The following is a 70,195-nucleotide window of genomic DNA, read 5'->3' as shown; positions in this document are numbered from 1 at the left end:
GAGTATTTGCAGTGGACCCAAATGGGGTTGTAGGCTTTCCCGCCAGACGTATGACTATGCTGTGACAGAGTTGCCAGGTTTTCCAAATGAGAAAAGGCCAACGTCTGATCAACTGCAGCTTTAAAGGGCCAACCTGATAGTAGAAAAAGACCGAAAATATAAAATTTAAGGCTGACCAATTTTTAAAAAGGCCAAATTTAGGTATCTAGCACGAAAAGAGACCAAATTTGGAGGTTTTTTGGTAAAAAAAAGGCCAACCTTATAACCTACCGTGACTCTCTCTCTCTCTCTCTCTCCTCTCTCTCTCTCTCTCTCTCTCTCTCTCTCTCTCTCTCTCTCTCTCTCTCTCTCTTATGTATGTGTGTCTTAACGTTTAATGTTTTGATTAACTTGCAAGTTAACGGTTCTTGATGATCGCCGTTAAGCTGGACGGTATTGAAATGCAAACTTTGACTTGGTATGAAAATGGTTTTCTGGTGGTCTCGGCAATCTAATGCAATAGAATTATTTGTGTTGCGTTCTCGTGTGAAGGGTGAAGAGCTGCTGATGGTCCCCTTTTTTTAGCATTTAATATCAATTCAGTTGGAGAATATTACGCAATAGTCTTTTTTGAACTCTTGAGCAATCTCTACCTGAAGCTGGTTAGACCCTTAGAGCGAATTTCTGGCTTCGATCTTCCCAACTGGGATCATAGGAATTTCTTCACATTTCTGTATTCCCATATTCTTATTCCTAACTACTTTTTAGGATATGATGAATTCCCACTTCTTCATCCATTATGGTTTTTTTTTTTAGGTCAGTTACAATTTTACTTATAAGATGCGTTTATGTGAACCTCTCTCTCTCTCTCTCTCTCTCTCTCTCTCTCTCTCTCTCTCTCTCTCTCTCTCTCTCTCTCTCTCTCTCTCTCTCTCTCTCTCTCTCTCATATATATATATATATATATATATATATATATATGTATAATAATATATTTGCAGTATATATATATATATATATATATGTATATATATATATATATATATATATATATATATATATATATATATATATATATATATATATATATACATACACAAACCCTTTCACCACGTTAAGGTATTCTCACTCAATAATGGATATATGTATATATATATATATATATATATATATATATATATATATACATATATATATACATATATATATATATATATATATATATATATATATATATATATATATGTATATATATATGTATATATATATATATATATATATATATATATATATATATATATATATATATATATATATATATATATATATACTTAAACAAGGATAGAATCCACGCTGTTCCCTCTCATTTATACTTGATCTCTCTTTCTCTCTCTCATTTACGCTTATGTACTTACCGTTACCGATGAGAGAGAGAGAGAGAGAGAGAGAGAGAGAGAGAGAGAGAGAGAGAGAGAGAATGTTAATAAGATCGCTCTAGGAACAGGAAAATATATCAGACAGAAATTCCTGGTCCTTCCTTTTTATATGTGACGAGATTTTCTTAATGAACGCGGAGATTAGTCTCATACCTTTTTTTCTCGTAATGGCGACATTGTTTCAAGACATTACGAGATTGCTCTTCGAAAGGAACGAGATAAATTTCTCATAAACGACGAGACTGGTCTCGTACATGAATAATACGACGAGCATTATGACCACAGGATATGTCTTCCTATCCTTTCTCCGAGTCATAATATCATCTTTCTCGTTGGATAGTATTGTATTAATTTTCCTTTTAAGAGCAAAATCTCTCTCTCTCTCTCTCTCTCTCTCTCTCTCTCTCTCTCTCTCTCTAAGACCAGGTGCTAAAAGCCACACTTCAGAGACCTCTAACCTTTAGCCATCTTCATATGCTTATTGTCGAGTTAAAATCAACACCTCACTATGCGTACAGTTATTTTCTCATTATTATTATTATTATTATTATTATTATTATTATTATTATTATTACTAGCTAAGCTACAACCCTAGTTGAAAAAACAAGATGCTATAAGCCCAAGAGCTCCAACAGGGAAAAATAGCCTAATGAGGAAAGGAAATGTGGCTTTAAATAAACGATATAAGAAGTAATGAACAATTAGAATAGAATATTTTAAAACATTAACAACATTAAAACAAATATTTTATATATAAACTATAAGAAGGTCTATATCAGTCTGTTCAACATAAAAAACATTTGCTGCAAGTCTGAACTTTTGAAGTTCTACTGATTCAACTACCCGATTAGGAAGATCATTCCAAAACTTAGTCACAGCTGGAATAAAACTTCTATAATACTGTGTAGCATTGAGCCTCATGATGGAGAAAGCCTGGCTATTAGAATTAACTGCCTGCCTAGTATTACGAACAGGATGGAACTGTCCGGGAAGATCTGAATGTAAAGAATGGTCAGAATTATAAAAGATTATATTCAACATGCATAATGAACTAATTGAACGACGGTGCCAAAAATTAATATCTAGATCAGGAATAAGAAATTTAATAGACCATAAGCTCCTTTCCAACAAATTAAGACGAGAATCAGCAGCTGAAGACCAGACAGGAGAACAATACTCGAAAGAAGGTAGAATGAAAGAATTAGAATAATTCTTCAGAATAGATTGATCACCGAGAATCTTAAAAGACTTTCTCAATAAGCCTTTTTTTGTGCAATTGAAGAAGACACAGACCTAATGTGTTTCTCAAAAGTAAATTTGCTGTCGAGAATCACACCTAAAATTTTAAGACATACAAAGTTAAAGAAGCATTATCAATGGTGAGATCCGATTGTTGAGGAGCCAATGTCCTTGACCCACTTACAATCATACTTTGAGTTTTGTTTGGATTCAACTTCATATCCCATAATTTGCACCATGAATTGATTTTTAGCTAATCTCTATTAAGGGATCCAGCAACCACAGATCTATATTGAGGAGATGGAATTGATGCAAATAGAGTAGCATCATCTGCCTATGTAACAAGCTAGTTTTTAGGCCAAACCTGTGTATATAGTATGAAAAGTAATGGGCCAAGAACACTACCCTGAGGAACACCAGATATCACATTCCTTTACTCACTATGGTATCCATCAATAGCAATATTAGAAACCAAAGTTTCTGAGCACAAAAATATACATATACATACACGTAGACCCATACATAAAGTCTCTCTCTCTCTCTCTCTCTCTCTCTCTCTCTCTCTCTCTCTCTCTCTCCATGGAATCTTTTGATGAAAATTTATCGGGAATCATAATAAGAATTTAATAAGCTACAATTTTCAATATTTTGAATTATCTTAAGGTAGATCTTACAAAGCTTAGAATAAGACTTTATCTCAAATTTTAATGAGGATTATACAAGATGACTAGCCCCGAATTTCTTCGAAAATATATATAAAAAAATAGATTTTATACAGATTTAACAAAGATTTTTTGGAGAATTGTAAAGTCAACTAATATATAACGAGGCTTTTCAAAGTTTTGAAATTATTTCAATTATATTTATATGTGGTTTTTAAATTATAAAGAAATCGTTTGTATGGATTTTAGGATTTTTTAAATTACTAATATATATGTAAATATTTAAACAATAATCAATCGAAGATTTTAAACACTTTCTTACAAAAATATTCAAACTATTTTGCCTAAATTAAATAGGAATATTTTAAAATCTTTAAAAATGAGTTAGCATCTAGAGAGAGAGAGAGAGAGAGAGAGAGAGAGAGAGAGAGAGAGAGAGAGAGAGAGAGAGAGAGAGAGAGGGTATAAACAGCACCGTCCATCCAGCTTTATACCCTAACTGAAATGATTTAACTTCTAGTGAAGGATTTCCCGATGGTTTCAACGAGGATTTAACAAGGACTAGAAACCTAGGGGGTCTCTTTGAAGGAATCCCCAAGGACTCCGGTGATTACACAACAGGTACTTTAATGAAGGACCCTGACAATGCTCGGGATGACAATAGACCGAGTTATTAATTTTCCCAGACTCCCACACTCACAGACTTCCTATTCTGCATATGGCTTCTATTTGACAGCCATTATCTATTTCAATATTCATTTAGTAATGATCTCTTATAAAATACACATTTGAATTATTCTTTTATAATATTTAGCATTTTAAAAGGGGAAAATAGCAGTTTAGGTGATAAAGACTTTTGGACCACGGTTGCCAGGTTGGTCTTTTTCGGGCCAAAAAATCAAACTTTGGCCTTTTTTTGTGCTAGATACCTAAATTTGGCCTTTTAAAAATTGGTTAGACTTAAATGCTATATTTTCGGCCTTTTTCTACTCTTAGGTTGGCCTTTTAAAGCTGCAGTTGATCAGACGTTGGCCTTTTCTCATTTGGAAAACCTGGCAACCCTGTTTTGGACTGCTCTCCACCTTAACCAATGTTTGTGGTGGTAGGCCTGTAGCGGCTATAGCCTTTAGCAGACCTATACCAATAAACCTGTTTTCATAAAGTTGATATAAACTGGTTTGCCCTTGATAGGCCAATCCCAGTAGGCCTGTAGATTGTCAGTGAGTTTAATCTCGTATTCAAAGTGTAATGCATTTTATGGACATCAAAATATGTTTGTAAAGATCGAAGCATTTTTCAATTTTTTTCGTTTTCTTTTAAGGGACCGTCGTTTTTTGGTAGGCCAAAACCAGGTAGACCTTTATAGTCTTATTTTGACATTGGCTACTTTAACCCTAAAATACCTCTTTAGAATTGTATATAATTGAGTTTAATTATGAAGGTGCCGGTGTGACAGTCTGAACAATCCCCCGGTCTCAGAATTCTCCTTGATAATCTGCGCATGCGCGAACATTACCGCTTGCCAGTGCATACGAGGTTGAAGTTTTATTTTCCTGTAATGTTAGCGTGCGCAGCTCAACATTACCGCTTGCCAGTACATACGAGCTTGATGTTTTATTTTCATGCGAGCGAAGCGAGCTCATGGCGGAAAAGAACCATTATACAATGTCAAGAAGAATTCTGAGACCGGGGGATCGTTCAGACTGTCACACCGGAACATTATTCTTGAGATACTACCGCTAGAGAGTTATGGGGTCCTTTGACCTGCCAGGCAGTACTTCATTCTGATTATTCTCTCTGGTTACGGTTCCCTTTGCCTACACACACCGAATAGTCTAGCATATTCTTTGCAGAGTCTCCTTTGTCCTCATACACCTGACAACACTGAGATTACCAAACAGTTCTTCCTCACCCAAGGGAATAACTACCACACTGTAATTGTTCAGTGGCTACTTTCTTCTTGGTAAGGGTAGAAGAGACTCTTTAGCTATGGTAAGCAGCTCTTCTAGGAGAAGGACACCCCCAAATCAATCATTGTTCTTTAGTCTTGGGTAGTGCCATAACCTCTGTACCATGGTCTTCCACTGTCTTGGGTTAGAGTTCTCTTGCTTGAGAATATACTCAGGCACATTATTATTTCTAATTCCTCTTCCTCTTGTTTTGTTAAAGTTTTTATAGTTTATATAGGAAATATTCATTTCAATGTTGTTACTGATCTTAAAATATTTTATTTTCTTTGTTTCCTTTCCTCTCTGGACTCTTTTCCCTGTTCGGGCCCCTGGGCTTATAGCATCCTGTATTTCGAACTAGGCTTGTAGCTTATCAAGTAATAATAATAATAATAATAATAACAAGTGAGCAAGTCCTGAACGCGGACATGGTCCTCGTAGAGGACATACCTCCGCCAAGGTGACCTAGAGCGCCATATGACCTTCACATGACCTTGACCTTCACGTGACCTTCAAGTGACCTTGACCTTCACGTGACCTTGACCTTCACATGACCTTGGCTTCAAGTGACCTTGATCTTCAAATGTACTTGACCTTCACGTGACCTTGACCTTCAGGTGACCTTGACCTTCACGTGACCTTGACCTTCACGTGACCTTGACCTTCAAGTGACCTGCTTGACTTTTGACCTTCAAGTGATCTTTGTTCATTTGCCACTGATACTTAATATGACATTGATATAATGCACCAATATGACCTTGACCTTTGACCTTTATAAATTTGAACATCACCCATGGGTTGCGCCTGGACTAGGACTTCCCTGTTGGCTTATGCAAAAGTCAGTGCTTTATTTCTGTCTCTTGATATGGCCACTTATGTCATAGTGACACCAGTGACCCCTGTGACCTTGACCTTGGGGTGACCTTGACCAAAATTTAATCAGTTCTTCCATACACATTGGGGAACTACTTGGCCAAGTTTGAAGTGATTCCGTGTAGAAATGTGGCCTCTACGTTGTCCACAGACAGACAGACAAACAGAGAAACAAACAAACAAACAAACAAACCGAACCGAAAACATAACCTCCGCCGCTTGGCGGAGGTAATAATAATAATAATAATAATATGGGCTGATTGAGGAATGTCAAGGAAACTCCACAAATAAAACAGAGTGAACATTATGAGTATTGACTTCGTACAAGTGTATATATATATATATATATATATATATATATATATATATATATATATATATATATATATATATATATATATATATGTGTGTGTGTGTGTGTGTTTGCTAGCCCGCCCTATTCACCAGTTTATAGGTATGAGACTAGAGCAGTGGTTCTTAAGCTTTTTTGCCTTGCGCCCCCCTTCTGCATTAAGCATAGGTCCCACGCCCCCCTCCCCCCTCCCCACCCTTGAAATTTTTGCCAAAGTAGAAAGTACCGTATGTATGTATGTATTGTTTTTATAAACAATATGTTGCGTTTTGTATGCTAATATACTTCATCAGTTATGTCAGTATATGGATGAATGATAGATTTTTATTTCATTGCTGTTGATTTTTTTATAGGAATGCACTGTACTATATTTCAATAAAAAAAAACATTGTTCATAGAAAATGGGTAAAATAAATATATTATGATGAAACAAAATGTTATCATAATCTTTTTTTTCAAACTGTTTTAGCATTAAAGAGATTACAGTTATTACATTGATAGAAAATACTGAAAAAATACTAATTACTGCAAAAATAAAAACAATTTTTATTCTTAATACAATCATTCATGGATCATGACCACATAAAAAAAATATTACACATCCTCCTTAGTAATTGATTTATCCATATTTATGTAGTATTGTAAAACAAAAGACATCATAATTACTATATTTTTATTTTCATTGTTACTATTTTAACTACTTGCGCCCCCTTGAAAGCTCCTGGCGTCCCCCTAGGGGGGCGCGCCCCCCAGTTTAAGAACAAAGCCCTCAGTAGAATATTGGGGGTTGAATGGCAGGACAGGATTAGAAATGATACTATAAGATAGATTACTCAAGTGCCACATGTGGATGAGATCCACATATTGGCCAGCGTATTGATGAAAACTGGCCAAACCCCAGACATGAATAAAGACATGTTTGAGACCTTGGTCCTGCATTGAACTAGAAACGGCTGCATGTGCTGTTGAGTACCAAACCTAAAAAGAGAAAAAAAATAATGCTTTAGGGAAGAAACTGCTGTAGGCAGCAGATAAGTAGATTTGAACAGGAGCAAGCTTTTTTAAGAGGGATTTACTCGAGTTCGTCCTTCTAAACACTCAAATGGGAGGATTTTGTGCGTTTGCTTTCCTAGTGAATTTTTATAAATGAAGAATTCGAGTGTTTACTGGATTCATAAACGCCCATTGAACGTTTGAACAGATAAAATGATAAAATTCGTCTTTCTAAACCTCTATTAGCAATCGTAATGATCTTGATTTTTCTTTTTTTCTTTTTTTATTTAAAAGTGAGTTTAAGCAATTATTTTCTTTGGTGTCTTTTTAAAGATAAACTCATATTCTTATGCCTAAATATTTTGAACATTGATATTATAGGTAGTAGGTTGACCTGGGCACCAACCACCCGTTGAGATACTACCATTATAGAGTTCTGGGGTCCTTTGACTGGCCAGACATTACTACATTGGATTCTTCTCCCTGGTTACGGTTCATTTTCCCTTTGCCTACCCATACATCGAATAGTCTGGCTTATTCTTTACACATTCTCCTCTGACTTCATACACCTGACAACACTGAGATTACCAAACCGTTCTTCCTCACCCAAGTGGTTAACTACTGCACTGTAATTGTTCAGTGGCTACTTTCTTTTCGGTAAGGGTAAAAGAGACTCTTTAGCTATGGTAAGCAGCTCTTCTAAGAGGACACTCCAAAATCAAACCATTGTTCTAAGGTCTAAGGTAGTGCCATAGCCTCTGTACCGTGGGCTTCCACTGTCTTGGGTTAGAGTTCTCTTGCTTGAGGGAACACTCGGTCACACTATTCCGCCTTTTTCTCTTTTTGTTTTGTTAAAGTTTTTATAGTTTATATAGGAGATATTTATTTCAATGCTACTGTTTTCAAAATATTTAGTTTTTCCTTGTTTCCTTTCTTCACTTGACTATTTTCCCTGTTGGAGCCCCTGGGCTTATAGCATGCTGTTTTTCCAACTAGGGTTGTAGCTTAGCAAGTAATAATGATACTGGTAATTTGTTGTAAATGTTTTTGTAGACTAACCTGAACTATTATATATCCCCTTATTTGATACTTTGTGAATATATATTTTCTTAAGATTCACAATTAGTTCCCTCATTATGATTGTTTTAAAAGTTCTTAAATATTTATTTCCTCTGGCATGTTGAATAAAAAAGAGTCTCTGACCATGGTCTTCCACTGTCTTTGGTTAGAGTTCTCTTGCTTGACGGTACACTCGGGTACACTATTCTATCTTATTTCTCTTACTCTTGTTTAATTAAAGTCTTTTTTAGTATATATAGAAAATATTTATTTTAATGTTGTTACTCTTCCTAAGGTATTTTATTTTTCCTTGTTTCCTTTCCTAACTGGGGTATTTTCACTGTTGAAGCCCCTGGGCTTATAGCATCCTGCTTTTCCAACTAGGATTGTAGCTTAGCAAGTAATAACAACAACAACAACAATAATAATAATAATAATAATAATAATAATAATTGCTGCTATTAATTTTTAGGCCTAATTATCAAATCTCACTTCATTACTGGAGAGTTTACTGAAATTAAATATATAAAGATGAAAACAACAATAAGAATATGGGGATTTATAGAAAAATATTATATAACATCTAACAATAATAGCACGTGTGCTTGCTTATCAATTTTAAATTTCGAAATTCGGTAAAAAAAAAAAATCGTAGGGACACTTTGACTATTGTACTGAATCTATAAAGGTAAAATTTTAATGCTCTCTCTCTCTCTCTCTCTCTCTCTCTCTCTCTCTCTCTCTCTCTCTCTCTCTCTCTCTCCACTTGCTTACCACTGAAGTATATATAGATTTATTTATACATTCTCTCAATATCTCTCTCATCCTAGCTATCTAAACTTACCAGCTCAGTGCACATAGAACACGAGTAATTTTATATATATATATATATATATATATATATATATATATATATATATATATATATATATATATATATATATATATAGGAGAGAGAGAGAGAGAGAGAGAGAGAGAGAGAGAGAGAGAGAGAGAGAGAGAGAGAGAGAGAGAGAGAGATTTGAGTAATATATAGAGTTTTACATGCGAGTTCATGTAAGGGGATAATCGATTACAGGAATATCTTTAATAAAATGTCCAAAATTTAATGAAAAGGCTAAACCTATTCTAGTTGCAAAACTGAAAGATGAACAAATCCATGGATCTTCAAACGTTTACTTTGTTCTTGATTGAGTCGAGTAGCTACTAACTTTGTGAGTGATCCTTGATTTAGAACAGATTTATTTATTTCTCACCTTATTCCATCTGAAGCGTCTATGGTTATACTTATAGAAGTTATATGGTTTTATTATTTCTTCGTAGGACTGTAAATACTTGCCTCAAAATTTTCTTGATGTCGTTGCCTTTTTATTACATGTAGTAAGTACTATTTAAAGATTTTTTGTATTGATTATGAAAATGATTTGTAGACATATCTAGTAAGAGGATCGAGTTATTTGTTTGGGTAGGACCTAAAAGGAGACTGACTGGTCTGTTAACAATTGGTAGTGAGAAAAGTCCAGTCAATTTTAGGCAGTAATGGTCTCTGTAAGACCTAAATAGGGTAAATGTAACGATATTATTACACATTTAGCCAAACTCGCATATCCGATTATGAGTTGTTGGGTTAGGTAAGACCTCAAAGAACACTGACTGACAATGGTAAATTTGTATTGTATTACAGGGTGTGATTTCGAACAGAAATTGTTTTCCTATAGTAAATAACGTGATTTAACAGAATTTGACCTTCATTTCAACCGCAATCAAACAGATCAACCAATTCGGCTAACTTTAAGTTGACGAATTGGTTGTAAATGTGTAGGAGAGCTCCACGGAAGATCTTGAAGAATTTAAACACCTACAATTCACTATTATATCATATAGAACGCTTATATAATAGTCAATATATGAGCAGCTTCTATTTAACGAGGATATTTGTGTGTATAGTTATGTTTCACTTGGATTTTTTCTAAGTGTTTGTTTTTGTTTACTGTGTGATGTCTTGGCTAAAATGAGCTGTTTCACCACCTTACTGCGTATGGCAAACTAGTTCTCAATGCTATTCTAACCAATAACAGGTGTTTTCTTGACGTCACACTGTTTGAAAACCAATCATGGCGGTTTTTACAAATCTAGCCAATGCTGACACTTATTACTTCACTTATCCCTGCTATTTTTCCACCAGTTACCACAGTTTACGTGAAGTTCCGCGGAGGAATATTTTTGCACGTCTCGGATCCCCTTCAAACTGAAAAGCTCATTTTGCCGTGAAGTATGGAGCAATTAGCAGGACCTTCATCCCGTTCCGACTGTGTCACTTGTGACAATTGCTTTATTTCTTATGGGGATTTTTGTGTACATTATTCAGGGAAAGTTGATTTGCTAATTGCATTTGCTCAACGTCATGGTTTGATTTTGGCAGAGAAAAAGTGCCCTAATTGTGAAAATGTGTTCCGTATAGATTACAACAAATTAGCATTCCGGTGTGATCGTAGTGTGGTTACTCGTGGGAAAAGGAAGAGGAGGTGCAATTTTTTCGTGTCTTGTTTCAAAGGTAAGTTAGATATTGAGACTAATTTGAAGTTTGTGTTCCTTTTTTTGCAAAAGGCGTTTTCATTTGAATTTGTTTCGTTTGAACTGAAACTCAATGTGGCCTTAAGGGGGGGTCGCAAGGGGGGCGGAGCCCCCCCCGTTAGGCCTAGGTAGGGGTACAGGGCCCCATAGGCTAGGTTAGGTGGGTGTCTTAGGTTCGGTGGTGCCCTGAAAATTACTGTGGCCTTAAGGGGGGGTCGCAGGGGGGGCGGAGCCCCCCCCCCGGTAGGCCTAGGTAGGGGTACATGGCCCCCAGGGTAGGGTAGGTAGTTGTATTAGGTTCGGTAGTGCCCCGAAAAATCACTTTTCTCCTCCTCCCCCCACCCAAAAACCCCGCTTCCCACTGGGGTCCCCCATAATTGTAGTAGTAGGTTTATGCTTACATTTTCTGTGTAAGAGTTAGGTGGTTGTAGGAGGATTATCTCACAGTTTCAAGGTAACTGTAGCTCTAATTTACTGTTTTCTTTCGTTTTCTACTTTTAGAAACTTTTAAATCGAGCGCGGAGCTCTCCTACACATTTACCGAATTGGTTGCTGTTATTACGGATGATATGAAGGTGAAAACCAGTTAAATCATGTTATTTCCTACAGGAAAACATATATTTTTGTTAAAATGGTTAAATATTATCACTGTTGACATATATGTTGTTAAAATATTTAAATATAAGCACTTGTTCAACGGTGTCACTTCTCTTACGAATGTACTGCGAACGATAACATTAGCAACGTTACCAATGATACACAGTGCTACCAACGTTGACGTATGGTACACAGAGTTACCAACGACACGATGACATTACTAACGGTAGCAATGCTAGATATTTCCATACGTATTTTAAATAATTTTTCCATATAAGTTTACTCTATATATAAAAAGTACAAAAAGGGCACAGAACCTAACAAACCCACCTAACCTAACCTAGGAGTATGACAGGTCACAAACCTCAGGTATTTACTGAACGGTAAAATTCTCCATATTACAAATGATACACATAGTTACCAACAGTACGGTGACATTACTAACGATAGCAATGTTAGATATTTCCATACGTATTTTAAATAATTTTTCCATATAACTTTTACACAATATATAAAAAGTACAAAAAGGGCACAGAACCTAACAAACCCACCTAACCTAACCTAGAAGTTCCCCGGTCACAAAACACACATAATGACTATTGAGGAGTGACTTACCTTTATGAAGACGGCGACGAAACTTGTGGGTCACCGGAGGGTGAGACTGACGGCTTAACTCCTATGACTGAGATGTGGATGGATGAGGGTCATCGGGATCGTGTGGGTCTAGGGGGTCCATTGGCTGTTGTATAGGAGGGTAGAGGCGACTAGCAGTAATAAAGAAGTGGTGCAGTAACGTATGTTCTGGGTAGTAGTGGGTAAAAAGAACCTGGAAAAATATTGCTTGAAATATTCAGTCTTCATTCCAGGTCTCTGAACCCACTCCTTCACTTCTCTCCAGAGCCGTTCTATATTTTGAGTATGGATGGTTGGGTCTAGGGGGTCAACGAAATGTTCAGAATGATTAATAGACTTATGTTCGTAACCAATTTCCAAAAGAGAGTTGTATGCAGACCACTTATCACTGATAATAACACTACCAGGTTTGATATATTTCTGAATGAGGGGAATTAGAGTAGCAGCATCTCGTTTAGTAGAAAGGGGGGGAACTAAAGGGATAATGAAAAATTTCTTTGGTTCACGTTCAGTACCCCCAAAGACCCATATGGCACTTAACGGTCTACCACGGATGTATTTAGTTTTACAAAAATGAGATTCGTCTATTTCAACTGTTACTCCATCACCACCAATCGCCTCCTGATTATCGAAGAAGTATTCGGTAACCTCGGAACAGAAACTTCTCCAATCGACACTAGTTTTCGAGGATATGTCGATACCCTCCATGAGGGTCTCATGGTCCCAATGTTTATGCAAAAAGTGGTTTGCAAATAATATTATCTTCCATGGGGGTAGACGACTTTTTCCCCCCCATAAGCGCAGGACAGCGCGCCCAACGGAGGGAGGAAAATCTCCTGACAGGTCCAGGAACTTTTCTTCTACAGCTTCTTCCTTTCAGGCAGACTCAGTTGTACAGTAGTTTCCACTCCTAGAGATCTTATGATCCCCTTCCCTCCAGAGGGTGTCAGTCGGCTGCCCTGGTTTGGGCCCTTGATCAGAGCGGTTGCGTAGGCTTTTAAGCCCGCTTTCTCTGAACTAGGCTTCAAATCAGCGGCTATCTCGGCCCCCCTGAAGAGGAAGAGAGGAGTGGACGACGTGGTTTCTTCTCCAAGGGCGAAACTGGTTCCTTGGAAGCCGTCGAGGAAGGCTCCCTCCCCTCCCCAGACTTTCTCTCCATCCCCCGTGGACGAGGGTTTTCCGTCCTCGGGATTCTCGTGAGGTGAGGCGTTCTCCCATCGCACCAATGGGAGAAATCCCACCTCGCGCCGAGAAGTCTCCTCGGGTGGAGGCGGAGAAGAGCCCCCCACCAACTTTGTTGGAATCCTGTATCCCTCCCAGGAGGAAGTCGAAGGACTCCAAGACGGTTCCGAAATCATCTTCGAGGATCAGACCAGAACCAGCTAAGCCCGCGGAGAACGCCCACGAGTCCCCCCAAGAAGAGCCTTTGGGGACTGGAGACCCTGATGCTAGTCCATCAGGAGGAGAGCCGCAGGAGTCGGAACATGCCTTTTGGCAAGTTTTGACTCTGATGAGGAACCTTAACGGATTTTCGGATCCGGAGATTCCTCCTCGAGAGGGCAAGGACATGGTTCTGGACCGAGTCTTTGGTACTCAAGAGCCCCCTAAAACCAGCGCGGCTTTGCTCTGGTCCCAGGGGGTCAAGAGTGCCAGAGATAAGGTCGAGAGCCAGCTCTCCGAGCTAGCCTCCTCCAGCTGTTCCAGCGCCGGAAACAAACTCCTCCCACCTCCTCGTGTCCACCAGAGGAGGTACTTCGAAATCGTCGAGGAGTCCTGTTTAGCTCTTCCCCTCCACCACTCGGTGGAAGAGCTCTCCAGGGGAGTCCCTCTCGAGAGAGACTCCAACCGGCCAGTGTCGTTCTCGGCCTCGTAGATTCTCTGCCAGGAGAAGGTAGCGAAGTGTGCCATGCAGGCCACTTCGTGGCTGGATATCTGGCTAGGATCTCTTGGCATCCTGATATGATCCGAAGACTTGTCTAAGGAGAGTACCAGGAAGGCCTTGGAGACCTTCCTTCTTTCAGGCACTCGTACCATCGAGTTTCTGGCCCACCAAGTCTCGAACTTGTGGGCTAACACTATCCTGAAACGCCGTGATACGGTGTCTGAAAGATTCAACTCGAGGTCAGTGAGCTCAGACATTCCTCCCTTTTGGGGAGTAGTCTGTTTGAGCCGAAAGATGTAGAGCAGGCGGCTGAGAGGTGGAGGAAGTCCAACCAGGACTCCCTTCTCCAGAGAGCTTTACCATCAAAGCCATATAAGCCTCCAGCACCTCAACAACCTCGCCCTGCAAAGACGACTAAGCCGGCAGTAGCAGCAAAGGCAGCGGTGTCCAAACAGCCCCTTCCCGTCAAGGACAGGAGAGGCAAGAAGTCCTCCAGGGGAGGCAAAAATCCTAGGGGGAGTGGCCGAGGCAGCAAACGCTAGGATTGGCAGTCCCCCCGCATGTCCACCAGTGGGGGGATGCCTCCAAAGTTGCGAGAACAGGTGGCAGCAACTCTGGGCCGATTCCTGGACGATCTCCGTGATCAGCCAAGGATATCGCGTCCCGTTCATAACATCTCTTCCTCCCCTGACAGCGAATCCAGTGTCGTTGAGCTCTCTTGCCATGGGATTGGCAAGAGGGCAAGCCCTTTTGGGCAGAGGTCGAGACCGTGTTGAAGAAGGACGCTCTCTAAGAGGTCTTCGACGGGTCCCCAGGCTTCTACAGTCGACTCTTTCTTGTAAAAAAGGCGTCTGGAGGCTGGAGACCAGTCATCGACCTCTCAGCTCTGAACAGGTTTGTCTGCCGTTCAGCATGGAGACGGCAGACACGGTCAGACTCGCAGTGAGACCGCGAGACTTCATGTGCACACTGGATCTGAAGGACGTGTACTTCTAGATCCCAATCCATCCGTCTTCAAGGAAGTACCTAAGATTCAGCCTAGACAACAAGATCTACCAGTTCAAGGTGCTGTGCTTCGGTCTCTCCACACCACCTCAGGTTTTCACCAGTGTTCACCCTGATATCTTCGTGGGCACACAAGATCGGCATCCGTCTCCTCCGTTATTTGGACAACTGGCTGATCTTAGCAGACTCGGAGTCAACCCCTCTTCGACACCGAGAAAAACTTCTGGGGATTTGCCAAGATCTAGGGATCATGGTAAAACTCGAGAAGTCTTCTCTGCTTCCTTCCCAAAGACTGGTATATCTAGGCATGATATTGGACACCAATCTCCACAAAGCCTTCCCATCAGACGACAGGATAGCAGGGCTGTGGAAGGTCGCAAGTCCTTTCCTCAGACGAGACGAACTCCCAGCCCAATCGTGGTTACGTCTCCTCGGCCATCTCTCATCCTTGGTCCGTCTAGTTCCCAACAGTCGTCTCAGAATGAGATCCCTGCAATGACGATTCAAGTCCCGGTGGAGTCAAGGACACGATTCCCCGGACGTCTTGATCCCTATGGGTCTCGCGGAACGGACGGACCTTCAGTGGTGGGTGGCAGACGAGAACCTACGAAAGGGAGTGGATCTTCTCGTCTTCCCCCCGGATTTGATGCTGTTTTCGGACGCCTCAAAGAAAGGGTGGGGGGCCCACGTTCTGAACCACAGGACCTCAGGCCTGTGGTCAGAATCAGAAAAGTGCCTCCATATGAATGTGCTAGAAATGAAGGCCGTTTTTCTGGCCCTTCAACAGTTCCAACAGCACCTGGCAGGTCACTCTGTGGTGGTGATGAGCGACAACACCACAGTAGTGGCTTACATCAACAAGCAGGGAGGTACCTTTTCAGAACAGCTATCCCATCTTGCAGTAGAGATACTGAGATGGACCAAAGTCAACTCGATTCCACTTTTGGCTCGCTACATTCCGGGCAAAAGGAATGTGCTCGCCGACATTCTGAGCAGAGCGTCTCAGATAGTGAGTACCGATTGGTCTTTGGATCGTCAAGTAGCCAACAAAGTCCTGACTTTGTGGGGTTCCCCGATTGTGGATCTGTTCGCGACAGCGTTGAACTTCAAACTGCCGCTGTACTGTTCCCCAGTCCCGGACCCCAAGGCTCTCTGGCAAGATGCTTTCCAACAATGATGGGACAACATCGACGTATACGCCTTTCCCCCGTTCTGTCTGATGAGGAGGGTACTCAACAAGACCAGACTATCGGTCAACCTCTCAATGGCTCTCATAGCTCCGCTGTGGCATCATGCGGAATGGTTCCTGGACCTTCTGCAACTCCTTACAGAGCCTCCAAGAGAACTCCCTCCGCGACACGAGCTACTCAAACAACCACACGCCAACATCTTTCCCAAAGCCGTAGCTTTGCTTCGGCTTCACTCCTGGAGACTATCCACCATCTCCTCGCAGAGACGATTTTCGCAACAAGTTGCGGAAAGGATGTCTGGACACCTGCGAAAGTCATCCGCAGGGGTCTACCAGGCGAAGTGGAAAGTTTTCTGTGGTTGGTGTCGTGGAAGGGGTATCTCTCCACTCGATGCCACTATTCCAGCAATAGCAGTTCTTCGTGTATTTGCGAGAAGAAATGCGCCTTTCAGTTTCGGCAGTGAAAGGCTATCGCTCAGCCTTAAGTCTAGCCTTCAGGCTCAAAGGAGTGGACATTTCCTCTTCGCTAGAACTTTCCCTACTCATATGTAGTTATGAACTTACCTGCCCTCAGTCGGAAGTGAGACCTCCTCCATGGAACGTGGTTCGAGTTCTCAGGTCTCTTAAGAGACCTCCCTACGAACCATTACGCCAGGCTTTAGATCGCCACCTGACTTGGAAGACGGTGTTCCTACTAGCTTTGGCGTCAGCCAAGCGAGTTAGCGAACTTCATGGTCTCTCGTATGACATCGCCAATTCAAGGGGATGGGGGGAGGTAACGTTCAGCTTCGTCCCTGAGTTTATTGCTAAGACTCAGAATCCGGGAGTGCCGGACCCTCGCTTTGACTCCTTCCGGATTTAGAGTCTTCGTTCCGTAACAGATGACCCAGACCATCTCCTACTGTGCTCAGTAAGGAGTCTGAGGCTATACCTGAAGAGAACAGCTGCAGTTCTGCCCCAAGTGTGGGCTTTGTTTGTCAGCACTGGGAGATCGAAGAGGAGGGTTACCAAGAACACCATCTCAGCATGGATTCGAAAGGCAATCCATTCGAAAGGCAATCCATCTGTCCCTGAATCCTGACCCTCCTCCATCACGTCGTCTTAAGAGCTCATGATGTCAGGGGAGTAGCTACCTCCCTGGCCTTCAAGAACAACTTCTCAGTGACGAAAGTTCTACAAGCAGGGGTGTGGAAGCGTCAAACGACCTTCACAGCCCACTATCTGCAAGACGTGACCCACAGGAGGCTCGATACGTTCTCTATCGGCCCTGTGGTGGCTGCACAACAGCTGGTTTAAACATCAGGCTCCTTAATGGACAAGTAGCAGAGGGTTGAGGGCATTGTTACCCGGTTTTAGTCTGCATGAATGAAAAGGTATGCCTGGCCCTTATTCTTTTCTTCATCCTCCCCTCTCTTGGGGAAAGCAGCATTCTGGGTTCTCTGCACAGCTTACCTCAAACCACTGCAGGTAAACCGTGTTCCCTTGTGTTCCCATACCTGTACCCTGACGAGGTGGTATTGGGAGAGTCCTAGTCTAAAGTTTCCACCTAAAGAACTTCAGGTCAACTTCCTAGGACGAGTCACACTTTTTTCCTTCACACACAGCTTATGTAGGCCGTAGCCCTTGCATAGCGAGGTGCAGGGACTCTTTATTGTTGAGTGCTAACACACTCAGATAATGAGTCCCCGGGCAAAGCCAAAGCCAGTATGGCTGGGACTTGTTCCACCCTTCCTAAGGGTTAAGTCACCCACTTTAAATAGCTTGGTTTGTATTCCAGTTACGGAACAAATGATAAATTCGTAGATAATTTGTATTTTTCCTAACTATACAAACCTTAGCTATTTAATCAAACTTGCCTGCCAGCCCTGTCCCCCATGAAGTCCTACGTCTAAGCAAAGTGAGCTTACAACACAGGTGCGTGAGGGGGGAGGGTAGCTAACTACCCTCCCTACCCCCCCGCTAACTAGCGGTGGGGTAGTAATCCCTCGTTAAATTTTTGTGGCTCGTCCTTTCAGCTACGCCGAAAGTAATTACCCGCTTTAAATAGCTAAGGTTTGTATAGTTAGGAAAAATACAAATTATCTACGAATTTGTCATGTGGGATGGGATTTGGAGAGGGAGAAGCAGTCCGTGCCGAGAGTTGTCTCTTAACAGGAAGACACCTTAGTACACGTTTCTCCTGTGTTCAGTAGTGTATTAGAAGAGCACATGCCTGAAATTATCTTGTAGTAAAAGACATACCGGCATGCATAACTCTCGTTCTCGTACCCAATTCAGTGCCCACAACCAAACTGTGCTACTCTCCCGAAAAAGATATTGTCAAAGAAGGATCTATCTGCCAGAGTTCCCTCTGAGCATTCTCCTCTCCCTATTGTGAGGATGATGCTTACAGAGTGCAGTAAGTACCGGATGGAGCGGTAGGGGTCATTTGGGTGGAGCAATAGGAGCCAGGTGGGTGGAATAGTACAGACCAGGTGGGTGGAGCTGTATGGGCTTCGACCCTCAAGACTTGTCATCTCCGCAAGTCATTCTGAAGGATAGATGGTCTCCCTCACATTGGCTCAGAAGTCTTGGGGCAGGACCTTTCTAGAACTGAGCTATTCATTACTTAATCCTTCTTCATCTTTTCTATACAAGATGAGTCTAGAAGGATCCAGGATGAATTTCCTTCCTATCCTTTTTATAACAATCGAAGACAGTACAGGGAAGACAGGAATGTCTCTTGAATTTATGTGAGCATTTGAATGCTTTAGTAGGGCGTGTCCACAACAGATGGCGCTGTGCTTGTCGTCTGCTACTTGAAAAAGTATGAAAAAGAATATAGGTAGGGTAATGATCAATACGATTTAATATGAATATATGGAAAATCACTGGATGAATAATAGATCAATTATTGGATAACTTCTATACTGTAGTAACATATGAACCTTCCGAAATACTGAAACCCCATAGAGTGCTTTTTAGCTAATTGATATGGTGCATCGGCAATAGATAGGTAGACTCTCCTGTCGTCCCTTTACTGTCTTTTGATAGCAATGGAAGAAATGAGACGAGATCCAAAGAACAATGTTTATGGTTTCATTGAAGAATAGAATGTGGTTTGCCTGCAAGGAGATAACAGAAACCGGCCTAAAGAACGGATTTTGAGCGAAGCGAAAAATCTATTTTTGGGTGAGATAGCCATGGCGTCCTGATGGAAGGTTCCTTTTTGGTAGCTTCCTTGGGTAAATAACTACTAAGATATTCCCAGAGAATTTAACCACAGGTTATCACAGAATTCTAACTTCTGGAGCGAGTATCCTAAAGGTTTCCCTTTTAAGACATCGTACAGTGGAACCTCTACACACGAACGTATCTACATCCGAATTTTCCAACATCCGAAGTAAAATTCGAGCAAATTTTTGACTCTACACCCGAATTTTATTTCGACACACGAAGTAGCAATTTTCGTCGTACCGGTTGTATCCGAATTTTTCGACACGCGAAGTACAATTCGAACACGTTCCTACTCTACACCCGAATTTTTTTTTCGACACCCGAAGTAAACAATACTCGTATGCGTAGTCGGTGCTCATAGCGCCTGATGTGTTTTTTATTTCCGCCAATAGAAGGCAGCACTTCAACCTCCGAGGGACCCTCAATTAGCGTGCCTTGGGTTAGTCCTCTGTTCTCGTTGGCTTTATGTGGTTGTGCCCTGTGCGTTCTGCTATTAATTGTGTTTTAATCGTGATTTTTTACATTCATCCTTTTACGGTATTTTACAAAAATCATGGGTCCTAAAAGGCTTAGTTTCGCAAGTGGTAGTGGTGAGAAAAGGAATAAGGGAATGCTTTCTTTAGAAGTAAAGCAAGGAATTATTGAAAAGCATGAGCGTGGCGTCCGTATGAGTGAACTTGCAATAAGTTCCGCGCAAATAGAAGAGGTGTTAGGAAAATATCAAGACGTGGTCGACTTCATCGACAAATACCATCCAAAGAAATTGCAGGTTTGTCGTGTAGCTGCGCAGTTTGATGATGTTTCCCTAACTTATTTTCGAAACATTCTGAAAAGCTGTACCAAGCAACTTTCTATCGATAGCTTCTTTAAAAAAACTACGAAGCGAACTCGTGATGAAGAGGAAGGAAGTGGTTCAAAGAAAACAGCAAAGAGTGAAGAGAAAAAAATTCAATCAATTTTAAGTGTAGAGAGTGAAAGTGATTAAAATTAATCATCAAAAAGAAAAAAAGAAAATGTAAAAAAAAATATAAATTATAAAAAAAAAAAGTTAAGTTATGTTAAAGTTCACTTAGTGTAAGTTAGAATAAGTTACGGTAGTGTACGTTTATCGTAGTTAACCTCTCTACCTCCTCGCCGCCCGTCCGTCTCCTCTCTGCGTAGCAAGACTAACAACACCTGCGCTGGAGTTTCTAAGGTAAAGTGACGCTAAAAACCCGTTTCTTATTTATCATTTTTTGCTAATTCTTCTTATTTACATGTCTATTCTTCTTATTTACATGTCTATTCTTCTTATTTACATGTCTATTATCTAATTTAGTGTTCATTATTCTCATGGGAAAATTATGTGTAGTAGTTTATTAAGAAGTTATCATAGGTTTTTGGGCTCAACCACGGATTAATCCTATTTCAATGTATTCTTATGGGAAAATTCGTTTCGACAACCGAACATTTTCTACATCCGAAGTTGGTTCTGGAACGGATTAAATTCGTATGTAGAGGTTCCACTGTATATCAACAGGGGACGCATGTATTAACGCGCCACATAGCTATCTACACCCCGAACAGAGTTAATGCTTCGGTGTGTAAGGGCGGAGAATACCTGGGAGCCGTTCCACAGCTAATCTCGTCCGTGGCTACTTTTGGTACTCGAGACGTAAACAAACGGGCGCCATTGCTAAATGACGTCACGTCTGTCTTCATCCTGAAGCCAGTTGCTTGCCGATCACCATGATACAGCAGAGCAGGGTGGGACCTAAAAACTGGACGAAGTAGCAGGGAGGGTCCATCAGGACGCCATGGCTATCTCACCCAAAAATAGATTTTTCGCTTCGCTCAAAATCCGTTTTTTGGGCTCAAGCCATGGCGTCCTGATGGAAGAATACCAGAGAATCAATGTATCGTGGTAGATTTTCCCCTATTGGGTAAGCGCCAAGGGCTTTGAACAATGTAGCATAGTAATCTTAATAAAAGAAACGTAGGGAAGAATCTTCCTGCCCCCCTTGGCAGTGAAGTTCCCACGGGCCATGCCGAGATCAAAGTGGTTATCGAAGGGCTATTCACCTTGCTAGAAGAACCTGAAGAACTTGGAGACAAGACTGAATGGTTGGCATTCATATCGGAACATTCTGGAGGGCAGACAAGTGGTGGTTAGACACTGTGTGCTAAGAAGGTTAGTTTCGTCTCTAGGGTATGAAGAGTAAGTATTCGTATTGGAATATTACATTGTAAGAGTGAATATATACTAAGGGTTAGGATCTTAGTATCTCCATGAACCATAGGGAAGGGGATAATAAAACTATGACAGGCATATATTTCATAGTATAAGTAGGAGCGGATTGAGACGCACAAGTAATAAAATAGGAATTTTATTTCACAATTGCAGAAAAAATAAAATGAATTGCAGCAATAAGTAAAGTTAATTTACAGTAAATTATAATGTACATAGTAATAAAGACTTGCTCTTGAATCTGAAAGGGAATTTCAAATTTATTAGTAGGCACTCGTTCTCGAGGAACGTCAGTCTTTAATTAAAACACATCATGCTCTAGGCATGCGGCGCTTGTGTGACGACTATGACATTTCACCTGGGATAAGAACAGTATAAGAAAGCACTAAGTGTTTTCGACATCACTATGTATCGCTCGAGGGTCAACATAGGCACCCGAAGAGTTAGAGTCCCAAGTAACTCGCTGTTCTATGCAGAGTTAGGTGCAGGTTTCATAACACTACCTACGGCTACCACAAAATGTTTGACTTCGTGCACTTGTTTCGCATAATGTTTGAAGAAAACACGCGAGGACTTCCAGCCTGTAAAGCTTTTAAGGCTTTCGAAGTCCATACTCTGAAAGAAATTCAGAGACGATGCAACTTTTCTAGGATCGTGACTGGCGGGTGTACTGTCAGGATCCGCTCTGCGAATGAAGTAGGTGATTTTCGCTCTTAGTTGTTTCAGTGACAGGTCGCTGCCCGATGTTTCTCCTTTGAAGAGTTGGCCTCCACCAAAGTTCGAAGTTCTGCGAAGATAGACCTTGAGGCGCTCTACTGGGCATAGAGAGGAATCTTCCTTCAGGGGGCATATTCTCCAGGGGCCCCATCTTTTGGTGGGTAATTCGTTTTTGGCGAGAAACGTCGGATCCGGGGAGAGGGTAATGTCTCCTGAATCAGTAAACAGGATATGACCCTCTTCTCTTGACAATGCCACTATTTCGCTGACTCGGGCTCCTGAGGCAAGAGCAAAGAGAAATATAACTTTCTGAGTCAGATCCTTGAGAGGGCATGAATCATTATCCAAGTTGGAGGCGAAATGGAGCACCTTGTCCAATGACCAGGAGATCGGTTTCGGTGGGGGTGCTGGGCGTAGACGAGCGCATGCTTTCGGCAGTTTATTGAAGATGTCGCTGGACAGATCAATTTGGAAGGCATACAGTAGTGGTCTAGTCAAGGCCGATTTGCAAGTCGAAATCGTATTGGCTGCTAATCCCTGTCCATGAAGGTGAATGAAGAAGGACATGCAGAAATCAATGGTGATTTCCTTAGGATTTTTTGCCTTGACGAAAGAGACCCATTTTCTCCAAGATGATTCGTATTGCCGTCTTGTGGATTCGGTCTTGTATTCCTCGAGGAAGTCTAGACTTTTCTTCGAGATCCCAAACCTCTTCTTTGCGGCCAGGGAGAGAAAATTATGAGATGAAGGTCCTTGATTTTCAATGATGAAGCGAAGACAGTCGACTTCTGTACTTGTTGGGAGAGAACTGGGCCCGGGAGAGGGATCAGCTTGGGCTGCAGCTCCAGGACCAGGGGGTACCAGTTGCTCCGGGGCCACTTGGGAGCCACTAGGGCCGCTGTCCCTTTGAAGGTTCTCAGCTTGGAGAGGACTTTCAGCAGAAGGTTGGTGGGAGGGAACAGGTAGATCTTGGACCATCTGTTCCAGTCCAGTGACATGGCATCCACTGCTTCTGCCTTGGGGTCCTCGTACGGGGCCACATACCGAGGAAGTTGATTGTTGTCGCTCGTTGCGAAGAGATCGATCTGGAGTTCTGGGACTTGGTGAGAGATGAAGGAGAATGATCTTGCGTCTAGAGACCATTCCGACTCTATCGGGCTTGTCCGAGATAGAGCATCCGCTGTCACGTTGCGGAATCCTTGTAGGTGAACTGCAGACAGGTGCCATTTCTTCTTCTCTGCCAGACGGAAGATTGGAAGAAGCACCTGATTTATCTGGGGCGATCTTGAGCCTTGGCGATTGAGACATCGAACTACCACCGAGTTGTCTAGGGTTAGACGAATATGGATCGAGGGAGGCGGGGAGAGTTTCTTCAGAGTTAGAAGGACCGCCATGGCCTCCAAGATGTTGATGTGAAACGTCTTGAACAGGGGAGACCATGTGCCTTGAGCCTGTTTTTGGTGGGAGTGACCTCCCCAACCCTCCAGCGAAGCATCCGTGTGGATGTTGAGTGATGGAGGTGGGTGTTGAAGAGGAATGGACCTTTTCAGGGCCTTTGCTTCCGACCACGGCTTGAGGAGAAGTCGAAGTCTGTTTGGGAGCCGTCTCTTGAGGTCTCTTCGAGCGATGGATGCAGAACGTCTCCAGACTCCCGCGGCATCCTTTAGCTGTGCACGAAGCACTGGGTTTGTTACTGAGGCAAACTGTAGAGAGCCTAGAACTCGTTCCTGCTGGCGTCTTGAGATCCGCTTGGATTTCAGTAGTCGCTTGACAGACCCTGCTATTTCCTTCCTTTTCTTCTGGGGGATGGAAAGGCGGTGTGACTGAAGGTTCCATTGGATTCCTAACCATTGGAACTTCTGAGCTGGAGAGAGGCGAGATTTCTTCACGTTTATCTTGAATCCCAGGTGTTCTAGGTACTGGGTGACTTTGCTGCAGGATTTTAAACAATCCTCGGGCGATGGAGCCCAGACTAGCCAATCGTCGAGGTAGGCCATCACCTGGACGTCTCGGAGGCGGAGCTGTTGTACTATGGCGTCCGCCAGCTTTGTGAAGATCCGAGGGGCCACATTGAGGCCGAAGGGCATGGCCCTGAAGGCGTAGCTTTTCCTTTGGAGTCGAAATCCTAGGTAGGAGGAAGCGTGATGGTTCATTGGAACGTGCCAGTAGGCATCCGCCAGGTCTATGGAGACCGTGTAAGAACCTCGAGGCAGAAGGGTCCTTATCTGTTGAAGAGTCAGCATCTTGAACTTGTCGTTCGCTATGAACTTGTTGAGGGGGGATAAGTTCAGAATGACTCTGAGTTTGTCGGAGTCTTTCTTGGGGACACAGAACAGTCTCCCTTGGAACCTGGTGGACTTTACCTTCCTTATCACCTTCTTGTTCAAGAGATCTAGGACATATTCTTCCAGAAGGGGGGTTGATTGTTGGAAGAATTGCTGGAAGGTTGGGGGTGGTTGAGTCCAACTCCAGCCTAGACCCTTCTTGACGATGCTGTGTGCCCAGTGATCGAAGGTCCAACGATCCTGGAATTGGCGGAGTCTTCCTCCCACCGGAAGCACTTCATTGCTTCTGTTGTCCCGAGGGCTTACTGCCTCGGCCGCTAGCTCCCTTTCCTCCTCTGCCTCTGGAGGGACGGCGAGACGCGTCTCTGCCTGCACCTCTGCTTGAGCCTCTACCTTTGGGACGAAAGGTAGTCGTCTGTTGCTCGAAAGCAGGGGTGAAAACCGGTGACTGTGACAAGACCGGTTGGGTGACCAGCTGGAAGGTCTGCTGTGGCTGAGCTGCCACTTGGGGAGTAGCGGGTCCCGGAAACTGTCGTCTTTGTTGACGTTGCTGGGGTTTCTGTTTGGAGGATTTCCTCTTGGGTTGAGGTCCGTCGTCCTGGGAGGATTTCCTCTTCTTTGACATGCCCCACTTGTGGAGAAGGTTCCTGTTCTCCGTGGCGGCTTTGTCAGTAATCTCTTTCACGAGGTCAGAGGGAAAGAGGTGTTTACCCCAGATGTTGGAGGAAATCAGCCTCCGGGGTTCGTGTTTCACAGTGGCACCCAAGAACACGAATTCACGACAGGCTCTCCGAGCCTTCATGAAGTGGTACAAATCCTTCACCAGGGTTGCCATGTGGGATTTGGCGAGTACCATGTAGTGGTCTGGGACTCTGGTGTCACAAGCCATGACGTCAAGTTGGACCTGGTGGGACATGGATGCTGCGAGCCTCTCCTTCGTATCTTGTTCCCGACGAAGGAGGTGGTCGTTGAGTTTCGGGAGGTCTTCGTTGAACTGACGTCCGGCTACGTCAGGATCTAGCTTTCCCACCACGAAAGTATGCTGGATATCCTTCCAGTGTCGAACGTCGGGGGGAGTCACTATGGAGGAGGGTCTGCACTCCTCCAGTGCAGGGCAGGGTTTTCCTTCTTCCACAGCCTTGAGGCACGCAGTGAAGGCCTTTTCCATGAAAGGAAGGACTGCATCGTCGGGAGCGACGTAGGTAGGGTGCTTCTTGCTCAGGGCCGGAAGCTTAGAGCAGGTAAAACCCCTACTTTTAAATGTGTTGGCTAGCATAGCCTGGGCCTTCGCGAGATCGAACACTATCTCCTCCTTGGGTTCGGTCTCTTCTTTAGAGGCAGGTTCAGAACGGAGCCGGACGTAACAGTCTGGGTAGGCCTCGAAATTTGGGAAGAACTCCACATCTTCCAGGGGGACCGTGCCGATCTTATCGCTGACAAAGATCCTGCCGGTCGCGATAACCATATGCTCAGCATACCTCCAAGGGTTGGCGTGTGAGCATGCAGGGAGATCCTTAACCGAGATCTTCTTCGGTTCTTTGGATCCCATCATGGACCTGATGAACTCTTGATTTTCTTTCAGCCTGTCGTCCATAATGGCCTTGATCATCCGGAACATCTCTTGGGCTGATGGAATGGGTTCCGGGGTAGCGGAGGTAGACGGGAGAGACACTTCCGTCGGTGTAGGAGTAGGGGCGGTGATGGAAGGAGGAGCGACCTCTTGCTCCGACTCGGTGTATTCCACCTGGTCCTCTTCCTCTTCCGCACCTTGGGCCATAAGGGTCTTCTCCGTGCCCTCCGAAATATCCGACATGTGTTCGTCGTTCTCGGAATCCAGGTGGCACTCGTGCATGGACTGGGCCATGACTACGTCTGGTTCCACCGTAATTTGGACAGTGGGGATCAATTCTTTGGGCACCACAGAATCGGGGGAGGCCTTGGGGAACAGAAGGGACCTCATTTCTTCGGTGGCCAGGTACGGTCCAGTGGCATTCTTTTGGAAGCCACGCACCCACTTGCGTAGCTTATCCCGAGAAGTGTCCCTGACCTCCGCTGAGGGAGGATTATGGAAGGCATCGACTAGGCGAGCCTGGCAGACCGTACAGTTCTGCGGGTCCCAGAACTTCAGATCCCCTTTCTTGTTGGCACAAGGGGCGTGAGTCCTACACGCTGTATGCCCGTAGAAGTGCGGGCGTTTCACAGCGCAGAAGTCGTAGTCTCACTTCATCTGCTCCTCCTGTGGAAGAAAGAAAATGAGTATGGGGGAGTCATAAGAATGGCTCTAAAACTAAGTTAATATTAATCATTAATCTTAACTTGATAAGGGGTGTGATGCACAGAGGAAGGGATGAGATAGAATAGGAACATACTCCGTGCATCCCGCCCGGCTGGTTACCGTAACCTTCATCCTTGGACAATCCGATGTGACCGAAGGCACAGGATAGAATTCCAGTAGAAGTCCATAGGGCAGATAGAATTCTATGGGAATTGTCAAGGATATAAGGTTGGGACTGAGGTCATTCAGTTCCAGATTAGGGGACTAAAAGATCCCATAGGGTAACGGCTTCCGGCAACCAGCCGCGCTAGGATACACGCAGCATGCTGGAAATCTGTAAATGCAAGAAGACAGCATGATTACCAATAGAGCAGTAATAAGATACTGATCCATTTACGTAAACAAGCCATCTGGTTGCAGTGTAGGGCTATCAATATCAGATGATAGCTAGTAGAAGGGGGTGCAAGTCGACTTGACGTCTCCGGAGGGTTCCGGCAGACCGCCGGCACGCCGGAGGCCGCTCCAGCAGAGTTTCTGGCATTAGGACAGACAATATAAAAGTCAAGAGTAATACCAGGGTGGCGGCCGCCGGCACAGCGGCGGTACGCCGGCAGATGGAGCGGCGGCTCCGGCAGTCGGAGGTTGCCGGTTTGGTGACAGGAACAAGGATGGTTATGGCAGAACCGGACTTCCGGCAGTGGATGCCGGCACTCCGGGGGCCGGCCGGCACTCCGGGGGCCGGCCGGCGGGCGGACGACCAATCTATGAGGAAGGAGGGAGAGCCATCGGCTGGAAGCCGGCGGCAGGCGGCAGTCCCCCGGCACACGGAGTACTGGCGGCCGAGGGGGTATGGAATGAGTCACCAAGGTAGGAGGTGGGAGGCGGCAAGGGACCGGCACCCGGATAGTGAAAGAGACAGAAGGGGGGATGTAGGGGTCCAGTCATGGACTCCCAGACATCCCCCCTGAGTGGGTGTACCCATGATAGAGGCTGACTCTATCACCCAGAAGCAGGGGCCGCAGAGGACCGGGAGCTAGGGTAGCCCAAGGGAGGGCTAGGGGACACCCAGGGGGGGGGGAGACCCCTACATACAGAACAAATCCAGTGGCTAACCCCATAGGACACTATGAAGGGTATATGTACCAGAGCGGACTGCACACAAAAGCTCAAGGTAGCCCTATCACTCCACCCTAAGGAGGAGTTGTAGGACAGGGGACAGATGGGTATAGACTAACCTAAGTATAGGCTAGGCCATACAAGAGATAGGTGGGGAGGGGAGAAGAGAAGGGTCTTCCATGGAGGGGGTTCTGTACCAGAGCGGCCACTAAGGAAGGGAGGACACTCCCTAGCCTAAGGTAAGGCAGCTTGACTGAAAACGGTGCATGGGTATAGTTTCAGCAAGGAACAGAATTAACCCCTCCAAAACCTAACCTAGAGCAGGGATGTACATCCTGAACTAGGAAGGATTGAAGACATATCGCTATTGCAGGAAAGTCGTAGACCTAGCCTAGCAATAGAGGAAGGACTAGCCGTTCCTCACTCTCAGGCGCAACCCTAAGGGGGGATCATTCCCTTAGGGAGGACAGAGAGGCGATAAAATACTCTGATAATAGTTTGATCCCCTTACGTGGTAGGGGGAGCAAGGCTACACAGAGGGAATGCCCTAGGGCAGGGGGATGAAGGAAGCGTATAGTGGTCCTACATGTAGGTTAGGTTAGAAAGGCACACTAACTAACCTATCCCCTATATGGTCCCTGAAGGCGAAAACACTTGCATCACAGTCAATAGTATTGTAAAATAATGCCACTATCTTCATAAATAAGCCTAGGATCACTGATAATTATCATGCATGAACACTGATATAGGCGCTCTGGCCTGGGGGCTATAGTAGCCAACTGGTATGGGGTCAATCGATGACCGGTAAAAAAGCGTCAAAACACGATATAAAAGTTCCTAGCTATGAAGACTAAATAAACTAATAGTATCGATTAGTAAATAAGGCCGGAAGCGTTGTTGAGGCTAACTAAATAAGGCATGCAGAACAACAATGACGCCATAAAATGGCGGGTCCGGTTGAGGCACAGCTCTGCCACAAAACCTCAAATATCTCGAAAAGTAAAATTTACTTTACGGTCAGAGCTTAACTAAACAATACTGGAACCTTGTACTCAACTTTCCAGAAGAAGGCGAGGCCAAAGGTAGCGACATGATAAAGATGCAAGTCGATAAAGTAAGCACAGGGAAAATCCGTCTAAGTAAGGCGAGCTACTATGCAAAGGATGGAGACGGACGTGACGTCATTTAGCAATGGCGCCCGTTTGTTTACGTCTCGAGTACCAAAAGTAGCCACGGACGAGATTAGCTGTGGAACGGCTCCCAGCTATTCTCCGCCCTTACACACCGAAGCATTAACTCTGTTCGGGGTGTAGATAGCTATGTGGCGCGTTAATACATGCGTCCCCTGTTGATATACGATGTCTTAAAAGGGAAACCTTTAGGATACTCGCTCCAGAAGTTAGAATTCTGTGATAACCTGTGGTTAAATTCTCTGGGAATATCTTAGTAGTTATTTACCCAAGGAAGCTACCAAAAAGGAACCTTCCATCAGGACGCCATGGCTTGAGCCCAAAAAAGACCAAAGGCGCATCCCGAAAGAGACAAAAGGATTTTCCCAAATTTGAGCAAATTTAGTCTTGTCATATCAGATTTGGCCTTGCTGTCAGGAAAAACATGTCAGTAGTTCAGTTCTGGAAGGCAGGAGTCTGGTAACGATAGAAAATCTTAGGTGCCCAATGCCTAGGGAGTATACCTATAGGCCCCTGGATATCCCTCTCCATGGCCCAGCGGTAGTAACCCAGAGATAGTGTAGCGAACCTACCTCCTTCCGAGGGACGAAATATCTCATCCAAAATAACGGTCGTAAATAAGTCTGGAATGAGAATTATGATCATCTGGCCCTTTATACATCCTCTTTCTTGCCCTCGGAGTGCAGAAGTCACTCCGCTGTTTCCAAGGAAGGATGGACAAATTTATGCAAACCCATTTCTCATAAATACCCATACATTCTGAGCACACATCCTCCACATGCATATAGATTTTTACTTTGTCTTCCAGTCCCTGGTAGTGACCTAGCCTAAAACTTGAGGCATCTTCATGCCTAGATTGCTTTGACACTTCCTGGGAAAGGAAACCATCCACTTTGGTTATAGGGACTTCTATCAAAGAATAAGTCTCCTATCAAAGGACTATGGTTTTTATTTGTGTAGGAACAGATTACAAATTTTTGATATTTGTATTTTACCTAACTATAAAAACATTATCTCAAGTTTTACTTCCTGTCTCAATCAACCTGCGAGTCTTGGGTTTAAGGTCATAGTGGAAGCTTAAGTGGCTCTACCGTGGGGTCTGGGATTACCCACCACTTTTGAAAGCTGTATCAAGCTTAACTTGAAAGCATACTCTAACTAAAGGACTTTGGTTTGTATGGTTTGGAAAAATACAAATTTTTTTTTTATGTTGGGACGTCTTTCTTAGCAACAATAATTTGTCATATCTAAAACAGTTTTAAGAAAATGTTGCCAATTCATTTGCCTCATTTTATACAAAGTATTGTATGTAATTTTCAAGAAAATTAGTGACACGGGCAAAATAGAACTGAATTTATTGGATTTTGCATGCAATGCATGATCTTGTCTTCTATTCCTTAGTGTCCTTTGTTATTGTAAAAACATTGTCCTTTTTCCTTAAAGTATTTTTGTAAACTTACATAAGTGCTCTATTGTGTGTAAAGATATAAATGATATAATTTCTATAAAAAATTTGCAATAAACATAAAATAAAATATTAATTATAGTTTTATTTTTTTCTGTGCAAACTCTTGGGTATTATAACAGTAGTAATGTATTTGGTGTTTTAGCATAGGGACCTGGTTCCCCAGGTTAGTGCGGGTCACTCTTTAACCTAATCTTATTTTATTTTCAGTATATTGGAAATGGTCAGGTTGGAGCAGGGAGTCGAGGTAGCTTGGGAAGATCCTGGGATCCTAGGTTATGGTTAGTAATGTCATGTTAAACACATTCCTTTAATCAAATTTATTGTCCAAGGTTTTGCCTCCCTCCACCACCACCCTATTATTCGCTGGATCAGACATTGATTCACCATGCTGAGCAACTATATTTTTGTAAGGATAGAAGTGTCTTCTCAATTATCCTTATGAGAGGACGATGGGCACAATATACTGTATACAGTAAATTCCATTTCTTCAAATTTACCATACATTTCAAATATATCCTCCTTAAGGATATAGGTTCCTCTGTGACAAGTCTGTCTTTTGACAGAAACCTAGCCTACCATCTGAGAAACTTCTCAGGTTGTTAGGTGGATAGGAGTCAATGCTTATGCACCTCTGCAGGTCAGTGTGTTCTGATATCCAACAATTTTAAAGCAGTCAGCTTGGTCATAGGAACTCCCTCCCTCTTGTGAATGTTTCCTCTTAAAGGAACAGGGTTACAAAGCTGCATAACATGCACATCTCAGTTTGAGATGATTTGAACAGGTGATGCAAAAGTTTGAGATAAATTTGTGTCTATAAAGAGATTTGGATGTAGTAAGTGGAGGACCTAAGGAAAGCTCGTGGAATAATGGAAAAGGGAATAGATTATTAATAGATCAGGTAGGAATGGAGAACTTGTTTTCTGGGTCGAACCTGTGGCGCCCGGCGAAAAGTCCTTCTTGTATACCTTTTCTGATAAAAACCTTCCAATCATACCAGAGAAAGATAAAAGCATGGAATGCTGAGGTTACAACCCTCGCGCGAGCACCTTTTGGGTGTCGTGTATAAAGCAAAGGCGCGTGAAATCCACTATTCACAGGTTGTCTTCCATTTAGTTAATTCCTTCGCCAAAGGGATGGGCCGATACAGAGGCCCTAGACACATCCCCATCGCCGCACCACCCACGCCACGACGCGAGCGCCATCTGAACATCATCCTTCTTTTTGGAATTCAAAGTGTTGAATGGTTTTGTTGTGCTCTCGGTTTTTTTTATCTATCGTGGATTTATTTTGTCATGTCCGAAGCTCCATCTTCACACATTCCAATGTTAAGTACCATAGTTTGTTTTGACAGTATTTTATTGTACCGGGCTTGTGTTTTATATCCAGTATAGTCTGTTTTATTATTCCCGTCTGGCCTTTCATGGCGGCCATTGTTTGTTCACTTGTTTGGGAATTCATCTTTATCTGCCCGTTTAGTACTCTGTCACTTAGGTTCTTGGTTAAGTCCCTGGCCTTATGCCTTTAGAACCGTTATTATTTTTATTTTTATTTTTTTTTTGTGTATTTATGCTCATGGTACTTTTTGCTAGTAAGTCCAGCCTACGAACGAGATAGCGATTTAGCCTTGTTTTTGTTTAGTAACCGCCCGAGGCGTTCGTCTCGACTGTGCTATTTATTTTAAGTTTTTACGGATGCTATTCTTCGATCGTAGTGTTATATGGATGTACTTTTTTATTTTATACGTTTGTAATAGTGTTTTGTGATTTTTAGTCCTGTTTTTGTGTCCAAGAGAGCGAGAGATTGGGGTCCCCGTTTTCTGTTCGCAGTCACGAGTTACCCCTTTCTCTCGTTTTCTTTCTTAGCTCCGGTGGGGGAGCGGATTTCCCGTTTTCCGTTTTGTGCGTTCAGCGGGTTCTCCCTCCCTCACCTCTCCCCCTCTGGGTGGATGATAACTTACGAGTTATTTATTTTTCGTGACTTTTCAATTGTTAGCGTTATTTTGGTCCGTGTTTCGTCCTCTCCCCGTTACGGCTCGGGAGTAGTTATGAACGTTTTCCACTCCGCCTTGAGTTATACTCCGCCACGAGGGATTCTCAATAACTTTCGTTCTATTGTTATATTTATATTGTTTACTACGTGGGACGGGCTTCATATTGTTTAGATACGACCCTCCGGTGGCCCTTACTTCGGTCTCAGGCCACGGCCATATCCACAATAGCCTTTGTTATTACAACTGTGTTGTTATTCACAATAATTATTCAGGACCTTTCTTCTCCCTCCGGCCTCACCGGAGATCGTAAATACGCTTTACTATAATCTAAGCTTTAGTCTTTAGCTACGACTTAGCTTTTTATCTTTCACAATTGAATTATTAGCCACAATTGAATTATTCAGGGCATCTCATTATCCTCCGGCGTCACCGGAGGTCGCCCAAACACTTCACACTTAAAGTTGCCTTAGCTAATTAGCTAAGGCTCCTTTATTCAGGACATTTCATTACGATCCGGCCTCACCGGAGCTCCGGCTTCACCGGAGGTCGCCCATACACTTCACACTTATATTTGCCTTGCCTTTAGCTAAGGCTGGTGTTTGTATTTATTTTAAGGGCATGTCACTGCTTCCCCGACCCTTGGAGGTCGGCGGATTACTTTAAGCTTATTATCCTTATGTCATTAACAGACATTGGGTGCATTACAAATATACAGACAATTGAATTTTAAAGTGCCAACAATGGTATGGGGCAGTATCAACTTAAAGTTAATAGTTAGTTGTTTGGTCAATGCAATATGGGTGCTTAGGTAATTCAGTGAGTGCCAGAACTCTAAAATAATAGGTTTTTATCCCTTATCAGAGTTTCAAGCATCACCAGACTCATGTCTCCTTTCTTTTACAGAAGGCCCGTTGTACTGCTGAAGGATGCTCTGCCTCGTTCAGCGACCCCGTTGGGCATGACCTCTGCCGGTCTCATGCTCACTGCTCCATTCCCTTTATCCAGGAACCGGGACAGGCCCAATACCCAGTGTGGTTCCCGGATTTGTGCTCGTTCTGTTACGAGTTGTCGTCAGTTCTGCTGAATGATGATGTAAGTGGGTTTTCCCTTTGTTCCTTATTTCTCGTTGGCAGACACTAATATAGACATGAATATGATATACACAGTATATTTAGGTGGGCAAACCCCCTCCTCCATCACTAATCACTGCAAATCTTACAGGCTGATGATGTCTCTCTTCGGTCAGCAAGGGCTACTCTTCGGCCGTGGGTGTCGGGCTTTGGCAGGAATGCCCCGTCTGGCGCACCCTATCTCCTCGATGGGGATATGGCCTCCCGTCTCTTCCCAGGCTCGACTACTGCTGCAGTCTCTCCTGACCTTGCTGCCCCTTTAATTGAAGAAGTCAGGGCTACCATTTCCGTGGAGGACGAAACCCTCGTACCGATGGACATGGCTGGTCTGGATATAGACGTAGAACCCAGGGACGAGCAGGTAAGTGGTGCCGAGTTGGTGGAAACCCTTTTCTCTCCTACTCCCTCTTCTACCTCTTCCTTTCTAGGTTTTGATAACTCTAAGGCTTCTCCTCGGGATCCCTCTGCCTCCGTACGACCCAAGGTGAAGCCACTTCGAACTTATAAGACTTCAGCTTTGCCAGTATCAACGTCACCGGTCCCCGGACCCTCGACAGCTCCTGATATTCATATTGCTCCTCGTAAAACCACTACTCCTAAGAAGTCTAAGTCTACCAAATCCAAGAAAAAACCAACGGGTGACTTTCAGGTACCCTGGGCTGATCTCCTCCCCATCCAACTGATCAAAGGATTGGTCAGGGATCAAGTTCAACATCACTCTGGTGCAATAACAGAGATTAAGGATATGATGGCTACTCTGATCCGCGCCGGAACTCAGTTCCCTCCCCCTTCTGCCCCAGACGCATCGAAGCTGCCGCCCTTCGATAAAAACAATCCTTGGCGGTTTGCTTTGCATGCTCCATTCGTAGATGGCTCCCTAACTCTGGAGGGCATGGGCACCCGCCCTCTAGAGGACCTGGAGTTCTATCCCCCGGGCCTAGCATTCCCGTTCAATGGTTTTGTACGGTTAAAGGAACATGCATTGGTCCGTATGGACAAGGTACCGAAGGAAACGGTCATATTTCCAAAAGAGCAGGCCCAGGCTATCTGGGCCAGAACACTATCAGAGTGGGGGTGTATTAACTCCAAGCTCACCCCTCACAAGGGTTCCTACACTATTTTTACGACAGCGGCCTCCATCTCTTTGCCGCTCATAGACAAAGTCACAGAGCTGACTATACAGGCCATCAAAGAAGGCTCTTCCATGCCGGCTCTCAAGGAGACGGACCCCACCTCTTTGCTTATTCCGGGTTCCTCGGCAGCCTGGGATGCTGTGGCCTCTACCTTCACGGTGGGGAAACTAGACCCGGACTGTGCCTCTACTCTTTTCTCTGAGAAGCTTCCCAGATTAATAGAGAGTCTTCTCAAAACTGAGTTCGAGACCCGTACTAGACTTGCTAGGTCCCTCCAATCCATCACCTCCATGGAGTCCCTTGCATCTCTTTACCCAGAGGAAACGCTGTTCAGAGTCGCCACAAAGAATCAGCTGCTATCCTACCAAATAGATCTCCATGACTTCTGGTCAGCACGGGTTAGTTGCAGGAAGTTCGTTCTGTCGGAGGCCACCATCAGGCATGAGCCGAACAGACTGATAGCTTCCTCCTGCTGGGGTAAGACCCTCTTCCCTCAGACCGAGGTGGATAAGGTTCTTCAGGACGCAGCGAGGGCAAACCAGAATTTGCAGGTAAGGTGGGGTCTCTCAGCCAAAAAGAGGTTCGAACCCCAGAGACACTCATTCTTCAAGAAGAAGCTGAGGTTTAGTCCTTACAAAGCGGCCCGGGGTACCTCGTCCCCACAGCCTTCCGCGGCCTCGACTTCTCGACAACAGGCGCCTCCTCAGCAGGTAGTCTACCTCGCTGCTCCCCCTGGTACACAGCCCAACCCCTCTTGGATGCCCTCACCTGCATACAACCCTGCCTACGAACCCTCCGGTTCCTTTCGTGGATACCAAAGAGGGAGTTCCAGAGGTAGAGGACAGTTCCGCCAACGCGGCGGGCCCAGAGCAAGGGGTTCCCGTGGAGGGAGGGGCCCTAAGTTCACTCCCTCCCAATGATGTGATGCCGGTAGGAGGGAGACTTTATCACTTCCGGGATCATTGGACCTTCAGTCCATGGGCTCACAGCATAATATCAAGGGGCTTGGGTTGGAAATGGTCACAGGGATCCCCTCCTCCACCGGTGACCTTCTTCCAGAGACCCACTCCCATCCTGGAAGAGTACACTGCGGAGTTACTCAAGAAGAGAGCAATCAAGCGGGTTCGATCCCTGAAGTTCCAAGGCCGCCTGTTTACAGTCCCGAAGAAAGACTCGTCGGCGTTGAGGGTAGTTCTGGACTTGTCGAAGCTCAACTCTTACATCCTTTGCGACAAGTTCCGTATGCTGACTATCTCTCAGGTACGGACCTTACTTCCCCGTGGGGCCGTCACCACCTCTATCGATCTTACCGACGCCTATTATCATGTCCCAGTAGCTCGAAACTTCTCTCCTTATCTAGGCTTCCGTCTCGGCAAGAGAGCCTTCGCATTCAAAGTCATGCCCTTCGGTCTCAGCATTGCCCCCAGGGTATTCACGAAACTGGGGGAGACGGTGCTCGAGCAACTCAGACACCAAGGGATACAAATCGTCGCCTATCTGGACGATTGGCTCATTTGGGCCCAGTCGCACCAGGAATGCAAAAGAGCTACGTCGAAGGTACTCCATTTTCTCGCCAAACTGGGCTTCCAAGTCAACCTCCGGAAGTCCCGCCTACAACCATCAAGCCTCTTCGAATGGTTAGGCATCCGTTGGGACCTCTCAAAGCACAAGCTCTCCCTTCCTCCCAAGAAGGTGAGGGAGATAGCTTCCAAGGTCAGGAACTTTCTCAAACACAAACAGGTGTCCAGAAGAGCTTTAGAACGAGTCCTCGGCCTACTCCAGTTTGCCTCACTGACCGATCTCCTATTAAAAGCCAAACTCAAAGACATCAATCGAGTTTGGAGAAAGAGGGCGACAATACCTTTAAGAGACAAGACCTCGAAGATCCCCTCTGTCTTGAAAATGAGACTACAACCATGGTCCGATCGGAGGAACCTCTCCAAGTCGGTTCCTCTACAGTTCCCCTCTCCACAAGTGACAATTCATACCGACGCGTCTCTGAGTGGTTGGGGGGGTTACTCCCAACATCAGATGTGTCAGGGCTCTTGGTCACCCGCCATGAGACAGTTCCATATCAATGTTCTCGAAGCCATGGCGGTGTTCTTGACCCTGAAGAGAATCTCCCCTCCGAGGTCGACCCACATCAGAGTAGTCTCAGACAGCACGGCCGTAGTCCACTGCCTCAACAGAGGGGGGTCCAAATCACCCAACCTGAATCAGATCCTGGTCACTATCTTCACCTTGGCAGCCGACAAAGACTGGTTCCTGTCAGCAACTCACCTAGCAGGAGTCCAGAATGTGATAGCAGACGCATTATCCAGGACGAGCCCACTGGAATCGGAGTGGTCCCTGGACATGCACTCCTTCCGGTGGATACTCAGGCTGGTTCCAGGTCTCCAGGTAGATCTATTCGCGACCCGACTCAATCACAAACTCCCGTGTTATGTGACACCGAACCTGGACCCTCAGGCTTATGCCATGGACGCATTAACCCTGGATTGGAACCATTGGCAGAAGATCTTCTTATTCCCTCCAGTGAATCTTCTACTGAAAGTCTTGCACAAACTCCGCTCCTTCAACGGGGCAGTAGCTTTAGTGGCACCTCACTGGCCAAAGAGCAGTTGGTTTCCTCTCCTCCTCGAGTTGAAACTCCGTCCCTTCCGGATCCCATTCCCCAAACTGACCCAGGTGGTCCAAACACGGACTGTGTCAGATTCCTCAAGGATAGCCAAAACCCTAACTTTGTGGATTTCATGAAGTTTGCGGCACGTAGGGACGCAAACATCGACCCAGATAATGTCCTCTTTATAGAATCAGACAAAAGGGACTCAACGATTCGCCAATATGATTCGGCGGTTAAGAAACTAGCGGATTTCTTAAGGACTTCAGACCATTCGGTTATGACTCCTAATTTAGCCATCTCCTTCTTTAGGTCCATTTTTGACAAAGGCCTAGCAGCTAGCACTATAACCACCATTAAGTCAGCTCTGAGGAAAGTCTTCCTGGTTGGGTTTAACATTAACCTGGCGGAGTCTTATTTCTCATCTATTCCAAAAGCATGTGCTAGGCTTCGACCTTCGGTCCGTCCTCAAAAGGTCTCTTGGTCTCTAAATGATGTCCTCAAACTGGCCTCCGACACGGACAACGAATCCTGCTCTTATATCACTCTTCTTAGGAAGACTTTATTTCTAACAGCTTTGGCCTCGGGTTCCAGAATCTCAGAACTAGCAGCTCTCTCACGAAACTCAGAGAACATGGATTTCCTCCCTTCAGGTGAGGTACTTCTTTCACCAGACAGGGCGTTCCTAGCTAAGAACGAGGACCCCCAAAATAGGTGGTCCCCTTGGAAGATTATTCCTCTTCTCCAAGATACTTCTCTATGTCCGGTCACCACTCTCAGGGCCTTTTTAGCCAGGACTGCTACCCGATCGTCTGGCCCCTTGTTTATCAGAGAACAAGGAGGTACCATTTCCATACGTGGCATTAGGCAACAGATCCTATACTTCATTAAACAAGCCAATCCGGGATCATTTCCCCATGCTCATGATATCCGATCGATAGCTACCTCCATCAACTATTTCCAGAATATGGACTTTGATAACCTTAAGAAGTACACGGGTTGGAAATCTCCTATGGTCTTCAAACGCCACTATCTAAAGAACTTACAGGCTCTTAAATATCCAACGGTTGCAGCTGGGAGCCTTATCTCTCCCCATTGATCTTTTGTTCTTCCTTTCATCCATCTCTTCTCTTCTCCCTCCTACCCGCCACTCGCACCACGACGCCGCTTCCTTGGTGGTTCGTTAGCCCTAAGTGTATTACATATTAGGTTAATATGATTGTAACTATTATTGTTTTCCCTTGTTATTAAGTTGGGATATTCTTAGCCATGTCAGTTTTGTTGCATGTTTTCCTCTGATACTCAGAGGTTTCCTTGTTATCATGTTTGTTTATCCTTACTCTCACTATGCCCTGTGGCTAGTTTATATTTTATGCCTACTTACCTGAATTATATATGATTTTCTTTACATGGTGTTGTTTCTCTCCCCTTATTAAATTAGTAGTTATTGTTGGGCTTGGAAGGCATTCTCTGGTACATTTTCGCCGGGCGCCACAGGTTCGACCCAGAAAAGGGATTTTGACGAAGGAAAAATCTATTTCTGGGGAGAGACCTGTGGCGCCCGGCGAAACCCTTCCCCTTATTTTACACGATCCCACCCTTTCCTTTCCAAGCCATCATGGCCAATACAGAAGGATGTTGTTCAGATGGCGCTCGCGTCGTGGCGTGGGTGGTGCGGCGATGGGGATGTGTCTAGGGCCTCTGTATCGGCCCATCCCTTTGGCGAAGGAATTAACTAAATGGAAGACAACCTGTGAATAGTGGATTTCACGCGCCTTTGCTTTATACACGACACCCAAAAGGTGCTCGCGCGAGGGTTGTAACCTCAGCATTCCATGCTTTTATCTTTCTCTGGTATAATTGGAAGGTTTTTATCAGAAAAGGTATACAAGAAGGACTTTTCGCCGGGCGCCACAGGTCTCTCCCCAGAAATAGATTTTTCCTTCGTCAAAATCCCTTTATTATACTAGTTTAAGTGTTTGCATAATATGACTCCAGTATTGTCTATGTATCAAAAGCCTTCATATTGACTTTTCTTATTTATGAGCCGTCATATTTATCAATTAGGGACGTGCTTTCTGAGATGTGAACATGCTAATGCTGTTGTGATTTAGTTGGTTTAAAAGAATGAACAGCATGGATATTTTACCCAGTCTGGCAACTTGAAAGAATACTTAATTCCTCTTGTATGCCCTTACAACCCTACTCATCTGTCCAGAGAGAAAAATTTCTTCAATTTGAGTATATTCTAATAACAAATGCTTTGGAAACCTTGATGTCGGGAAGTTAGTTTTTATGTAAAATATATGAATAGCAATTATAAAGTCCTAGAGTAAAGAAACTGCTTAATTTGAAATTTGTCCATAGACAAGATGGTGCTACTTATGTATTTTTATATGCAGTAATTTTTATTCCTCTTGTATACCCATGTAACCCGGCTCGTCTGTCCAATGGAAAAATTCCTTCAATACCTGTATGAGTATTTTCTAATAACAAATGCTCCGGAAACCTTTGTCGGGAAGTTAGTTTTTATGTAAAATATATGAATAGCAGTTTTAGAGTCCCAGGGTATAGAAACTGCTTAATTTAAAATTTGTCCAAAGACAAGATGGTGCTACTTGTGTATTTTTATATGCAGTAATTTTTATTCCTCTTGTATACCCATGTAACCCTCTCATCTGTCCAATGGAAAAATTCCTTCAATATGAGTATATTCTAATAACAAATACTCCGGAAACCTTGATGTCGGGAAATTAGTTTTTATGTAAAATATATGAATAGCAATTTTAAAGTCCTAGAGTAAAGAAACTGCTTAATTTAAAATTTGTCCATAGACAAGATGGTGCTACTTATGTATTTTAGTATGCAGTAATTTTTATTTGTGCAGATGCAAATTTTCATAATGCATTAGTATGGAAAATAGCATCATTAATCCATAAGAATCTATTCATTCTAATTGGCTATCCATGCTAGTCCTAAAGAATCAATGTTTCAATTGGTTACGAATTCCAGTCCATAAAAATCCATCCATTCTAATTGGCTACCCCTTAACGTAACTATCCCAGCTTGCCTGCTCCCCTTCATTCTTCACTATCATCATACACCACTAACCTTAGTGCTGGTAGACCCAACTCCACCCATTTTCCTGCCCTTAAGAATCAATCCATTTCAATTGGCTGCCCATTATCCGAGCTCCACCCACTTTCCTGCCTACCTGTTAAACCGCACTCTCGCTCTTCCTACAGAACGGACCTAACCTACTGACCTAACCTAACCTTGATGGTCACCCAATTTATTCTCTCCCTACAGCACTAACTTCACTGCTGGTGGTGATTGTATAACCTACTTGCATGAGTTATATGGGCCTTGGGTTGTTCATTCTTCATGCGCTTAATGTAAAGGAGTGCTTAAGATCATGGATTTAATATATTCCTGCTATATGTTATGTTATCTTTCTGCCTGTCGAATGACTTTCAACATTTGGAGAGATGAACTTTTTTTACTGTTCGCCTATCTGATATCTTTCTCCCTGCGTGGAAAGCTACTCGATGCATATTAGGCTTCTACCGATCCATTACTTTCAATATGTGAAATTCAAACCTACCAATACTGTACACTATTTAGATTCTACTCAGGAATAGCTTCCATAGGCTGGTTCCTGGTAGTGGACTAAATTTCTAATCACCCTTGCTCAGGCTCATGGCCTTTCTCTTCGTTTGGTTCATGGGGAGCCTTTGAAATGATTGGTTGGACAGTGTTACCTGTCCTTTTGATTTGGTTACACCTGCAATCCCATCTCTTGAATGTGTGCTCGCCAGCAGAATTGACTTTACAACTCGGTGACTTTAAACCAAGGAGAAAGTCTTTTATTAGGCCTTTCATTATCAATACTAATCCAAGGTTAGGGATTCCTTTTAATTCAGAGCCTTGGCCAAGAATGAAAATGCCAACCGCCATTCCAGCTGTTTGATATTGTCCTGAACTGGTCCATAAACACAGATTACATATGGAATGTATTTCCTAATTAACTGCCTTTTGTCATTAAATGGTGTCAAGAGAGACTGCTTGAGGCAATTTTCGCTGTAGGTTGGAATTTTGTCTTTCTGGGGCGACCTGTGACGGCCGGTGAAAACGGTCCTTCTTTACACTTTTCTGATATAAATCTTCCAAATATACCAGAGAAAGATAAAAGCATGGAATACAGAGGTTACTACCCTCGCGCGAGCACCTTGTGGGTGTCGTGTATACAACAGGGGCGTGTGAAAACCACTATTCACAGGCTGTCTTCCATTTAGATAATTCCTTCATCAAAGGGAAGGGCCGTAACAGAGGCCCTAGAGAACACACTTGGACCACGCCACCGACACCTAACGCGCGCCCTCTAGGGCATCCTTCTGTTTTGGACTTGCTCGCTTAGTTGTTTTGTTTGTGCTCTTGGTGTTTTTTCCCGTGTTTGACGTTAATTCATCATGACTGACGCTGCTACTTCACCTTTACCAATGTTAAGTACCATAGTTTGTTTTGACAGCTTTTTACAGTACCGGGCATTTGTTCTCTTTCCAGTAATGTGGATTTTAATTTTGGGAGCAGCTTGGCCTTCCTCGGTGTCGGTAGCCATTTTGGCGTTGTTCGCTTCGCTGGTATTTCAAGTTAATATTGCCCATCTGGTACTCTGTCATCTAGGTTATATCACTTACGATTTATGACCATTATTATTATCATTATTTTATTATTGTTTTTACTATGGTATTTTTTGCTAGCAAGTCCAATTTGGACGAACGAAGAATAACGTTCTTGGCTTTGTTATAGTTTAAGTACCCGCCTCGGGAAGGTGGTCGTTTTTAGACTATATCTTTACATTTATTTGTTACGCTGTCGTTATTCTTCGTTCTTGGTTATTACAATTTTATTATTATTCTTATATCATATTATTGTGTGCTTTTGGTTCTTTATAATGTAACCATGAGAGCGTGAGCATGGAGTTCTCGTTTTCTGTTACTACAGTTACGAGTTACCCTTTCTCTCGTTTTCTTTCTTAATCTCGAGTAAGAAGAGGTGGATTTCCCGTTTTTCGTTTTATACGCTCACGAGTTATCCCTTCCCCCTCTCCTTCTACGGGTTTATGATACAGTATTACGTTTGATGATATTTACGTTTTATTGATGTGGTACAGTTAATATAGCTAGCATTATTAATAGGTTCCGTTCATGTATGAGTCATTACTTTGGGCTTGCTTTATGCCGCCACCCGTAGTTCCGTTCTCTTCGGAACGTTCACCCTCTCCGCCTTGAGTTCTACTCCGCTATAATGGATACTCATTGGGTTGAAACTAGTCAGATATTTGGAGTGCAACGGTGAAACCCGGCTTCGGCCTTATGCACACGAACCTTTTTCAAGATTAATCACAATTTCATTATTACGATCCTTTTTCACCGGATCTCCGGCTTCACCGGAGATCACACAGACGTTCAGCATTGAGGTTAACATTATCTTACCGCTGATGTTCACAATTTCATTATTACGTACCTTTGTCACCGGATCTCCGGCTTCACCGGAGATCACTCAGACGTTCAGAACCGAGGTTAACATTATTTTACCGATGAGGTTTATAGTTACATGTTACGTGGTTACTTGACTTTAATATATTAATTTGTAGCTCTAGCTAGCAATTATAGAACCATGTTAGGCACACATAATTAATGTTATCTATTTCTTTTGATTCATCTGTTCACTGACCAGAGTCTCAAGGAACATCCAGACTTATGTCTCCTTTCTTTTACAGAAGGTCCGCTGCGCTGCCAAGGGGTGCCCCGCTGCTTTTAATGATCCCCTGGGCCATGACCTATACCGATCTCATGCGCATTGCTCCATATCCTTCTCTCGGGAACCGGGACAAGCCCCCTACATGGTATGTTTCCCGGAGTCATGCACGCTCTGCTACGAGCTTTCATCCCTACTCCTGAACGATGATGTAAGTTGGTTCTAGCTTGTTCCTTTTGGTATCCTTTGCGATGAATTAATTGGTTCTTTATATATATATACATCGCTTATTGCTTCATCACTAATCCCCTCACCTCTTTCAGGCTGATGATGAATCTCTCCGGGCTGCAAGAGCTGCTCTCCGTCCGTGCGTGTCAGGCTTTGGAAGGAATGCTCAGTCTGGCGCACCCTATCTCCTCGATGGAGACATGGCCTCTCACCTATTCCCGGGCTCTACTACTGCTGCAGTTCCACCGGAGACAGCGGCCCCGTTAATTGAGGCGGTTAGAGCAACCATCCCAACGGAAGAAGAAGCTTTATTGACGGAGGACGCGTCCTCTCTAGATTTGGACGTCGAACCCGTGGATGAGCAGGTAGGTGGTGATGAGTTGGTGGACCCCCTTTCATCTCTCACTCCTTCCTCTACTTCTTCCTTTCACGGCTTTGATAAGCCTACGGCTTCTCCTCGGGATCCCTCCGTTCCTGTACGACCCAAGGTGAAGCCACTACGTATCTTTAAGCCTTCAGCTTTGCCATTATCTGCGTCACCGGTCCCTGGACCCTCAAAGGATCCTGATGTTCATATTACTTTACATAAAACCGTGACTGCTAAAAAGACGAAGTCCGCTAAGTCCAGGGCTTTGTCAGCGGATCGTGCTCAGGATCCCTCCTTCCCCGCCGACCTGATCAGGGATATTGTTAAAGAGCAGATACAACAACATTCTAGGGCAAGCCAGGGAGCTATGACGGAGCTCAAAGATATGGTGGCGAATCTGATCCGTTCAGGAACTCAGATGCCTCCTTCTTCAGCCCCAGACGCATCGAAGTTACCCCCCTTCGATAAAAACAACCCATGGAGGTTTGCCTTACATGCTCCATATATAGATGGTGCCATAACTCTGGAGGGCATAGGCACCCGCCCTCTAGAGGACCTAGAATTTTATCCTCCGGGACTAGAATTCCCATTCAACGGCTTCGTCCGTTTGAAAGAACATGCCTTGGTTAGGTTAGACAAGGTACCGAAGGAAACGGTAATATTTCCTAAAGAGAAGGCCCACGTCTGGGCCAGGACGTTGTCGGACTGGGGGTGCGCTAATTCCAAGCTCACCCCGCACAAAGGGGCCTACACCATATTTACAACTGCTCCCGTTATTACCTTACCTATTACGGATAAAGTGGCAGGTCTTACTTTTCAAGCTGTCAAAGAAGGTTCTGCCATGCCGGCTCTTAAAGAGACGGACCCCACCTCCATGCTCATCCCGAGTACCTCTACTATCTGGGACGATGCTTCCTCTACTTTCACAGTATGGAAGTTAGACCCAGACTGCGCCTCTAATCTGTTTTCCGAGAAGCTTCCCAAATTACCGGAGAATCTTCTCAAGACTGAGTTTGAGGCACGAAATAGGTTAGCTAGGTCTCTCCACTCCATTACCTTCGCGGAGTCTCTAGCCTCGCTTTATCCGACTGAGACCTTGTTTTGGATATTCACGAAGAACCTGTCTCTGTCCTTCCAAATCGACCTACACGAGTTCTGCTCTGCTCGGGTTAGTTGCAGGAAATATGTTCTATCTGAGGTCTCGATCAGACATGAACCGAACAGGCTGATAGCTTCCTCCTGCTGGGGTAAAACCCTCTTTCCTCAGGAGGAGGTGAACAAGGTTCTGCAAGACGCTGCGAGAGCAAACCAAAATTTGCAAGTGAGGTGGGGCCTCACTGCCAAAAGGAAGGTCGAATCCCAAAAGCAAGCTTTCTTCAAGAAGAAACGGAGATTTACCCCTTACAAGACGAACCAGGGTCACTACCATCAATCGTCAGTTACCCACTCGTCATCACAGTCTCCCTCTGCTTCGACGTCTCTGCAACCAAATCCCCCTCAACAGGTGGTCTACCTCACTGCTCCCCCAGGTACACAACCCAACCCCGTTTGGATGCCCTCGCCTGCATACAACCCTAGCTACGAACCCTCAGGTTCCTTTCGTGGACACCAGAGAGGTAGCTACAGGGGTAGAGGACAGTTCCGCCAACGAGGCGGACCTAGGACAAGGGATGCTCGGGGAGGGAAAGGACCTAGATTCACTCCCTCACAATGATGTAGTCCCGGTAGGGGGGAGACTTTACCACTTTCGAGACCATTGGACCTTCAGTCCGTGGGCTCACAGCATAATCTCCAAAGGTTTGGGGTGGAAATGGTCATAAGGTTCTCCTCCTCCACCAGTGACCTTCTTCCAGAAACCCACTACCATCCTGAAAGAGTACACCACAGAGTTACTCAAGAAAAAAGCAATCAAACGGGTTCGATTGCTGAAGTTCACAGTTCCGAAGAAAGGCTCGTCGGCATTGAGAGTGGTCCTGGACTTGTCAAAGCTAAATTCTTACATCCTCTGCGACAAGTTCCGGATGTTGACTATCTCTCAGGTACGGACCTTACTTCCCCGTGGGGCCGTCACCGCCTCTATCAATCTCACCGACGCCTATTATCATGTACCAATAGCTCGAAACTTCTCTCCTTACCTAGGTTTCCGTCTAGGCAGGAAAGCCTTTGCGTTCAAAGTCATGCCCTTCGGCCTCAACATTGCGCCCAGGATATTCACGAAACTGGGAGAGACAGTGTTAGAACAACTCAGGAACCAAGGGATACAGATCATTACTTATCTGGACGATTGGCTCACTTGGGCTCGGTTGGCCCTGGAATGCAACAGAGCTATGAAGAAAGTACTTCGATTTCTCGCCAACCTGGGATTTCGGGTCAATCTCCAAAAGTCCCGCCTACAACCATCAGGCCAATTCGAATGGTTAGGCATTCAGTGGGACCTTTCAAAGCACAAGCTGTCTCTCCTTCCAAAAAGGTAAGAGAAATAGCTTCCAAGATCAAGAATTTTCTCAAACACAAACAGGTGTCCAGAAGAGCCTTAGAAAGCATCCTCGGCCTTCTCCAATTCGCTTCAGTAACAGATCGCCTATTAAAAGCCAAACTCAAAGACATCAATTGAGTTTGGAGAAAGAGAGCTACTGTACCTTTAAGAGACAAGGTCTCGAAGATCCCCTCTGTCTTGAAAATGAGACTACACCCATGGTCCGAACCGAAGAACCTCTCCAAATCGGTTCCTCTACAATTCCCACCTCCACAAGTGACAATTCACACAGACGCGTCTCTGAGTGGATGGGGGGGTTACTCCGAACATCAGATGTTTCAGAGCTCTTGGTCACCCGCCATGAAACGCTTCCATATCAATGTTCTCGAAGCCATGGCAGTGTTCTTGACCCTGAAGAGACTCTCTCCTCCGAGGTCGACCCACATCAGAGTAGTGTCAGACAGCACAGCCGTAGTACACTGCATCAACAGAGGAGGATCCAAGTCACCCAACCTGATTCAGATCCTGGTCACTATCTTCGCCTTGGCAACAGAAAAGAACTGGTTCCTGTCAGCAACTCACCTAGTGGGAGTCCAGAATGTGATAGCGGACTCACTATCCAGGACGAAACCACTGGAATCAGAATGGTCTCTAGACATAATTTCATTCCGGTGGATACTCAGGCTGGTTCCGGGCCTCCAGGTAGATCTATTCGCAACTCAGATGAATCACAAACTTCCTTGTTATGTGACACCAAACCTGAACCCTTAGGCTTATGCCATAGACGCATTAACCCTGGATTGGAACCATTGGAGGAAGATTTACCTATTTCCCCCTGTGAATCTTCTAATGAAAGTTTTACACAAACTACGCTCCTTCCGGGGGGCAGTGGCTTTAGTAGCACCTCACTGGCCAAAGAGCAGTTGGTTTCCTCTCCTCCTCGAGTTGAAACTCCGTCCCTTCCGGATCCCATTCCCCAAACTGACCCAAGTAATCCAAACTCAGACTGTGTCAGATTCCTCAAGGATAGCCAAAACCCTAACTTTGTGGACTTCATGAAGTTTGCAGCTCGTAGAGACGCAAACATTGACCCGGAAAACGTTCTCTTCATCGAATCAGACAAAAGGGACTCGACAATTCGTCAATATGATTCAGCCGTTAAGAAACTAGCAGATTTCCTAGAGAATTCGGACCATACTCGTATGTCTCCGAATTTAGCCATCTCGTCCTTTAGGTTCCTATTTGACAAAGGCCTAGCAGCTAGCACTATAACCACCATCAAGTCAGCTTTGAAGAAGATCTTCCTTGTTGGGTGTAACATTAACCTGGCGGAGTCTTATTTCTCATCTATTCCAAAAGCGTGTGCTAGGCTTCAACCTTCGGTTCGGCCGCAAAAGGTCTCTTGGTCTCTGAACGATGTCCTCAAACTTGCGTCGGACACGGACAATGAATACTGCTCTTATATCACTCTTCTTAGGAAGACTTTATTTCTAACGGCTATGGCCTCAGGTGCTAGAATCTCAGAACTAGCAGCTCTCTCACGAAACCCGGAAAACATAGATTTCCTCCCTTCAGGCGAAGTACTCCTTTCTCCAGACAGAGCTTTCCTAGCTAAAAATGAGGATCCGCAAAATAGGTGGTCCCCTTGTAAGATTACAGTATCTCTCTTCCCCAGGATCCTTCTCTGTGTCCAGTCACTACTCTCAGGGCCTTTTTAGCTAGAACTGCCACCCGCTCGTCTGGCTCCTTGTTTATCAGGGAACAAGGAGGTATATTTCCATTCAAGGTATCAGACAACAAATCCTCTACTTCATTAAACATGCTAACCCGGAATCATTTCCCCATGCTCATGATATACGGTCAGTAGCTACCTCCATCAATTACTTCCAGAACATGGATTTTGGTGACCTTAATAAATATACGGGTTGGAAATCTCCTATGGTTTTCAAACGCCACTATCTAAAGAACTTACAGGCCCTTAAATACCCAACGGTTGCAGCGGGGAGTCTTATCTCTCCCCATTAATCTCTGCTTATTCCTTTCTTCCATCTCTTCTCTTCTCCCTCCTACCCGCCACTCACACCACGTCGCCACTCTCCTGGGTGGTTCGTTAGCCCTAAGATATTTACCATGTTTAATTCCTATGCTTTAACTGTTATTGTATTTACCGTTCCTTTAATGTTTAGGTATGCTTAGACATGTAAGATTTGATGCCTTTTGCGTTTGGACACTCAGATGCTTCCTTGTCTTCATATTTATTTAGCCTTACGTTCCCTATGTTTACATACAGTATTATATTATTTTATTGTCTTACATGGTGTTTGTTTTCTCCTCATTATGTTATTACTTTATTGGGCTTGGAAGGCATTCTCTGGTACATTTTCACCGGCCGTCACAGGTCGCCCCAGAAAAGGGATTTTGACGAAGGAAAAATCTATTTCTGGGAAGAGACCTGTGATGCCCGGTGAAACCCTTCCCGGTTATTTTGTACGGACCCACCCTTTCCTTGCCAAGCCATATGTTCTTGCAGAAGGATGTCCTAGAGGGCGTGCGTGTTAGGTGTCGGTGGCGTGGTCCAAGTGTGTTCTCTAGGGCCTCTGTTACGGCCCTTCCCTTTGATGAAGGAATTATCAAAATGGAAGACAGCCTGTGAATAGTGGTTTTCACACGCCCGTTGTATACACGACACCCACAAGGTGCTCGCGCGAGGGTAGTAACCTCTGCATTCCATGCTTTTATCTTTCTCTGGTATATTTGGAAGATTTATATCAGAAAAGTGTAAAGAAGGACCCTTTTCACCGGGCGTCACAAGTCTCTTCCCAGAAATAGATTTTTCCTTCGTCAAAATCCCTTTTTAATGTGACTTGCATGTTCCTTGAAACACTCGGTTGAATACAATAACAGTACAGTACTTATAATCAGCTATCATTTTATAAAAACTGGATTCTTACTGTATTCTAATAAGCTTCCATGTGAAGTACAATATAGTTCAGTACTGTACAGTACAGTACAGCACTTAATCCTTATTTTATGATTAGAAAAGACAACCTAATGTGGGTTTTACTTTTTTATTTGATACTTAAGGATAAGTGATGTAAAGGCTTATTAGAAATATGGTGAACTCGCATATAGAGAGGTATTGCTGTAATACATTAGCCTTTTAATTCTTCTCATTCATATTTGCATTCTTCTCATTTTGTAGGTTACAATTTGAACTATATGAAAATTTAATAATGTACTATAGTATGTAAATATCTCTTTAGTCCATTTGTAAGAGTTTCTTTTAACAAGTGTTATGCAGTGTATGATAAAGGAGGTACAGGGTAAATTGTTTTCAAGGACTTTTAATTTTTAAAATCCTGTAGACTGTGTATTATTTTGTTGAAATCCATTGATATTCTTTATTTGTCATTATCATAATGGAATACAGTAGTTTATTATTATTAATATTACTTGCTAAGCTGCAACCCTAGTTGGAAAAGCAGGATGCTATAAGCCCAGGGGCTCCAACAGGGAAAGTAGCCCAGTGAGGAAAAGAAAGAAGGAGAGATAAAATATTTTAAGAAGAGTAACAACATTAAAAAAAACTATTTTCAATATAAACTATAAATACGTTAATAAAACAAGAGGAAGAGAAATTAGATAGAACAGTGTGCCCGAGTGTACCCTCAAGCAAGAGAACTCTAAATCTACAGTTTTAATGTTAGTTTGCATCTTGTAATAATGTGTTTTTGGTTTATGTATTAAAGGAAGTATGGATATTGGCGGTGCAGACAAAGGAGGGGCTATGTCCAGATCGTAGTGTGATTCCTATTGGCTGCTTTATGACATCGCTTAAACATCCTAGATGACATAATTTGGAATGTGGCATTCTGTTTGAAAAGTACAGGTAATGTGTTGCAAGGTAACTTGTATCAAGTTTAGTTGCGAGTCCCATCAACTAAGAGTCAACTCGAGCAATTTGTTTTTGCAAGAAAAGCACGTCGACCCTCAAGTAAGTAAGTTTTATGGTAATATCACGTATCATTATTATTATGTAGTTTAACTAAACCACTGACTTGACAGTTTCAACTCTTAAATGTGGTTGCATTTTCCATGTAAAGTTTTGGGGCCAAATATATTTTGTGATCTTCATTTTGTATTAAGAACAAAACAAATTAAAGCCAGTCCTATGAAATCCATACTCATGACTGGTTAAGCTAACTAACCCCACAATTCAAAGACTCAAACTTTCCACAAGGTACTTATCCGGTTATAAGAGCAGTTTTGCCGTAGTACATCCTTTCTAGACTGCATTTTGGGGCTAATCATTTAAAACTGAATGCTACACTATATTGAAACTTACCTTTGGTGTTTGTTGAATAATTGGCTAAGTATGTAGATAATGTAGGGTCTTTGTTACTCATTAGTTTTGTTTTCAGAAACTTATATTAAAGAAACTTTTGTTGCACTGATAACTAATATACTTTATACTATAACTTAAATATTTTAATTTATGTACCAAAACATGCAAAACATGAAAGTAATTTGTCATAATACGGAGCCGAAGTCATGATGTCAGTTATTATGTCAGTGGCTAAACTGGTTGAAGTGTAAACACTGTTAGGAAGGATCCTTGTGTGGGATGGTTGCCTTCAGCATAATGCAGTTGATTTACTACTTCTCTAATTACCAAAAATACATAACGCATGTTAAAAACCACTACAATCGGATCACATACTGTCCTTTTCATATTCAAATGGGATTTTAACTGGAATAGTCAAGTTGAAGGGTTGCTGTGAACCAGCCCGAGGTAATTTGACATCAGACTTTGTCCCCCCCACTTGACTTCAGTTGTATTGCTTGATTATAATCTGGCCCTTCCCTTTGATGAAGGAGTTATCTAATTGGAAGACAGCCTGTGAATAGTGCTTTTCACACGCCCATGATGTATACACGACACTCACGAGGTGCTCGCGCGAGGGTAGTAACCTCTGCATTCCATGCTTTTATTTTTCTCTGGTATATTTGGAGGATTTATATCAGAAAAGGTAGAAAGAAGGACTTTTCACCGGGCGTCACAGGTCTCTCCCCAGAAATAGATTTTTCCTTCGTCAAAATCCCTCTTGTTATTTGCAGAAGGAACCTTCTTTGGTCTAGGGAATTGTTATTCTAAATGTCTTTGAAGGATTTGCGTAGTACTGTGGAAAAGTTGTTTTTTGCTTTGCTGGCTTTTAAGCCTTTACTATATACATTGGTTTTTGCATTGATGCACTTTCTATATACCATTAAGCCATCGATTACCAGAAAGAACTGATTTGTCTTTCTCTTTATATCAATAGGACTTAAATAATATGTACCATATATGTAGAGAGGAGCGTTGGGTTGGATGCATCTCTTTAAAGATACAGTAGTAGCTATAGTTTTTCCTACCTTCAAAGGCTAAGCTTTGTTTCTGTGGAGCACATGATTAACTATTACTGGAGCAATATTAACTATTAGTTGCTTTATGATGTTTCATGTTAATTACTCTATTGGTGAGAATCAAAATGAATTGTTGTCATTATCTGGCTATTCATATTCATTATCTTGAGAAACTGGTTGCCTTAAAAAAAATAGTTTGACAAAATCTAGTAATAGGGAAGATCTAATTTACTAGATTGTATGCATGACAGTCCTAGTGCACATCAAGAAACTTCGAGGAAAAGTTCAGATAAGCTATTTTTGAGAGCCCAGGAACTTTTGTTGGATGTAGTTAAGGAATATCATTAATTACCCCTCTTCAGAAAAGAAAATTATTCCGGCAGATCTTAAAGTTATAATATTTGTATTCTTTCTGTGAAATCTTGTTTGAATCCTTTGATATATCGGTAACTGTGGAGTGTGTAGTAAACTTATCGTAGACATTGCTAGCCAGCCCTCTATATTTCGAAACTGAATTTTTTGTTCTCTGATCAGGGTACCTCTGGAATTGGCTGTAGACAGCATGTTATAGAGGTAATAAAACTTAGTTCCTCCTCAGTTTGCCATTGTACAGAAAGTAATGAAAATGTTAAGATAATCTAACAATGAGATAATGATTTTGATTGTTGCCTATTAGCCTCAAGAGGAAATGGTTCATGAATTCATGCTCACTTCTGTCAGACTTTCTGATTTCGTTGCCATGCAGGGTAGACCTCAAACAGACCTGCCTTTGATTTAGCAAGATTGCCTACCTGGGTATTTTTCTTTCTAAACTTCCGTTGTGATGTAATTCAGTCTTGACTATTATTCAAGATGTATTTTATGGATAATTTGATTCCTTGTCTTCATATTCCATTGTGAGAACAGAAGAAGATTAGTTAATTTTCTGTTGGGGTTTTATTTTATTATGCAGTACAGTACAGTACTGTGGTGTTCTATTGTCTGATAAAAGCTCAGCCATTGTTTGGATACTTTAACTTCTTTACTGTTGCTGTGTTATATGTGGCATTTCATTTCATCTAACCAATTTATCCTTGCTTGTTTTGCTATATTGTTTTGTAGTACTGTCAGGGCTTTTCACTTTAGTTTCTCGATCTATGCAGAAAACAAGTCTTGTTAAATACACCAGTCTGTCACATATGTATTAAGGGCTTGAAGATAATAAATTTTTAAAGTTAAGATAGCCGTTGAGAATACTTTTCTGTCCTCTCCAATTTCATATATTTTTCAATTTAGTGCTGCCATGGTTCATACAGAACAGTTTGGTAGTTGGCAATGAGAGTCCCAGAAAGTTACAGAATCAATTACAAAGTTTATATTGATATTACGAGTACTAAACCTATACTTTTTAAGGTCTACTGTATGCCTCGCATGGCGATTAGGTTTGGGGTTTGTACTTAATTTCTTTTGTTTAAAAATCTGAGGACTTTGTTAATAATGGTATAACTGATTGGAGTTGCATTGCCACCTGATGTTGTTCACCGTATGAAAATATGATAGTGGCAAATGATGCAGATTGATTGTGGTTTTCTATTTTATATCTTAAGGTCAAGAGCACTCTTCAAGATGTGAGCTTTGGGAAAGTATTGAAATATATTTTGCATGAAAGATAATGATTATTCACAGCACTTGATAATACAGGAAGTCCTTAGGTTACAATGGTATAAAGTTACGACAATTCACCATTACGAATGGGCTCCCTTAAAGGACTTGAAAAATCAGCGTAACCCTGTTTTGTGCAACTGTTTTTGGTTCGTTAATACAAACTACTTGCCAATGTGAAGAGCAGCTCATGCTGTTGCCTGCCATCGCTCTAGCATTGGTTTGCCATCTTAACTTTCGATGTACTTTCGGGATTTTGCTGTTGCTCTCTTTAGGTTATTTCTGTCCCCTAGCTTGCTCTGCATTATTTCTCGAAAGCTTAAGAGAGAGACTTTTGCTGGCCACTCATTCGAGAAGTTGAAAGTCATTATGAAGGAAATTAAAGTGAACATAGTTACTGTGGCTGCATACGTTTACTCAGTGATTTTTATGTTACTAACAATACTTTTATTATTCTTTTGATTTTCTAACCCATTGAAGTAGAAGATGGGATAAATATTATTACAGGGTTACTGTAGATGTCCGATTCCCTACAGTACTGCTGAAGAGATGATGCCTCAGATATTGTCATGCACTTCAAGATTGGTGCGTAGAACTTCATACGAAATTGGTTAGTGGTCGTTGTGTGAAATATGTACTTAGTGAATCTTAAATTGTATACATATTGTACAGAACAGTATTACACTACAGATACAGTAGTGTATTAACTACGTACTCTACTCGGCAATACTGTACAGTATATAAATGTGGGCTACATGTACAGTGAGTGATATTACTGTACATACATTTCAGTGATGTACACTACAGTATCAGTGAGTGTTATACTGTACAGTATTACTAGATAGGAATAAGTCTTTTGTTTTTAAGTGTACAGTATGATGTCTACTCCAAAATTATAGTTATGGACAGGCAATGACTAGGCACCATAGCATTATGGACTGTGCACCGTATATTTAATTACAAACTACCACTTGTGTGATAGAAACTAAAAAACAATACTCAAGTGTGTGAATTATTTGCTCGGACACCAGTGAATTATCTGCTCGGCCACCAGCTCATAGGCATTGTGCAGCAATTTGATAGGAGATAACCCACCCTAAGGCATCAAGCAATCGCACCAGGGCATAAACCAATCGCCCCTTTCTCTGATACCTAACCCTTGAGAGGAATGGGGTCTGACTGTAATTTATGAACTAGATTTTTTTTCTATTTTTCTTTTAAGTACATTATACGTATACCGGTACAATGTATGTATGTACGTACAGTATGTTATGTATATAAATCCAACTTCCGATATATAGACTTCCTAACTGATCTCGTTTGTAAACCCAAGGACCTCCTGTAATACTATTTCTGCAAGAAAGTTGAACACTTTATGGTAGCTTATTTGGAATCATTGATATTGTTACATCCAAATTTTGTTTTAATTTTCCAAGGTCAAAATATGTAATGTAATTGCAGTTTTCTAAGGATGTATGCGATTCTTTTGGGCCAAGAAATTGATATTGATATTCTTTGAACATATTACATTGGTGTATAGTGGTCTACTGTGGATCATAAAGTTTTCATTATATCTTTTTGCAAGTTTCATTATAATTTTTTTTGGGGGGGGGGGGGGGTGGATAATACACACTTGTTACTTATACCATATATACAGTAATGTGTATTAAAGAATATTTTCTTAAATAGATACTTGCCCAGTGAGAGTGTGGCGGTTATATCCATGTAGAGTGTGGCGGTTATATCCATGTAATGTTGCCAGTCTAGACAGTTATTTGGTTTAAAGGTAAGGAAACTTTTTTATAATCTATTGTTGCAAGGTATAAAACTGGGTAGATTATTCGATATTTGTGGTTATTGTTAATGCACTCTGTAAGCAAGCATATACAGCTGCGTCATCACTTAATTGCTTTCATATTTTAAATTTGTAATCTTAGTTGCTGAATGCTTACACTGTTAGTTTTTCAACCTTTATATGAAGGATTGTGCTTTAGTGGACTGTATACAAAGTAAAATTCCTTTTGGTTCAAGAATTTGTAGGTTTTTATCAATTATTTTGGGTAAAATTTCATTTCAACATTGGAAGTATTATTTTTCAATAACAGTATTTCCAAATGTATTGTGAAGTATGATAATATTTCCAAATGTATTGTGAAGTATGATAATTATTACATTAAAATTTTCATGGTCAATGTTATAAAATATTTTTCAGGAAATGGACATACAGAAGAAGTCTGTGTAATGCATATATTGGGTAAAAAAAAAAGCAAATGAATAAAGAGGAGTCAATAAGCAGCAATTTGGGGGTAAAGATACCAAGCATAATACAGGTAAGAATTTATTTTAAATCAAGAGAATCTCCATGATTCTATGTAACAGTTTAATCTAAGAACAAATATTCAGACTTATAAACTTTGTATTTGTACTTAAAATACAGAATTAAAAGCAATCTTCATATGTTACATTTATATGAAATTATTTTTTGCAATTCTTTAAATTGTAATCCCATTATTGATTATGTTAGCAATATATTATATTCATTATCATTTTAGTTTATTTTTCTTGGGTCATCTATTTTATTATCCTACCATAGTTTGTCGTATTCATTTTCTTTGCCCTAGTGCAAAATTAATCTAATCCTTCTTGTGAAAATCTCCTTGTTAGGTTTGTCTAGTCTAACGTTAGATTTCTTTAACTGTTGTTGCTTTTCTAATTTAACTGTGCTTTTCAAAATGTCGCAAATGATGTGATTTTGCTGCTACTATTGCAATGTTCTTTTACTCTTCCCTGGCTACATAACCTTTCTACAGCTTTTCAAATGATATCTGCTGTTTTTTTTTAAATGACCAGCATTTCACACTGTTTATTCCTGCTTTACCAGTTTCTATTCCCTGCTGCTGTTAATGCTTTTCAAATGTTCTGCTACTTCTGATTCTTTTCCAATGGCCTGTTGCTTTTTAGAGCCTGTTATTTGATAAAGAATAGTTTGCGTTTTTTGCTGCCTAGCAACCTGCTGGTGCTGCTTTTCAAACAGCTTGCTGCAATTCCTTTGATTGTATATTGCTTCTTTTCAAACAGAAAGCCTGCTGTTCAAATGACCTACTGCTGCTGCTATCTGTTTCTCAGCTATTGCCACTTCTCAATTGACTGGATGGTTATTTCTGCATTTCAAATGGCCTGCTTTACAGCTGTTGCTGTATTTCAACTGTCCTGCTGCTGCAACTCTAGCTGCTTTTCAACTGGCCTGCTGCTGCTGCTGCTACTCGAGCTGCTTTTCAACTGGACTGCTACTGCCGCTACTCGAGCTGCTTTTCAACTGGACTGCTGCTACGCAAGTTGCCTTTCGAGCTGCTTTTCAACTGGGCTTCTGCTGTTACTCGAGCTGCTTTTGAACTGGACTGCTGCTACTGCCACTCCTCAAGCTGCTTTTCAACTGGACTGCTGCTGCTGCTGCTACTCGAGCTGCTTATCAACTGGACTGCTGCTGCTGCTGCTACTCGAGCTGCTTATCAACAGGACTGCTGCTACTCGAGCTGCTTTTCAACTGGACTGCTGCTGCTACTCAAGCTGCTTATCAACTGGAATGCTGCTGCTACTCGAGCTACTTATCAACTGGACTGCTGCTGCTACTCGAGCTGCTTATCAACTGGACTGCTGCTGCTACTCGAGCTGCTTATCAACTGGAATGCTGCTGCTACTCAAGCTACTTATCAACTGGACTGCTGCTGCTACTCAAGCTGCTTATCAACTGGAATGCTGCTGCTACTCGAGCTACTTATCAACTGGACTGCTGCTGCTACTCAAGCTGCTTATCAACTGGAATGCTGCTGCTACTCAAGCTACTTATCAACTGGACTGCTGCTGCTACTCGAGCTGCTTATCAACTGGAATGCTGCTGCTGCTGCTACTCAAGCTACTTATCAACTGGACTGCTGCTGCTACTCGAGCTGCTTATCAACTGGACTGCTGCTGCTACTCGAGCTGTTTATCAACTGGAATGCTGCTGCTGCTGCTACTCAAGCTACTTATCAACTGGACTGCTGCTGCTACTCGAGCTGTTTATCAACTGGAATGCTGCTGCTGCTGCTACTCAAGCTACTTATCAACTGGACTGCTGCTGCTATTCGAGCTGATTATCAACTGGACTGCTGCTGCTTATCAACTGGACTGCTGCTGCTACTCGAGCTGCTTATCAACTGGACTGCTGCTGCTACTCGAGCTGCTTATCAACTGGACTGCTGCTGCTACTCGAGCTGCTTTTCAACTGGACTGCTGCTGCTACTTTAGCTGCTGCTACTACTCGAGCTGCTTTTCAACTGGACTGTTGCTACTACTCGAGCTGCTTTTCAACTGGACTGCTGCTACTACTCGAGCTGCTTATCAACTGGACTGCTGCTGCTACTACTCGAGCTGCTTATCAACTGGACTGCTGCTGCTACTACTCGAGCTGCTTATCAACTGGACTGCTGCTGCTACTACTCGAGCTGCTTATCAACTGGACTGCTGCTGCTACTACTCGAGCTGCTTTTCAACTGGACTGCTGCTGCTACTACTCGAGCTGCTTATCAACTGGACTGCTGCTGCTACTACTCGAGCTGCTTTTTAACTGGACTGCTGCTGCTACTACTTGAGCTGCTTATCAACTGGAATGCTGCTGCTGCTACTCGAGCTGCTTTTCAACTGGAATGCTGCAGCTGCTGCTACTCGAGCTGCTTTTCAACTGGAATGCTGCAGCTGCTGCTACTCGAGCTGCTTTTCAACTGGAATGCTGCAGCTGCTGCTACTCGAGCTGCTTTTCAACTGGAATGCTGCAGCTGCTGCTACTCGAGCTGCTTATCAACTTGACTGCTGCTGCTACTCGAGCTGCTTATCAACTGGACTGCTGCTGCTTATCAACTGGACTGCTGCTGCTACTCGAGCTGCTTCTACTCGAGCTGCTTATCAACTGGACTGCTGCTGCTACTCGAGCTGCTTATCAACTGGACTGCTGCTGCTACTCGAGCTGCTTTTCAACTGGACTGCTGCTGCTACTCGAGCTGCTTTAACTGGACTGCTGCTGCTACTTGAGCTGCTGCTACTACTCGAGCTGCTTATCAACTGGGCTGCTGCTGCTACTCGAGCTGCTTATCAACTGGACTGCTGCTGCTACTCGAGCTGCTTTTCAACTGGACTGCTGCTGCTACTCGAGCTGCTTTTCAACTGAACTGCTGCTACTACTCTAGTTGCTTTTCAACTGGACTGCTGCTACAACTCGAGCTGCTTATCTGGACTGCTGCTGCTACTCGAGCTGCTTATCAACTGGACTGCTGGTGCTACTCGAGCTGCTTATCAACTGGACTGCTGCTGCTACTCTAGCTGCTTATCAACTGGACTGCTGCTGCTACTCGAGCTGCTTTTCAACTGGACTGCTGCTGCTACTTGAGTTGCTGCTACTACTCAAGCTGCTTTTCAACTGGACTGCTGCTACTACTCGAGCTGCTTTTCAACTGGACTGCTGCTACTACTCGAGCTGCTTTTCAACTGGACTGCTGCTACTACTCGAGCTACTTATCTGGACTGCTGATGCGTCTGCTTTTCAACTGGACTGCTGCTGCTGCTACTAGAGCTGCTTTTCAACTAGATTGTTGCTGCTATTATTCGAGCTGCTTTTCAACTGTGCTGCTGTTACTCGAGCTCCTTTTCAACTGGACTGCTGCTGCTGCTACTCAAGCTGCTTTTCAACAGGACTGCTGCTGCTGTTATTCAAGCTGCTTTTCTACTGGAATGCTGCTGCTGCTGCTACTCGAGCTGCTTTTCAACTGGACTGCTGCTGCTGCTGCTACTCGAGCTGCTTTTCAACTGGACTGCTGCTGCTGCTACTCGAGCTGCTTTTCAACTGGACTGCTGCTGCTGCTACAGCTCCTTTTCATCTGGACTGCTGCTGCTGTTACTCAAGCTGCTTTACAACAGGACTGTTGCTGCATTTATTCAAGCTGCTTTTCAACTGGAATGCTGCTGCTGCTGCTACTCGAGCTGCTTTTCAACTGGACTGCTGCTGCTGCTACTTGAGCTGCTTTTCAACTGGACTGCTGCTGCTGCTACTCAAGCTGCTTTTCAACTGGACTGCTGCTGCTGCTACATGAGCTGCTTTTCAACTGGGCTGCTGCTGCTGCTACATGAGCTGCTTTTCAACTGGGCTGCTGCTGCTGCTACACGAGCTGCTTTTCAACTGGGCTGCTGCTGCTGCTACACGAGCTGCTTTTCAACTGGACTGCTGCGACTACTCGAGCTGCTTATCAACTGGACTGCTGCTGCTACTTGAGCTGCTTTTCAACTCGACTGCTGATGCTTTTCAACTCGACTGCTGATGCTAATGCTTATCAACTGGACTGCTGCTGCTACTCGAGCTGCTTTTCAACTGGACTGCTGCTGCTACTTGAGCTGCTGCTACTACTCTAGCTGCTTTTCAACTAGACTGCTGCTACTACTTGAGCTGCTTTTCAATTGGACTGCTGCTACTACTCGAGCTGCTTTTCAACTGGACTGCTGCTGCTGCTGCTGCTGCTACTCGAGCTGCTTTTCAACTGGACTGCTGCTGCTACTCGAGCTCCTTTTCATCTGGACTGCTGCTGCTGTTACTCAAGCTGCTTTACAACAGGACTGTTGCTGCATTTATTCAAGCTGCTTTTCAACTGGAATGCTGCTGCTGCTGCTACTCGAGCTGCTTTTCAACTGGACTGCTGCTGCTGCTACTCGAGCTGCTTTTCAACTGGAATGCTGCAGCTGCTGCTACTCGAGCTGCTTTTCAACTGGAATGCTGCAGCTGCTGCTACTCGAGCTGCTTTTCAACTGGAATGCTGCAGCTGCTGCTACTCGAGCTGCTTTTCAACTGGAATGCTGCAGCTGCTGCTACTCGAGCTGCTTATCAACTTGACTGCTGCTGCTACTCGAGCTGCTTATCAACTGGACTGCTGCTGCTTATCAACTGGACTGCTGCTGCTACTCGAGCTGCTTCTACTCGAGCTGCTTATCAACTGGACTGCTGCTGCTACTCGAGCTGCTTATCAACTGGACTGCTGCTGCTACTCGAGCTGCTTTTCAACTGGACTGCTGCTGCTACTCGAGCTGCTTTAACTGGACTGCTGCTGCTACTTGAGCTGCTGCTACTACTCGAGCTGCTTATCAACTGGGCTGCTGCTGCTACTCGAGCTGCTTATCAACTGGACTGCTGCTGCTACTCGAGCTGCTTTTCAACTGGACTGCTGCTGCTACTCGAGCTGCTTTTCAACTGAACTGCTGCTACTACTCTAGTTGCTTTTCAACTGGACTGCTGCTACAACTCGAGCTGCTTATCTGGACTGCTGCTGCTACTCGAGCTGCTTATCAACTGGACTGCTGGTGCTACTCGAGCTGCTTATCAACTGGACTGCTGCTGCTACTCTAGCTGCTTATCAACTGGACTGCTGCTGCTACTCGAGCTGCTTTTCAACTGGACTGCTGCTGCTACTTGAGTTGCTGCTACTACTCAAGCTGCTTTTCAACTGGACTGCTGCTACTACTCGAGCTGCTTTTCAACTGGACTGCTGCTACTACTCGAGCTGCTTTTCAACTGGACTGCTGCTACTACTCGAGCTACTTATCTGGACTGCTGATGCGTCTGCTTTTCAACTGGACTGCTGCTGCTGCTACTAGAGCTGCTTTTCAACTAGATTGTTGCTGCTATTATTCGAGCTGCTTTTCAACTGTGCTGCTGTTACTCGAGCTCCTTTTCAACTGGACTGCTGCTGCTGCTACTCAAGCTGCTTTTCAACAGGACTGCTGCTGCTGTTATTCAAGCTGCTTTTCTACTGGAATGCTGCTGCTGCTGCTACTCGAGCTGCTTTTCAACTGGACTGCTGCTGCTGCTGCTACTCGAGCTGCTTTTCAACTGGACTGCTGCTGCTGCTACTCGAGCTGCTTTTCAACTGGACTGCTGCTGCTGCTACAGCTCCTTTTCATCTGGACTGCTGCTGCTGTTACTCAAGCTGCTTTACAACAGGACTGTTGCTGCATTTATTCAAGCTGCTTTTCAACTGGAATGCTGCTGCTGCTGCTACTCGAGCTGCTTTTCAACTGGACTGCTGCTGCTGCTACTCGAGCTGCTTTTCAACTGGACTGCTGCTGCTGCTACTCAAGCTGCTTTTCAACTGGACTGCTGCTGCTGCTACATGAGCTGCTTTTCAACTGGGCTGCTGCTGCTGCTACATGAGCTGCTTTTCAACTGGGCTGCTGCTGCTGCTACACGAGCTGCTTTTCAACTGGGCTGCTGCTGCTGCTACACGAGCTGCTTTTCAACTGGACTGCTGCGACCACTCGAGCTGCTTATCAACTGGACTGCTGCTGCTACTTGAGCTGCTTTTCAACTCGACTGCTGATGCTTTTCAACTCGACTGCTGATGCTAATGCTTATCAACTGGACTGCTGCTGCTACTCGAGCTGCTTTTCAACTGGACTGCTGCTGCTACTTGAGCTGCTGCTACTACTCTAGCTGCTTTTCAACTAGACTGCTGCTACTACTTGAGCTGCTTTTCAATTGGACTGCTGCTACTACTCGAGCTGCTTTTCAACTGGACTGCTGCTGCTGCTGCTGCTGCTACTCGAGCTGCTTTTCAACTGGACTGCTGCTGCTACTCGAGCTCCTTTTCATCTGGACTGCTGCTGCTGTTACTCAAGCTGCTTTACAACAGGACTGTTGCTGCATTTATTCAAGCTGCTTTTCAACTGGAATGCTGCTGCTGCTGCTACTCGAGCTGCTTTTCAACTGGACTGCTGCTGCTGCTACTCAAGCTGCTTTTCAACTGGACTGCTGCTGCTGCTACACGAGCTGCTTTTCAACTGGGCTGCTGCTGCTGCTACACGAGCTGCTTTTCAACTGGGCTGCTGCTGCTAATGCTTTTCAACTGGACTGCTGCTGCTGCTGCTACTCGAGCTGCTTATCTGGACTGCTGATGCTGCTCAAGTTGCTTATCTGGACAGCTGATGCTACTGCTTTTCAACTGGACTGCTGCTGCTGCTACTAGAGCTGCTTTTCAACTGGACTGCTCCTGGAGCTGCTTTTCAACTAGATTGCTGCTGCTTTTCAACTGGACTGCTGCTGCTGCTACTCTAGCTCCTTTTCAACAGGACTGCTGCTGCTGCTACTCAAGCTGCTTTTCAACAGGACTGCTGCTGCTGTTATTCAAGCTGCTTTTCAACTGGAATGCTGCTGCTGCTACTCGAGCTGCTTTTCAACTGGGCTGCTGCTGCTGCTACTCGAGCTGCTTTTCAACTGGGCTGCTGCTGCTGCTACTCGAGCTGCTTTTCAACTGGGCTGCTGCTGCTGCTACATGAGCCGCTATTCAACTGGTCTGCTGCTGCTGCTACACGAGCTGCTTTTCAACTGGACTGCTGCTGCTAATGCTTTTCAACTGGACTGCTGCGACTACTCGAGCTGCTTATCAACTGGACTGCTGCTGCTACTCGAGCTGCTTATCAACTGGACTGCTGCTGCTACTCGAGCTGCTTTTCAACTGGGCTGCTGCTGCTGCTACATGAGCTGCTATTCAACTGGTCTGCTGCTGCTGCTACACGAGCTGCTTTTCAACTGGACTGCTGCTGCTAATGCTTTTCAACTGGACTGCTGCTGCTACTCGAGCTGCTTATCAACTGGACTGCTGCTGCTACTCGAGCTGCTTATCAACTGGACTGCTGCTGCTACTCGAGCTGCTTATCAACTGGTCTGCTGCTGCTGCTACATGAGCTGCTATTCAACTGGTCTGCTGCTGCTGCTACACGAGCTGCTTTTCAACTGTACTGCTGCGACTACTCGAGCTGCTTATCAACTGGACTGCTGCTGCTACTCGAGCTGCTTATCAACTGGACTGCTGCTGCTACTCGAGCTGCTTTTCAACTGGGCTGCTGCTGCTGCTACATGAGCTGCTATTCAACTGGTCTGCTGCTGCTGCTACATGAGCTGCTTTTCAACTGGACTGCTGCTGCTAATGCTTTTCAACTGGACTGCTGCTGCTACTCGAGCTGCTTATCAACTGGACTGCTGTTGCTACTCGAGCTGCTTATCAACTGGACTGCTGCTGCTACTCGAGCTGCTTATCAACTGGTCTGCTGCTGCTACTCGAGCTGCTTATCAACTGGACTAGTTGCTGCTACTCGAGCTGCTTATCAACTGGACTAGTTGCTGCTACTCGAGCTGCTTATCAACTGGACTAGTTGCTGCTACTACTCGAGCTGCTTTTCAACTGGACTGCTGATGCTGTTCTTGCTTATCTGGACTGCTGATGCTGCTGCTTTTCAACTAGACTGCTGCTGCTGCTACTAGAGCTGCTTTTCAACTGGACTGCTACTGGAGCTGCTTTTCAACTAGATTGCTGCTGCTATTATTCGAGCTGCTTTTCAACTTGACTGCTGCTGCTGCTACTCGAGCTCCTTTTCATCTGGACTGCTGCTGCTGTTACTCAAGCTGCTTTACAACAGGACTGTTGCTGCATTTATTCAAGCTGCTTTTCAACTGGAATGCTGCTGCTGCTACTCGAGCTGCTTTTCAACTGGACTGCTGCTGCTGCTACTCAAGCTGCTTTTCAACTGGACTGCTGCTGCTGCTACTCAAGCTGCTTTTCAACTGGACTGCTGCTGCTGCTACACGAGCTGCTTTTCAACTGGGCTGCTGCTGCTGCTACACGAGCTGCTTTTCAACTGGGCTGCTGCTGCTAATGCTTTTCAACTGGACTGCTGCGACTACTCGAGCTGCTTATCAACTGGACTGCTGCTGCTACTCGAGCTGCTTTTCAACTGGACTGCTACTGCTACTCGAGCTGCTTTTCAACTTTGATGCTAATGCTTTTCAACTGTACTGCTGCTACTACTCGAGCTGCTTATCAACTGGACTGCTGCTGCTACTCAAGCTGCTTTTCAACTGGACTGCTGCTGCTACTCTAGCTGCTTTTCAACTGGACTGCTGCTGCTGCTCGAGCTGCTTTTCAACTTGAATGCTGATGCTAATGCTTTTCAACTGGACTACTACTGCTACTCGAGCTGCTTTTCAACGGGAGTGGTGCGACTGCTGCTGCTAATGCTTTTCAACTGGACTGGACTGTTGCTACTCGAGCTGCTTTTCAACTGGACTGCTGCTGCTTGCCGCTACTCGACCTGTTTTTCAACTGAACTGGACTGCTGCTGCTACTTGGTGCTCTTAAACTGTGACCTGCTGCTGCTGAAGCTACTTGCTGCATCTCAACTGTCCTGCTGCTACTTGATTCTCTTCAACTGTGACCTGCTGCTGCCGAAGCTACTTGCTGCTTTTCAAATGGTCTGTTGCTACTTGCTGTTCTTCAAATAGCAAGCTGCTACTTCATTCTCTTCAAATGGGCTCCTGATTTTCAAAGATTCCTCCTGCTACTTACAACTTTCCACAGTCTGCTGATGCTACTTGATGCTTTTCACATGACCTGCTGATGATAATTGCTGCATTTCATGTAGCCTGCCACTGATGTGGCTTTATAATAAAGTCTGGTAATGCTACTAGCTGTGTTTCACATGACCAGCTGCTTTTTTTCAAAATGGCCAGTCATTCGCCAATTACGGGTACTCTATTTTCAATTGATTGCTCCGTTTTAAAGTATTCTGCTGCTTTCAAAAATCGCCTGGTGCTGTTATAGCTTCACTGGTTTTCAAACAGCCTGCTACTCACTGCTTTTTAAGGGGCCAGCTGCTTCTTGCTGCTTTGCAAATCCTGCTGCAACGACTTCTGCTTCCATTTGTCAAAAGTCCATTTGCTTGCTGCTTTTGTTTCTGTTATTGATGCTTTTCGAAAGGTCTGCTACTTAAGTGTTTCTTTTTCCTGTTGCTGCTTTTTATATGGCAGACTGTTTTTCAAATGACTTGTTGCTTCTGCTAGCTTGATAGCTGTTGCTGCTTTTCATATAGCCTGCTGATTTTTAGGTCATCATATTCTGCAGTCACCGCTTAAGTCTTCTCTGGCTTGTTTTCCAAAAATATGCTTATGCTCCTTGCTGGGCTTATTTAATATAGCAAGCTACTTCTGGTTCTTTGAACATTTCCTGTTGAAGGTTTCTTCAGTCACTTCAAAAGCCCCGCTTGCTTCAAACGGCCCACTTGCTTTTTTCAGTCTTTCAGTCGGTGTCCTTCAAACGGCTCGCTTTCTCGGTCGCTGATCTTCCACCTGGTTGCTGCTTCCGCTTCTCAAACAGCCTTTTGCTACTGCTCTTTATACTACCACTTTTTTGGTTATTTTCCATCGTTATTATGCTACTGCCAGAGAGTCCAAATGCATGCTATTTCTTCCAATATTCAAACTTTGTTGTGTATTTGCCAGCTGTTGGTTTCAAGGTGTGACTGCCCCTACCAGCTGCTGCAACATTTCCAACTGCCTGCCTGATTCTTCTGAACCTGCTGGTTCCAGTGTGGACTAAAGCTACTGCTGCTGCCACAGCTGCCTGCTACCATTGTGTAACGAAACCACTGTTTATCCAACTGCCAGGTGCAGCCGATGCTTGCAGATTTGCATGTCTGCCTGCATACTACTGCCATTGTGTACTCAAGGTGCTGTGTTCACATCTGTCACTCCTGTTGCCAGTCCTGTCATTTAAAATTTTCAATACTGTTAAGCAATTTTATGTAAAGCAATTTTATGTAAAACGCATTATAGTGTCTGATTATTGTACTCGCAAATTGAACATTAAACTATACTAACTGATATTTTCATAATTTCATACCCAATGTATAATAAAATGATGTTACTGGTGGGCCAAAAACTATTATATAAATAACTTTTAATTTCTAAGTAACATTTTCTAATAAAGCAACCTAAAATTCATGGTATTTAAGGTTAATTTGGTTCAATCACAAAGTTGATTTACCTGGATTGAGGAAATCTGGTTGGTTTATTTCCTAACGAGTTTAAACGTGGAATTGAAAACAATAGCTCCTAGACTTTTCTTAAAATTTACTTTGGTTCTAAAGAACATTAAATTTGGCTTTTTCCACAAACAATGAAAAAACAAGGATATCCTGACAAGAGTTCCTTACTCAGGTTTGTTAATAATAATACTTATATAGTATTTTTAACCAGTATTGCTGTAACTCTAAACCACATTTTATCAAACCTAAATAGTTAGTTGTAGTACCTTGAAAATTTGTGTGATAGACCTTAGCCTCTAAGATCTATCATACAAATTTTCAAGGTACTACAACTAACTGTTTAGGTTTGATAAAATGTGGTTTAGAGTTACAGCAATACTGGTTAAAAATATTATATATTATTGCACTTGAATCAAGCTGAAAATAGAAAGTTTACTGAAAAGTGAATGAACCACAGTGTACTCAATCACTTGCATTACTAAAAGTAGAAAGTGGGTAAAATGTACCACAAAATTTTAGACCAATCACCTACATCACTGCAAGTAGAAAAGTGAGTAAAATGTACCACAAAATTGTAGGTAACAGATAGGGGTGAAAAAGAAAAGAAATGTACTCTTTTCATCATAAATTTACCAAACAGGTAGCAGCAATAAGAGCAATACAAATTATTTTTAAACTGATAAGCTTAACTAGATACAAATTTTCTGATGTTCGGACCATTTAAAACAGCACACTTATAATTGTCTTAACAAAAGGAAAGTTTCTCCAGTATTGGTTAATAATGACCTGATAATCTGTAAATTATTCATAAAACCTTTGTGGACCTTAATGACTACTACCCATGAAAAATCTTATGCAACATAAGGAACTAACTGAGCAACAGTGCCAGTGAATTAATATTTGGATCAGGAATAAGAAATTTAAGAGACCACAATTTCTTGTTCAACAAATTAAGATGAGATTCAACAGATAAACCTGACAGAACCAAACTCGGGTTTTATTCTGAACGAAAAAATTAAAACTTCAGAACAGATTGATCACCAAAAATCTTGACTTTCTCAATAAGCCGATTTTTGTGCAATTAAATCCGAGACAGGGGAAATAGGTTTCTCAAAAGAATATTTGCTATCAAGAATCACTCCTAAAATTTTCAAGTGTCCTACAACTAAAGAAACACTATGCAGAGATCTGGATGTTGAGGATCCACCGTCTTCTACCTACTGTACTTACAATCATACTTAAGAATTTTGTTAGGGTTCAACTTCATGCCCCATAATTTGCACCATGTACTAATTTTAGCTAGATCTATCAAGGGATTCTGCAACCCAAAATCCACATTAAAGAGATGGAATTGATGCAAAGAGTGTAGCATCATCTGCATATGCAACAAGCTTATTTTCAAAGCCAAATCACATGTCATGTGTACATAGTCTGAAAAGTAATGGGCTAAGAACATTACCTGAGGAACCCCAGATAACGCATGTCTATACTCACTATCAACAATAACTCTTTGCGATCTATTGAAAATTCAATAATGATACTAAAAAGACCCACCCACTCCCAGCTGTTTGAGTTTGAAAACAAGGGCCTCATGATTGACACAGTCAAAGGCAGCACTAAAATCAAGGCCAACCATGCAAACTTCGTGACCACAATCTAGCAGTTTCTGTACACCATTGGAGATTGTAAAACGGCTCAACATGCATCGCAGCCTTTGCGAAAAACAAATTGCAAACTAGGGAAGAGATGATTACCTTCTGGAAACCTGTTTAGACTTCTTGCCAAAAAGTAATTCAGAAAACTTTAGATATGGGAGTTACGGAAATTTGGTGGTTATCAGCTGGACTTGAGCTCCCACAAAGACATTACATAATGGAGTAACATCACATTCTCCAACAAGTGGTAAAGGACCATCTTCTTGCTAACTTGGAGAATAACAGATAACTTGGGAACTAAGAAATCTGCAGTCTATTAAAAACAAAAGGAAAAATACCATTTGGGCCTTCATAAGCACCAAGGCCCATCAAGAGAGCTTTAATTTAATGAGACCAAAAAGCTAACCTAGTTAATTTACCCTCAGGAAAACAGTCATGATGAAGATGAAAGTTTTTCACTACTCTACGTACTGTCAAACGCATCAACCAAAGAGTTTACTTTCCCTTAGATTGAGTGACAGAGCTCTCTGGTGCAAGTAAAAGAGGAACCAAAGAGTTCAGATTCAAGGGTACACCACCACTTATGTTCTGCGGTTGTACCAGAAAGTGTTTCTTTCATGGTTACCTTAGAATCCTTTTCAAGTGAAGCATAAATTCTGTAAAAAAGATCTTCCTGAGTATAGTTATTCTGTGAAAAAGTTCTTCCTGAGTATAGTTATTCCAAGTCAAATCTGATCTCTAACCCTTCCTAAGATGATAGGCTCCTGCTTCTCCAAATAAGCAAGTCTATAATAATCTCTACAGTCATCATTGAACCAGGTTTTGTCTTTCACTCAGTAATTGAGCACACAAGAAGGTATACCTCTATCAATTATGTTGACCACAATCTTATTAAGAACAACAGGCTCAACACTATTATACAATTGTGACATTGAAATTCAATGGATCCACTCATAATGCCATTCCAGTCTGCTAGAGATTTTATAAAAGTCTTACACATGATGCATTAGAAACAAGGTGCTCAGTCTTCACTACTAACAAAAATCAAGGCATGATCAGATGTCCTAACTGGAGAACCAACCTAACTTGGTATACACTGACTACCCTTTTATTATAACAAGTCCAAGTAGTTACCAGATCTGCAAGTAGCTTCACTTATGATTTTCTCACAGCCTGAATCGCAGGCAAAGCCCAAAGCTCTTAAGCCATAGCAATCGGTAGAAGAAACAGAATTTAACTGCTCGCTATAGTGAGCATTGAAATCACCAACAAAAACAAAGGAGGCATAATCTATTATCTTAGCTATAATGTGCTTTGTTCAGAACACTGCCAAGAACAATTTTAAATCCTTGCTGAGTGTCACAGTATTGCCAAAACTACTTATGATGCTTCCACTTAAATTTTGGACCAAGACATGGAAGAACTATTGTAGGATACGCATCTGGCAACAGAAAACTCATAAGGGAAACTGTGGCTACCGAAAAGGGATGGGGAGGTAAGCCCATGCCTCTTTTTTTATAGTTCTAAATTATATGGGATTTGTACAGCTCATGAAAACTATTTAGATTAGCCTATATTTAACTAGTTTAACAAATTCGCATCTTTCCAGATCCTCAAAATTTGCCTGAAGAATTCTCTAAATATGGTATCTTAAAATTTTATCAGCAATGATGGCAGTGACAAATGCAATAAGAGACCCAAGGATGGCTGGGTTATATAAAAAAAAAAAGGGCTTGAAAGCGCTAAAGCCGAGGGCTAAAGGGTTGTTAAGAACTTAAAAGTACTTTTGAAAAGGTTACCAACAAGGTAAATGCTTGCTCTTGAGCTTTGTTATCTAGATAAGAAATTTGTATAGCCTGGGGTAACAATTGCCTACTATAATAACACCTCAAAAGTTACAATAGATTGGTTTGAATTGCGAAGGTTTTATTGAGAGCCCTGTCTGTAACCAATACGCTATTCTATACACAACTGCAGTGGTTGTT

At 43.3% G+C, this 70,195-nt stretch overlaps 2 long non-coding RNA genes across 3 annotated transcripts in view; one reads left to right on the top strand and one right to left on the bottom strand.

Annotated features, from left to right (window-relative positions):
• Positions 1-9,808: 9,808 nt before the first annotated feature.
• Positions 9,809-50,817, top strand: LOC137656056 (uncharacterized). Its single transcript, XR_011046925.1, has 3 exons — positions 9,809-9,922; positions 31,124-31,194; positions 50,370-50,817. It is a non-coding gene; the product is annotated as an uncharacterized lncRNA (long non-coding RNA).
• A 15,098-nt stretch (positions 50,818-65,915) lies between these two features.
• The window catches only part of LOC137656055 (uncharacterized), a 13,981-nt gene continuing 9,701 nt past the window's right edge, over positions 65,916-70,195 (bottom strand). For both annotated transcript variants that reach the window (XR_011046923.1, XR_011046924.1), the window contains exon 3: positions 65,916-66,273. This is a non-coding gene — a long non-coding RNA (uncharacterized lncRNA). The remainder of the gene's footprint in view (positions 66,274-70,195) is intronic.

Source organism: Palaemon carinicauda, chromosome 17, assembly GCF_036898095.1.
Source record: "Palaemon carinicauda isolate YSFRI2023 chromosome 17, ASM3689809v2, whole genome shotgun sequence".
Classification (NCBI taxonomy): domain Eukaryota; kingdom Metazoa; phylum Arthropoda; class Malacostraca; order Decapoda; family Palaemonidae; genus Palaemon; species Palaemon carinicauda.
Note: the sequence above shows the minus strand (reverse complement) of the source record. Positions and strands in the feature narration are given on the sequence as shown.